This window comes from Sander vitreus, chromosome 12 (genome assembly GCF_031162955.1).
Source record: "Sander vitreus isolate 19-12246 chromosome 12, sanVit1, whole genome shotgun sequence".
Lineage (NCBI taxonomy): Eukaryota > Metazoa > Chordata > Actinopteri > Perciformes > Percidae > Sander > Sander vitreus.
The window spans coordinates 28490991-28556303 of NC_135866.1; the positions used below are offsets into that span (position 1 = coordinate 28490991).

At 40.3% G+C, this 65313-nt stretch overlaps 2 protein-coding genes and 10 non-coding genes across 12 annotated transcripts in view; 8 read left to right on the forward strand and 4 right to left on the reverse strand.

Moving 5' to 3' along the window:
- LOC144527147 (WD repeat-containing protein 37) overlaps positions 1 to 15254 on the forward strand; it is a 22384-nt gene extending 7130 nt beyond the window's left edge. Inside the window, exons 3-14 of the mRNA XM_078265051.1 lie at positions 2466 to 2562; positions 3547 to 3642; positions 3789 to 3853; positions 8941 to 9076; positions 9523 to 9594; positions 9917 to 9961; positions 10807 to 10883; positions 10995 to 11232; positions 11753 to 11894; positions 12983 to 13117; positions 13497 to 13611; positions 13879 to 15254. Of these exons, the coding sequence (XP_078121177.1) occupies positions 2466 to 2562; positions 3547 to 3642; positions 3789 to 3853; positions 8941 to 9076; positions 9523 to 9594; positions 9917 to 9961; positions 10807 to 10883; positions 10995 to 11232; positions 11753 to 11894; positions 12983 to 13117; positions 13497 to 13611; positions 13879 to 14010 (1350 nt within the window). The 3' untranslated portion in view covers positions 14011 to 15254. The remainder of the gene's footprint in view (positions 1 to 2465; positions 2563 to 3546; positions 3643 to 3788; positions 3854 to 8940; positions 9077 to 9522; positions 9595 to 9916; positions 9962 to 10806; positions 10884 to 10994; positions 11233 to 11752; positions 11895 to 12982; positions 13118 to 13496; positions 13612 to 13878) is intronic.
- Positions 15255 to 22189: 6935 nt separating this feature from the next.
- LOC144526126 (double-stranded RNA-specific editase B2-like) lies at positions 22190 to 40891 on the reverse strand. The gene is made up of 10 exons (XM_078263341.1): positions 40741 to 40891; positions 38023 to 38109; positions 35101 to 36047; positions 29903 to 30023; positions 27217 to 27385; positions 26598 to 26745; positions 25105 to 25292; positions 24319 to 24500; positions 23431 to 23612; positions 22190 to 22354 (listed from the first exon to the last, which is right to left on the reverse strand). Exons 1-10 carry the CDS (start codon positions 40889 to 40891, stop codon positions 22190 to 22192), a joined length of 2340 nt encoding a protein of 779 aa, XP_078119467.1.
- Positions 31341 to 31422, reverse strand: trnas-uga (transfer RNA serine (anticodon UGA)). Its single transcript has one exon. It is a non-coding gene; the product is annotated as a tRNA-Ser (tRNA).
- On the reverse strand, positions 32868 to 32949 carry trnas-uga (transfer RNA serine (anticodon UGA)). The gene has a single exon. It is a non-coding gene; the product is annotated as a tRNA-Ser (tRNA).
- trnas-cga (transfer RNA serine (anticodon CGA)) lies at positions 33262 to 33343 on the reverse strand. Its single transcript has one exon. It is a non-coding gene; the product is annotated as a tRNA-Ser (tRNA).
- A 3940-nt stretch (positions 40892 to 44831) lies between the features above and the next one.
- On the forward strand, positions 44832 to 44913 carry trnas-cga (transfer RNA serine (anticodon CGA)). Its single transcript has one exon. It is a non-coding gene; the product is annotated as a tRNA-Ser (tRNA).
- A 642-nt stretch (positions 44914 to 45555) lies between these two features.
- On the forward strand, positions 45556 to 45637 carry trnas-cga (transfer RNA serine (anticodon CGA)). The gene has a single exon. It is a non-coding gene; the product is annotated as a tRNA-Ser (tRNA).
- A 962-nt stretch (positions 45638 to 46599) lies between these two features.
- trnas-cga (transfer RNA serine (anticodon CGA)) lies at positions 46600 to 46681 on the forward strand. Its single transcript has one exon. It is a non-coding gene; the product is annotated as a tRNA-Ser (tRNA).
- Positions 46682 to 47105: 424 nt separating this feature from the next.
- trnas-cga (transfer RNA serine (anticodon CGA)) lies at positions 47106 to 47187 on the forward strand. The gene has a single exon. It is a non-coding gene; the product is annotated as a tRNA-Ser (tRNA).
- Positions 47188 to 47807: 620 nt separating this feature from the next.
- trnas-uga (transfer RNA serine (anticodon UGA)) lies at positions 47808 to 47889 on the forward strand. Its single transcript has one exon. It is a non-coding gene; the product is annotated as a tRNA-Ser (tRNA).
- Positions 47890 to 48217: 328 nt separating this feature from the next.
- On the forward strand, positions 48218 to 48301 carry trnas-cga (transfer RNA serine (anticodon CGA)). Its single transcript has one exon. It is a non-coding gene; the product is annotated as a tRNA-Ser (tRNA).
- Positions 48302 to 52185: 3884 nt separating this feature from the next.
- On the forward strand, positions 52186 to 52267 carry trnas-uga (transfer RNA serine (anticodon UGA)). Its single transcript has one exon. It is a non-coding gene; the product is annotated as a tRNA-Ser (tRNA).
- Positions 52268 to 65313: the final 13046 nt, after the last annotated feature.

Sequence of the window (65313 nt, forward strand, 5' to 3'; positions counted from 1 at the left end):
TTATTTAACACGATTACTCGTTGACTTTTGGAAATATGTTGCCTTTATTGAACAGGGAAACGGTTAAACAAATCAACAGTGAAAACACCTTGAAATGTGAAATTTCCTTTAATACTTTTCCAGTTGAAGTTTTTGAATTGCTCTTAGAATAAAAAATATATATTGTATATGTTGGCTAAGTGAGTTTACCCTTGGGGAGGGGCCAACGTGTGCGTGTCATTCAGATCACAAGACAAAATAAGGTACTTGCAAATCGCAATGTGCAGAATAATTGTTTTTCTCAATAATAGTTTTTGTGATCGTTGGGAGCCAAAATCGCAATAAAAATTTGATTCATTGCATTGGTTTATATTCAGTTTATCAAAAACGCCTCCCAAGAGGGGAGAGTGTAACTTATTGTGTCTTAATCAGACAACCTGTAGCTGCTATATTTGTTTTGATACATTGGATACACAAGCTCCGTCTTTGGCTTTAAGGGTGTCTGCTTGCCGTGTTTTGTTGTTTGCCAACAACTAAACGCGGACAATCGGCTCATAAAAGCATAGTTATGTTTTCTAATAGTGCTTTTCCGTTACATGGCCCACTTCTTGTTTGTGTCTGTGCTGTTGACTCTGACACAATAAATGATTTTATGAACTGCAGATGTGTAAAAACTACTCGCTACTGTAATAGCTTACTACTCCGATTTATTGCATTGTAACTCATAAGTAGGCTTTATAGTTTTTTGTTTTAAAGAATTGGTGTCGATCAGTGTTATTTTTAATGGGTTTAAACTAGGGCTGTCAGCATTAACGCGTTAATCGCGATGTGATTAAGGGCCGAGCATAATGCGCTAATTTTTTTTTTATCGTATTAATCGCATGCCGTGAATTTATTTTCACTTCACTCGGCTTTGCGTCATGCCTAACAGGCTACTATTTTGCCGTACTTCCTCGTAACACATCCTGCTGCTGCAGGAATAGCAACGCAGATTTCGGTGCCTCATTCTGGTGCCACTGATATGCCTGCACTTCTCTCTGATGCTCTGAAACAGACGTTACAGGAAACGGAAACATTGCTGCCAATGACGCTAGTTAACACTATACTCGACAGCAGCTAACGTTAGCCTACCGCTAGCTAGTAGCTGGATTAAACGCGGTTACAATGCTGACAGCTAACGCTAAACGGTGTAAAGGTTGTCTGTATTTCACTGTAGAGGATTCCGACACCGGGATGTAACATGTTTTTAGTTGTTTATTTCATTTAAGTTTTATTTATTTATGTACTTATTTTTCTCTTTATTTGTGTCACTATCAGTTCTATTTAATTCATTTATTTTGTGTTTGTAGCTTCCATTCTCAACCTTTTGGTCAATGTGATTCGTGGGTAAATAAATGTCTGTATGTAGAGTTAAGTTGAATTCCTGAAACTGTTGTTTTTCAGCTTGATGAGGGGGAATGCTGTTCTACTGTATGTTAATACTAATAAATAAACAAGGGAGAAAAAAAGAGAAATTACCATTCATTTAACCATGTATTGAGTATCTCATTTTAATTTGTTTTGAGGCACAAAATCAGCAACTTATTGTCGTTCACTCCTTGTTTATATAAATAAAGTAATGGACTATGGTCATCACAGGAGGACTTACTATACTGTAAACTAGTATTGAGTGCCTTGCTGCATGCACACGGACAAAAAATCAGTTCATACTGAGCGTCTTTTAAAAAGATGGGTATGTCAGCTATTATATGCTTTTAATTTAGAGTATCTGCTTTTCATTGAACATTTCCTGCTCACTGTTGAGTTTACATCTCTGATCCTGAGATAATATATATGATGATGATGATATAATGATATGGTACATATGATACCACAAGCAATAGGTGAGTTTTGAATACTTAAATGTGCCTGGTAACAATAAGTTCAATGGGATCTTGTCCATAATGTGTTTTTTAACTGAAACATTGCACGGTGGTACATTGGAATTAATGTTACGTGTTTGCTTGTTCAAGCCAACAGGCCACAGTTTAAAGCCTGCTTGTAGGCTGTCCAAAAACACATTCTGCTGGTTGTAAGGCTGTGCTTCGTAACCCTTTTTATTGATTATTTCCTGTTGGAGCCTGAAACACAAGTTCACTCTTATTTCCTTCCTCAAGGTTTTTTTTGTGTGATAAGAGTATTTTCGTCTGGGTTTTTGTTGCAGTGGTACGTTTTGTATTGGTGGTGCCAAATAATAAACTTGTTTTGTGTGAAGGCTTACAAATACTTCAGTCTCATCTCTATAATATCTTATCTTACTGCATAGTTTTATTTTGGACATTGAGTTATTTTTTTCTGACCTTTTAGTGATTTGAATTTATCCATATTTAATTTTTTTTTAACACCCAGTATTTGAGCACCAGCCTCACACACACTTCCAGCTTCTCTCCTCAGTGATGAGCCAATGTTTCCAGGTTGTTTCATGTGCTCCCTTTGTCTCCCTGCAGGACTCCAAACTGCCTCTGTCTCTGAGGAGCAATCTGCTGGACCTGTTCAGTCAGATTGAGAGGGAGTTTGAAAACCTCTACATAGAAAACCTGGAATGTAAGTCAATAAGCATTTTTAAATTAAATATGCTAAAGCGGTCTCCTGCATTTATGTGTGCAGCTAGACGGGAACAAACTCCCGCTAAGTGCTTTTGCTGAAGGGCAATTTGACTGTAATTGTTGAAGAGAAGCATTTGTTTTTAACCACATTTCCGCATCTAGTCAAACACGGCTTCTGTTTTTCTAACCTTGGAGCTGCAAAAATCAATTAGGCAAGACAAATTTATTTATAGAACACTTTCTCATACACAGAGGTCATTCAAAGTACTTTATAGGCAGAAACAACAACAAATATACAATTGAGATACATGAGAAGACAAACATATTATAAAGGCGTAACATAGTTTAAAAACAAAGTAATTAAAATACCATCAAGCAAGACTAATCATGCTACCTGTTCTTGTGACAAATAATGTAGCATTTGACTGAGAAATGTTTTACGTCATTAAAGAGCAAGAATACATTCACAAAAGATAATAAAAGTAGACGAGTCTCTTAAATTAAACAATTCTTTGGAAAAAGTCATTCTCACATTGATTCTTTTTGCTATTAAAACAACGGCTAAGAATGGCATTCAGTTTTACATTTGCAGTAATTAGTAAAGTAACAACATTGCTATAAACCAAATGATGAATTCAATTACAAGCACAAGTATTTTTTTGGTGTCACTGCTTATTTTTGGTCTGATCCTTTAGAGATTTTGAGCAGGATAATTTCAGGATCTCCCATGATGTCTGCTCGTGGAACAAGTATCTTATACTAGACTTGTTAGCCAGCTACCTAACACAAACACAGCGTGTTTATTTTCTGACCTGAGCCTCTCTGATAGGCTTTTATAAACACAAAGCTCCTATAATTCCCAAGTAACCTGGTCTGAACATGGCGCCGTCGATGGCAGTGAAACGCGTGCTGTGTTGCGGTTCAGAGTGCAGTTGGTCTTATTGCTGTCAGACTTTTAACATGTGACCTGTTTGACTCTCAGTACGCCGAGAAATCGAAACGCTGAATGACCGTTTGGCTGCCGAAGGGCAGACTTTCGAAGGGGCAGATTTAGCCAAAGGAGCACTGAAAACAAAAGGTGGGACACATTTCACTCTCCTTTCACATCAGGTTTATGTGCATTTCAGATGGCATGTATATAGTGAAATGTCTACATGATTACTTTTTTTTTTTTACTTTTTCATTTTTTTTATTATCAATTATATTATTTCTGACAATCCACAGCGAGCCATAGCACCAGCCAGCTGTCACAAAAACTAAAGACGACCTACAAGGCTTCCACAAGCAAGGTAAACACCGTTTTATTTAAAAAACATTTTGCCATTGTAAAAAAAATGGAATAAGATTTGTTGAGAAAGTATCCAGAAATTGTTTAATCATTGTTGTACATATTATAGATTTAAAGTCTGTTTGCATAGGTGTGTGTTTATATTTATCATATGGTTTCATCACAGGGTACCCACGGGGTCTTAAAAGAAAAACTTTCGAAAAATAAGGCCTTAAGTCTTAAATTTCTTTAGAAAGTCTTAATCATTCACAAAGGTCTTACATTTGTATTGTCTTTTCATAAGATTAACTCCATTGTTTTATCACAAAGCATGTATGTATCGAGTACTAAAATAAAATGTTGTATTAAGTTCAAGTCCTATTTTCATAGCCTAAAACCCTTTCTGATATTCCATAATATCCTACATACTTTTGCCAGTATGTTCATGAAGTTGGTATTAAATTTCATTCTAAATGATATTAAAAAGGTCTTAAATAGTCTTAAATGTAACTTGTGGGAACCCGGGGGTACCTTGTATCAAAGCATTGTTGAAGATGAAATGCTTTGAGAACACTGTCCATTGACTTCTACTAGGTGAATAAATCAGCTTCATTGTTTTCGTCAGTGAACTGCTGTCTTTCTTCACCTTTTTTGCTCGTAGCCGCGTTCAAACTCTTGCCATGCCAGAGTAGGTGGATCCCGCAACTTCAGCGTAACCGGTTGGGAGTTGTGGGGTGGAGACTCATGGGTAAACTTGTTGCTTTCTCCCCCTTGTGTGCCAATATGCATGAACAGCCCAGCCAGGGGGTCGACACTCCCTCCCCAAGAGACTTGGTCATTCAAATGTAGGAGTTTGAGCTTTTCTATCAGTTTCTGGTGTGAGATAAAACACGACTTTATTATCTCACTAACAGGCTTCTTCAGTTTGCACCTCCTTGGTTTTCATTTAGCTTCTTGTTGGCATTCACATAATGGTACACTACGGAGACATCTTTAACATGAAGCAGCGGTTGCCTCAAAATGCCTTTTTGCGCCTTGATTAATAAAATACTCAAGGTGGAGGAGCATTTGTTGGCTGCTTTAGATCGTTGCTCGAGGCAGTGTGTGTGGTCTGCTGAAAAGTGCACAGCCATATCAGATTTTGCTTTTTTTTATTTTTTTGAATCCTTTTAAGAATAACAAACGTTCACTAAGATTTGAGTAGTTGATACCTTTTTTGTGTGTTTATTTTTATTTATTTTTTTCTATAGAAACGTATAACAAACATTTTTGATAAAGATTGGTTGAATTTGGTTTTTAAGAAGTTGTGCCCAAGATACAGAATATACAGAGAGGTACATTTTAGTTCAGTCAGTTAAAACATTCTCTGGTAGAGGCACCTGGGTAGCTCACCATGTACAGAGGCTCAGTCTTGACCGCAGCGGTCGCAGGTTCAAATCTGACCTGCGGCCCTTTGATGCCTGTCATACCCCTCTCTCTCCCCTTCCCTCCCTTAAGGCAGCTACACACCAAGCCAATAATCGGCCGTTGAACAGTCTGGCGAGGTCAGTGACTCGAGTCTGTTCGGTGTGTTCCGTGCCGTCGTCCGTTGGAGGAGCCGTCGGCCTTCATTTTGGCCGACCTGACATGCTCAGTCGGAGACGGGGCAGTCGGGACTCGGAAATGGCAAGCGGGATGAGTGTGACTAAGCCTCTCAAAATCTGACAAATCTTTTAAACTGACCTTTGTTGATCTGAAATGAAGACAGATTCAGCAACTGCACGGCCTATTTCTCGCTTAAAATGTTTTCAGAAACGCGTTTCAGTGAACTATTTTAGTACAGTATGAGCTCGTATTCTGAACGAGCCGCCATGACAGTCTGGCTGTGAATTTCTGGAGAAACCAGACCCACGTGACGCGTTCGTCCAATCAGCTGGCGGTTTTAATTTTTTGGGCGGCAATACAGATTAGCGCCGCCTGCTGTTATGGAGACGTAATACGTCTCTTCGCTTTGGTGTGTTCTGAGACACTTTTTTGACCAACTCGGAGACTGATCAGCCCAACTGCCTTTTCTGCCGAGGGTCGGCCGTCTGGTTGGTGTTTAACTGCCTTTTAAGCTGTCCTGTCAAAATAAAGGCCTAAAAATAAAGAGATTATATTTTTTTTGCGGTTTTTTGGCCTTTATTTTGGACAGGACAGCTTAGACTTGAAAGGGGAGAGAGAGAGAGAGAGAGAGAGAGAGAGAGAGGGGAATGACATGTAGCAAAGGGCCGCAGGTTGGAACCGAACCCGCGGCTGCGCGCTCCAACAGGTGAGATACCCAGGCACCCCCAAAAAATTCTTTAAAAAAAATAAATATTCACTGGCAGACAAACTATGTAATGGATCAATCTAAATGACCTCAGTCTTATATTTGAAATTTCTCTACTGGCAGTTTTTGTATTTATATCTACAAAAAGCTAAAATCAGCCAACATAATGGTTTACTTAAACTTCTATCACGTGCTAACTTTTGCTAGTTGTTTGTGTAACTAAAGTTGTTCTGATTTGAAAAATACATCCCTTTAACTGACTTATTGATTGTAAAACAAGCTGAATCTTGATGTGGCTACGCCAGACTGCACACTGAAGCTACGAACTGTAGAGTGTTAACCTGCTGGATGCGTTTAGATCCGCCACTCAGCCAGTTACTTAAAGCTTATTTTGCTATGCTTCGCGTTTCCTTAAACCTTCCAGTCCCTGTTGCTTCTTCTTTTTAAATGCAGCCAGTTGCTTCAGTGAAAACATTTTGTTCTGGATTCATCCCCATTCTCACAAATTACTGTCCATCCAGAGTCGTCTGTCACTTTTACATTGTCACACTGCGTTATGCATTATCTGACAAACTTAAAGACGCAATTTTACTTTTCTTTTTACGAGACAATCTGCCGTAATGCTTGCAAACAACCACTGGTTCCCACCATGCTTAGCAATGATATTTTTCATCATGTCTGCAGCATCACTTCTATCGGTCTGACTATAATTTGTTGATTTAATACCTAACGATAGAAAAATGAACGGAAATGTTCTGTATGTGTAGCCTGAGATACATTTTTCACATGAATGATGCCGTTCTTTATGCTCTCCTGCTTCCTTTCAGTTGGAACTTATTTAGTGGTCTGTTTCCAAAACGAACCGAGGGTCCAGTTTGTATCATCCCTATCTTTAACGTAAACATCTCGACCAAACCTTGATACAACCGATAATTATTACTGATCAATTTTTTGTCTCACCGTAACACAGTATTTTTTGCCCCCTCTTTTTCCCTCTTCTAGATTTTTGTTTTTGTTTTTTTTCTTCTTTTTTTGCATTTATAGTAATCCTGGTATGAGAAATGCAGTTTACAGTACTGATATTTAATGTTTCTGCATTTGTGTTGATACCAGATCTGGGTTGACTGGTCTTTGATGTTTGTTTAAAAAGCATTTGGAGCATCAGATTGGTGGCGACCCCACCTAGCATGTGATTAAAAACAAGCTTAAAGCTATAGTGCGTAGTTTCTGTCGCCCCCATGAGGAATTCTAAGTAATGACAACACTGTCGGCGCGTCCACATGATGCAAGCCTTCCGTGATCGCGCACACACCCTCACCCCTCCTCCACAGTGGCTAGTAGCCATGGAGGACACGGAGGATTAAAAAAACATGATGGACTCTTCAGAAGAAGTCATTATCTTCTGAACATAGTCATACTGAGAAATACAGAGAGTTGTGTGGAGCTGATAGTCTTAATCAGCTTTGTGGCAATGGCTTGAATGTAACGGACGTTCATTAAAGTGCCCATATTATGAAAAAAATACTTTTTCTGGGATTTGGGGTGTTCTTTTGTGTCTCTGGTGCTTCCACACGCATACAAACTTTGAAAAAACACCATCCATGCTGTTCTGAGTGAGATACGGTTTCTGAATGTGTCCTGCCTTCAGTCTCTGGGTGAGCTGGTCAAAATCGGCACGGCTTGTGACGTCACAAGCCGAAACGAGCTGGCTAACCGCAACCGTTAGCTCGCAGCGTTAGCATGCTAACGCTAGCATGCTAACGCTAGCATGCTAACTCGTTCTCAGTAGCAAAGCACTGCTACAACACACACAAGTTCACCATAATCTACAAAAGAACTACTTCCATGTGTGCCCTCATTTAGAAGTCTCCCAGCTAATCCTGCCTTGTAACTGACCGAAGTTGGAGAAACAGCCTTTCTTTTACTGTCTATGGAGCTAGCTAGCTGACATGATCTACATCTGAGCTACTGCACATGTGCGAGTGCAATCAAAGATAGTACAGAAGAAGAAAAGAGGTCTCACTCTGTAGCTAAAACATAGACCAGGTGAAAAGAGGATCTGCCGCAGTGAGAGAGAGCTGTGCAGTACAACAAAAATATGGTGTTTTTTGAAAATGAAACCATGTAAACCTATTCTGGTACAACCTTAAAATACAATTATGAACCTGAAAATGAGCATAATATGGGCACTTTAAAGTCAAAAAGTTACGCACTAAAGCTTTAAAACAAATGCCAATAAAGATTTTGTTTGGGGAGGTAAAACCTCTTGAACCCAGGACTGATATGAATAACGCTGTTGACAACCAAAGCTTCTTTAGCCCTGGCATACTACACGGACCCTGCTGAGCAGCTCTTCAGTTCGGCTGACCCGCTTCCTCCCTCTGTCTGACCAGGGTTCCTACACAGCTCTGCAAAAGTCTGAAAAATTAGAATTGCATCATTTCCAGGGCTTGAAATGTTTGTAAAAATGAGGAAAGAGTGTGGGGAAAATGTGAAACCTTTAAATTTGATTTTATTATACTTCGGTTTTAAATATTTAAGTCACTAATTTGATAAAGAATGATTTTTAAAATAAGAGGCCTTAATTGTCTCTAAAAATGATCACTGTTGGTTCTTATTAACCCCCCAAAATGCCAATTTCCAAGTGTGACAATACTAAAACACGTCAGTGTTAATACCCACACAACAAACGGATGTAGAAGCATAGATATAAAACGTGTAGAAGATGCCGTTTGTTTTGAGAAGTGTGTAGGAACCCTGTTAGGTTCAGTACTGTGATTTTCCCTTCTGTGTTAACGTGAGTTTGATGTCTGTGTCAGATTGTGTCCAGTTTCAAAGCGACCACATCCAGAGCGGTGTGCCAGCTGGTCAAGGAGTATGTCGGCCACAGAGACGGCATCTGGGACCTGAGCATCACCAGGACACAACCTGTGGTGCTCGGTACTGCATCTGCAGGTAGTTGACTCATTTTTTTTTTCCTCAAATGTTTTTTTTTTTTACTTGTTTGCTTTCTCTTTGGCTTAATCTTTTTTCTGTCTTTAACACATCTTGTTATTCTGCTCTCTGAAACTCCTATGTTGAAGAATATTTTATTTCTAAGTTATTTTTTTTTTTTCCACCCTTAAATCAAATGGCAGTCTTCCTGGTTTTCACACTGTCAATGTTGAAAATGTCAAGGCTTCTTGTCCATTTTTTTTTTAAATTTTTTTTATTTTGTCAAATCTAAATACATATCTTAATTCCACGCTGAGAAAACGGTTAATTTCATGCTAGATTTAACTTCAAACAATCTGTAAAACCCGAACCAAAAAAAACACACTTGAATGTACACAGTAGTAAAATTGCTTTAACTCTAAATCGCATCTTTCTTTCCCTCTTTTGTGTCCATCCATACTCAACAGATCATTCTGCGATGCTGTGGAGCATTGAGACGGGAAAGTGTCTCCTCAAATATATGGGCCATCAAGGATCAGGTAGAGTCAGAAATGTAAAGTACAAGTATAAAAATAGATCTAATTAAATTCACCAGACTGTCCTCACAGACAGAGCCTCGCTTCAGGGAACGTTTTAAAAGGTTTGCCAACATGATGACTTGCTGAAGTGAAAATCTCCAGCCCTTACTGTTACAAAGTTAGATAGATGCTCTCTTCAAAATGTTAATTTATTTTAAACTTATCAAATGAAGGCTAATTGGTAGCGGCCATTAGAAAATTGAAGGTCAGGATTAAGTACTATCACAATAGTGTCTGTTATGGCGTGATGTAATACATCTACTGTATGTCTCTGTCTCCGCAGTCAACTCGATCAAGTTCCACCCCACTGAACAGATGGCTCTAACAGGTAAAGATCCACCGAAACGTCCTTAGCAGCCACATCAGGTGGTTTTCTGTTTATTTCTTTACTGCAGCAGCTGCAGGGCTTCCACAGCGGGAATAATCAACTTACACATATCAAAATAAGAGCTATCCGAGGAAGGTTACAAAACAAGGGCATCTGCACTTGGTTAAAGCTGCTCGAAGACGTTTTGTCTCTTATCCGAGAGACTTCTTCACTTCTGAACTGAAGAACTAAACTGAAGAAGACTTTCGGTCCAGTTGCCCTTGTTCTTCAACCTTCCTTGGATAACTATAACCTGGATGACTGAGAAGCTGTAAAACCTCTTGTAGCCTAACCTGGAATGGGCGTAAGATTGAAATGTGTGTCAAAATGAACCTCAACATCTACAACAACATTTCAAACATGAACATGTTAAAAAATAAATAAATAAATAAGAACATGTACATTTCAGTACAGGCAAGAAAACCAACACAAACAGAACCCTCAGAAAACATACTGTATCTTTCAAAATTAGTCGTATGATTCAAATAAGCATTTCCATGTTCAAAAAGAGTAAGAACAATGTATATATTATAAATACATACATGCCTATATACATACTTACACGCACATATGCACATGCATACACACACACACACACACATACACACGTACATGTTTTTTTCTTTTCCAATTATTTTCATTTATGAAAATATATTTTTAATGTTTTACTACAAGTTTTGACCTCAAAGTAGAACTGTGGACATAAATGGTGGCGTGTCTTTACACACTTCTTTCATACAATGATATTTTTAGGGAGGGTCATCTTGGCTCTGATATTGGTTTTGCCCCATCTCTCTCCTCCTCAGCCTCTGGAGACCAGACGGCTCACATCTGGAGATACATGGTGCAGCTGCCGACTCCACAGCCAGTTGCTGACATCAGTGTAAGCGTCAACAGCACTACAAACGTGATAGTGTGCGTTACTGAGCTACTGATTTGAGTTTCTCTTTTGAAATTTTTATTGTTTCTGAAACTTGATTTCTTTTGTCTGCAGCAAACGCCCTGCGACGACGACGTGGACTTTTCGGATAAAGACGAGGCCGACGTCGAGGTCGAGGGTCCAAACGACTGTCCTTCTGTCCGCGTGGCGACCACGACTCTACGCAGCCATCAGGGTGTGGTGATCGCCGCTGATTGGCTGGTCGGAGGCAAACAGGTTGTGACGGCCTCCTGGGACCGGGCCGCCAACCTGTACGACGTGGAGACCTCAGAGCTGGTCCACTCACTCACTGGTAGGATGAAGCGACTATTGCACTGTTACTGTGCTCAGTGTGTTTATTATAACACTTTTGGACTCCAACATCATGTATGCAGTATTCTAGTGTGTGTGTGTGAACTCTATTTTTCCATCTTTTTAATTCCAGTGGAGACACATTAATCTTGTCATGTTTTACTACTACCTTTTACTACCATGTATTACTTTCACAGGGAACTAGATTAAAGTTGGGAGTGTTTAATACTCGATAATGCTGCAAGGAAATATTTTCAGATGCTGTTTTTATTTCAGTGTATCAGTTTGGTCGGTAATGAGCAACTCTCCTTGACCACCTTGGAGCTGGGAGAAATTCAGGGGTTTGTCTCCCAACAAGTCAGCCTTGAACCGGGGGTATCACTGTGGAATCAACCACCCTGCTGCCGGATACATTAGGTTGTAGAAAAGGAGGTGTAGATATGAGAAAAAGATGAAAATGTTTTTAAGGATGCAACAAAAGGTCATTTTTAAATGGAGAGATTTTCTCGTTGTGTGTTCAGGTCATGACCAGGAGCTGACCCACTGCTGCACACACCCCACCCAGCGTCTGGTGGTCACCTCGTCCAGAGACACCACCTTCAGGCTGTGGGACTTCAGAGACCCGTCCATCCACTCTGTCAACGTCTTCCAGGGACACACTGAGTCAGTCTAGCACGCACGCACGCACGCCATCTTTTCCACTCTCCTGTCATTTCCATGATTCCGTTTTGGATGTTAGATTTTTTTTTAAAATATGTATGTCGGGACAAAAGTGTTTATTGAAAACATTTTTGATTAATTATAATTATTTTGGCGGAGGACAGTGTAGAAATGGTGGACAGAAAAAGGAGTATTACATGCAACTAAGGTACCAAGGCTGAAATTGAACCCGGGATGTGTCCGGGTTGGTTCAGTGGGTAGAGCATGCGCACATATACTGAGAGGTTTATGCCTTGACGCAGAGGTCTAGGGTTCGAATCCGACCTGTGACAATTTCCTGCATGTCCTCCCCCCTTCTCTCTCTCTCTCCTTTCTCACCTAGCTGTCCTGTCAAATCAAAGGCGGAAAAGCCCAAAATAATTCTGACTTTCTTTCTCTCACTTAATCGATTAGTTGTTTGGTGTATAAAATGTCAGAAAATGGTGAAAAATGTGGATCAGTCTTTCCCAAAGCCCAAGATGACGTCCTCAAATGTCTTGAGAATTTTAGCTTTTTTTTCCATGAAAAATGATTCAAACTGATTCATCAAAAGTAATAGTTGACAACTAATGGTTTCATCTTTGTGGCTCTAGTGCAGTGTTGTTCATGAAGTTTGTTAATTTTGTATTGTGGGAAGGGTAATGAGCTTTGGCTTTTAGTTATGGCTATAATCTCTTTTGACATTCAGTCATTATTTTGTGTTCTTTTTGTTTTTCTTTATGTATTTTTGTCATACTTAAGTAAACAAAATTTAAATATACTATAATTAAAATGTACATGTAATTGTAATGTGTGCCACAGGGGGGGTGATACAACATTAGTTGTAACTGCTACACAGGAGAAACTTGAAGTAATCTTCTACTGTATGAAACAATTTACTCAGTATTCAGCTCGATAAATACTGAATGAAAAATATTGCCATTTACAACTGCGTTCTTCAAACAAACACGGCGAGAACAAAACTTCTTAACAGTCAAGTTGTTACAGTCCAGGCTGCTGCTGCCGCTCTTCTTTCACCTTCAGTCTAAACATTGTCTTCTTGTCCTGCGCAGCACGGTGACGTCTGCTGTGTTCACGGTGGGCGACAACGTGGTGTCTGGGAGCGACGATCGGACGGTCAAAGTGTGGGACCTGAAGAACATGAGGTCGCCCATAGCAACCATCCGCACTGACTCCGCTGTCAACAGGTCTGTGAGCTGTAAACAAGCCAACAGATGTGTTATAGTGATGTAGTGATATACAGCTTCTCCAGTGTTTGTATTCATTTAGTGACGGACACGCAGAGGAAGCTAAATGGAATGAACTGTTTATGATTTAATCTTTTACACAACTAATATTCATAATATAGGATCTTTTTTGTTTTGATTTAGATATCTGCTTCAATTGGGTTTAATTTTCCTGATAACAGCACACTGATTTTTTTTTTTTTTTTTTGTAATAGCATTGTAGCTGAAAGCCTTTTCTTTCAAAGCCATTGGAACTTATTATAATCCTAATTCATGCTGTTATGATATAGTACCACGTGTTGCAGTTTGATCCCTTTCATCCTGCTGTTGTCGTGTCCAGGATCAGCGTGTCGGTGAACCAGAAAATCATCGCTCTTCCTCACGACAATCGGCAGGTCCGGCTGTTCGACATGTCCGGGGTGCGACTGGCTCGGCTCCCACGAAGCAACAGACAGGTCAGTCAGTGGAGGAGGAAGGACCTCTGAATACACACACACACACACACACACACACACACACACTCACACACTAAAAATGACCATTTGGAAAAGGTCATCATTCATCTGTACTATACAACAGATTTTATATTTGCAGCAACTTTTGCACCATTTAATAATCGGTAAGAAATTCAGAATATATCGTCGTCAGACTACTTTGTGGTCTTACAACCCCTCACATGTCCTCAGTGTTGAACAGTTTCTGTGTTGTATGTCGTGGTTTAGGGTCACCGTCGGATGGTGTGCTGCTCCGCCTGGTGTGAAGACAACACCTCCTGCAACCTTTTCACTTGCGGCTTCGACCGGCAGGCCATCGGCTGGAACATCAACATCCCCGCCCTGCTGCAGGAGAAATGACCACCTGCTACTGTCACTTTACTGTGAAACTCCACCCAAAGTCTATCTTTGGAGCATCAAACACTCACATCCTGCGGGCCTAAAAGGTGGCTTTAAAAAAAAAAAAGTTAAATTTTATCTTTTTTGTCTGTGAAAACTTGTTGCATGATGTAATCGATGTAACTTCAGCTATCGCTCAATGACAGATAAAATTACAGACTTTTAACAGCTGTCTTTTGAGTTCACAGGAGGTCAGTTTTTGACACTTTAAGCTCCCTGAAGTCTGACCTCCCCCAGACTGAGGAGAGCAGGAAAGAAAAATCTGTCTACTGCATCTGTTACGCTCTCTTAAACTCATCACCACCAATATACACAGATCACATGTGTGTGTGGTTTTTCTGCGTGGAAGCGATTCCTCCCCATCCAAAAGATGAAAAAAAAACAACCTGTGAACCACTGATGATAAAAAGCACAGAGACGTAACATAGGATAGGCTTCGTCGTCTTTGTTAAAAACCCCAAAAAAAAGCAGACGCTGAAGAGTTGGATTAGTGAGATGCTGATTTAAGCAAATCTAATCTGTGCCACTAACAGCAGATTTATGTTTGAACAAGAATCTGATGCTTTAAAGGAAAACCCCACTAGTTTGATATAATCAATTTGGTGTTTGCAGCAGTTAATCTGTGATAACTTGGCCATTTAGCTTCTTAATTGTCCTGATTGTTAAGATTGCTGAACGTTGGTGCAAAGTAATAGCACAAGAAAGAAGCACTCACTCTTGTAATTGACGCTAAAATTCTTAGCTAAACATCTATAATACACTTTTAAACCGGACATCACATATCTGCTCGGTTCTGCTGAGCTCAGATGTTCAGGAGATAAGTAATGCACCTTTTTGAAAATACTTATAGCTTTTCATTTCTGTTTTAGAAGAACCCCCCCCATTTGCAGCTTATGTACATAGTCAACACAGTCAGGCTGGTAGGATTGTTGACACTTTGGCAAATAATGGTCTTATTTTGTAGTAAAAATCTAGATGGCTGATAAAGGAACTGACATTTGCTTGTTTCTTTTCTGTGGCCACCTGAAAAAAATGTGAGTAAAAGCATTTCCTGTGCTGGCAGTGGTGCTGTGTAGAGCCCGACCGATAAAGGATTTTTAAGGCCGATATCGATACAAATATTTGGTGATTTAAAAATGCGATATTCCGAGAGAGAGAGAGAGAGAGAGAGAGAGAGAGAGATAATTTTTTTTTATTTTTTTTTATCCAGAAACGTATCGATCGGGCTCTAGTGCTGTGTTAGAACTAGTACGGTTTTTCTCCAGTGTGGATACGTACGCTTGTATGTTGTTAGCACTGTGTTATACTACAGATCATGGTTCTGGATGGCTTTCAGACTGAACCTGAACAAGCTTGTTAAAAGTAGGAACTCACTTCTTTATGACTTGTAAGAAAGGAAACAATTATGCCGGTATAAAGCTACAAAAAAACACAATTTATTCCAACAGAGAGGCGGTGACTTCCATTAAAGGAAGCTATGTGGTGTTTTTATTAGTTAGTTTAACTATATCCAGCCTGAATGGACTGAGACACAAATATAAATTCATAAATTACTTCTTTAAATCTTGTGTAATTGTAACCTAAAAGAGAAATCAAACACACATGAAATAGTTCATCTTGACTTCTTTTGGATTCTTTTGAGGCAGAAGGAGCAAACTCCAAACTATTATCTGCACACCAATATATAAAAAAGACTCTTGCTTTAATAATTAATGTTTGTAGAGCTTCCAGTCACTAGAGGCAGCACTAAAGTCAGTGAACGAGGAAGAAATCTTAGCCCGTTTTTAATTTGTATGAATTATAATTAAATTTTAATTTGCAGATTGAATTTTCAGCAATTTTCTTTAACAAATTTAGCAAAAACACGAGTTATTGAAAATTGAAATGTTGAGTTCTGTTTGATAGCCATCCAGATTTCCTGGTCGCGGTGTTATTGTTTCTCTCGGTTTCTGTCCACTGTGGAGCCTCACCAGTGTGGATGCTGTTTGTTTGTTTTTTCTCTCCCAGTGCTGCCACTGGTGTGGTCTCTCTCTTTTAGTTTGGATATCTCGTGTTATAAACTGAAACGCTTACATAGGGTCACATATGTCTGCTTCCTGTCCTGTGTGGACCTTTAGTGTGTTCTTCACTGACTGTGTTGGCCCCAGTAGACAGGTTTTTCTGCAGTATGACATCCCACATTGTAGTTGACTGTGCATTGGTCACTCTGCTCACAGTGTTGACGTCTAGATCTGACTACGTTTCTGTTTCTGTAAAGCCATGAACCAGCCACTGTGTGTCTAGTAGACAGAAAAAAGTCAACTCCCTGCCCTGTCGACAGTTTATTGTTAGAGGCAGATAGATGTGTAGACGTACCATCTAAGCCTTGTATGCAAGGAGGAAAGGGGATTTCAGTGTTTCTGTTCGTGTGCAAACAAATCTTTAGTCTCTTAAAGCAGCACCTGTTGAAATGGTTGTTAGGCAGGGCTGGGTACTGAGACACAATATATAGTGTACCCTATGTTATACAAATTTTTTGGTAATTGGTACTAGAGTATGGAGACCTTTTTTCCACCCTAGACACTTTTCCAGGAAATAACTAACCTTTTTAGGAACTAAAGAGCTTCACCCTTGATTTGCAAGGAACCAGCGTCTAAGTGTAGTGTCAGGGTAGAGACTCCAAACTTTATTTTGTAATTAATTCAAGGAGGTTATGCACTAAAATAGAAATAAATAAACCCAAAACACTCAGCTGATTGTTGCTGCTTTGCAGACAGCTCTGGTGTTTTCAGCCTTTTTTCACGTCGTTGTGAGGTCCTTTTTTAAATGTCACAGTTGTGCAACTGTAAACTATAAAGAGCAACACCATGGCTCTCTGTTGTTTGGACGAATTGGCTAAATTTTCACAGATCTTCAAAAGCGGAGACCACACAAGCAGAAATACACAAAACGGGGCATTTTAGTTCCTGAATTTAGTTTCTCTTGCTCTTTAGTTCCTGGGACTATTTGGTCAAAAAGGGGCTTTCAGGAGTTTGGTCAGCTGGTCACTTAATGCAGTATATAATTACAACTGTGTGTTTCAAATATTAAGCCATTAGCTTAATTATAACGTGCAACAAGAAAAACCCTAAAAGGAAGAAAATGAGAATGTGTAGCTGCTACATTTTTATTGACTCGAATTGAAAAATAATCCTTAAATTGTGCACAGGGGAATTCTTCATCCACAATTTTTGTTCACACAGGAAGTGACAATAACTAGTTAGACAACTTAAGAGCTTGAATAAGGATGAAAAGTTTTGTTTTCAGAAGTAAATGCATCTATTGGCTTCCATTTTTAATCATCTTGAGCTCAAACCTATAGCTACTAATTCTAACATTCATCCACAAATCTTCAAACTTATTGAACAATATTAATTTGAATAAAAACATAACATAATGTTACTTAACACATGGACACCGATAAGTCTACACAGAGAGAACTCTTTGTACTAGCATGACCATTGGACTAAACTCCCACAAAGCCTGTCGAATCCTTTTAAAAATTGAGATTTACACACGGAGTTCTCATGTCAGGGCATTTTAAGCAGGGAATAAAAGAAGTGCTGTTTTCAGTAGAGAGAGGCAAATTATTTGTACATTTAACATATTAAGTAACTCACTTTAGCATATAATGAAAGCTAATTTGATTAAAAAACAAAAAGTGATTTCATTTAAAACCAGCGTCAGATTTGAAATATTTAATAACTGATGTTCCTCGGACGCCCAGCCCTGCCGATGTACCAATACTTGACATGATTGTAAAAAAAAAAAACTTAATTTTCTAGTTTCTCGCGGTTCCCTTTAGTCCTTGGTGTTGTAGGGGATTCTGTCAGTGTCATATTTGTTATGGTACTTTAAAACTAGAAACTAGAACTCTTTTGAGGGAGTGTCGTGATGCATTTTGCTGTCACCTGCTTTGCTTTCCCACTGCCACTAAAACAGCCAAAGTGTGTGTGTGTGTGTGTGTGTGTGTGTGTGTGTGTGTGAGAGAGAGAGAGAGAGAGTGAGAACGTGTTTAATGTTGTGATAGCAGGCAGTTCAACTGTTGTACTCGTGAGTTACGGCATTAACACGACGAACAAGCACAGTCCATTTAAACTGATTGTTTTTCTACGTCTAGCTTTAGACTTGTGGAGTGTTTGCTGGTTATTAACAGCAGCCTTCATTCAAACAAGTACATCACGAACGTGTGTGTGTGTATATTTGGTAACACTATACAGCTGCCTTTTTTCTGCGTTTTACCCAGCGAAATGTATTTCTAACAATAGAAAACTCTTAGAAATACCATGTTTGTTGAAGTAAATTTGGATTTTTACAGGTGTATAAACAGCATAGTTACATTTAAGATCAAATAAATGCAGATGATCTGTAACAAACTAAAGTAAATACAGTACTTGTCAAATGTAGTGTTAACCTCCTTTTACGTTAAAACCGTAACATTTGTATCATATAAATTGTAATATATGAAGAAAGTAGCCAGTTTTGGCTGTATGTATTTCAGCTGCAGCAGTTGTATTAGCCTTTATAACTTGATGACATGTTAGTTCGTCTGCCAAAGGCTTTACATTCACATAAAACGGAGTTAATTTTGTCATTTCTACCAGGGATGGCGATTGTAGTTTAACGTTTTCATCTGGATAATTATAAATTAGCCTGATGCTAATCATCAGTTTGCCTGTCACAAATGTCAGCTGCAGACTAAACTTTCCTAAAAGCAATTTTTAAGTTTTGTACATTGTTTAAATACTTGGGTGTGTAGTTGTTTATATTCGTTTCCAGGTATGTATTTTGAAATTCTATTTTTTTTCACTGTAGGAATGCACTTTTGCTCAAAAGTCCTTCCATGATCGGTAGCTTTATTTTTCCCTTTTATTTACTCCAGCTGCAGTGAGCAATTATTTAAAATAATTTTAGCAGAAATATGAGATGAGACCATTGATGTGTTTTCCCTAAATCCATTCTGAAGGAGTCATCCCTGGTTTAACTGACAAAATATTTAGTTTGTGTGAAGGAAATTTACAAGGTGTGTGTGATCTCTACTTCATCCAATACCATTTTCTTCCTTGCGGAGAGTTTAAACAAGTTTCACTGCACTCAACTGCATTTTCTACCAACACTGAGCCACTATGCTGCCACATTCATATTAATGTTAATAATGTTCACACACTCCATCACAATGGAAAACCAGATCACATCATCACTGAGCATCGGCCATCGCCAATCCACCGTCGTGAAGCCTTGTTAAACTGTGGCTCCTTGGTGTTAACAGTGTTTTGTGTGACCAACGTGGTTGATGTAGAACAACAAACACCACAGCTCAGTTCTCGGAAGAAGAAAAAAAACCTGTTGGGTTGACTTGACAGCAGTTTTGTGGGTTATAGCTGTGTAATAAGTAACAAGCATCTGCTTGTTAAAAATAAACCATTTTGTGCTGTTTGAACGTTTTGGTGGTTTGAGTTTTTTTTGGGTTGTTTAATTATTTTCTTTGCAAAGCGTTAAGATATTTTTCTCAGAAGTTGGTAGCCACCAAAAACGGAGCTAAAAGAATATTTGACGTACATTCATTAGGTGGACACAGACTCGTATTGAATCATCATATTGCTGCTGGATGTGTAAATAAGCAACAGTTTGCTAACAAGTTCATCATATCAACTTAAAAGATGTGTAAATGTGTTCGCAGCTTGTTTCTACTGCCCCCAAGTGCCATTATTGTAGGCTTAAGTTCTTTTATTTTTAAAAGATACATTAGAAGAAGTGAAATTTACTATTCCAATCCTAACGTCTTTTTAAAATCAGACATTGAATTTGAATTCTTAAAAGTTGCTTTTAAAAGCGACTATTTTTCTTTCAAATAGAGATTTGTCACAATACTATTACAGGGTTCAGATGTTTTGAAAAAACCTGGAGAAGTTATTGAATTTGAAAAATGAAAATTCCAGACCTTGTCATTCATTTTATTGTTAAACCTCTGAGGGGAAACTTTAACACAGATTTTTATTCTTATTGTGTAATGTCGACTGACATTTTCAGGAATACATAGTCACGGAAATTTGCCAAAAAGTCATGGAAAAGTATTGGTTAAAATGTGTATGAACCCTGCTATTAGGACATTATTTAAAATGATATCTACATTTTGGACATAAGTAAACATCCAGTAACCTCCACTGTCTAAAACTGGGGATGCTATCATGTCTTACGCTTGTGTTTGCACACAAGTCATATCATATAGTCACATTATATGATATAGTCGCAACATAGTAATTAAAGAATGTTTTTGTGCACATCAGGAGCACATGGCCCAAAATGAAGATCCTAAGAGTACTTCAGCTTATATATTGTATAAAGTTTTCTTGGACAGTGTGAAGTGCTCCTGTAAGTGACCATTTTTACATACCTGATCAACAGATTGAGCTTTGACTCTGAAGTGAAACAAATACAAACTAACACAAGTAGGATAATTTATTCCCAGTGATAAAAATAGTCATGACCAATATAGACTACACACATTCTGCATACCTAATAAAAGTTTACATTAGCATTCCACACCATCCGTACCTTTCAGTAGAAGTACTCCTTTACATTCCTTACCTCAGAAAACTAAACACCAAGAGACACTGACTACACAGGAATAACATTTTTCAGAGAAATAAGAGCCTTTGGGGAATTAGTAATTACATTAATCATTTAAAGAGATAATTGGAAGAAATCTAGAGGGCAGGAAATAAAGGGAAACACTAAAAAAGAATTTCATTTCTCTACAGTAAAACCTGGACTCTCCATCTTGTAACGCACACGATATCCCTCTAGGGGGCGGCATGCCGTCACTCCTGAGCCTCATATACACTGGCACGCCCCAACACTGTTTAAAAAAAATGAAGGGTGAAAAACTAACATAATTTAACAGGTGAGACATACAGTTACATCAAAGATACATTACTGAAACAACAGAAAACACATTTTCTAAAAGTAAACAAACACAAACAAGTAAGAACAAAATTCAAATTTGAGTTCAGTATTAAAAGAAACCAGAAGCTGTTGTGAAGGGGAGATAAATCTGCTCACACAGTTACGTTGGGTGTCCATATACACGCTGTTTTCATGGATAGGATCGCCCCCCTTCCCAGCATTGCACGCTAGTGGGCTCGCCACCAGTTTCTCCTCTCTGACCTCCATAGACTAATATTAACAGTCTATGCTGACCGCTGACAAGCAAAGAAAACAGTCGACACCCTCCTACACCTGCGATGGCTGCAGCTGATTGAACGACGCGTCACGTGGGTCTGCTGCTCCAGGATTTCAAAACTGACCATAATAGCGGCTTCCGTCAGCTTTTGAGAGGCGGCCGCTCCTCATTTGCATAAAGTTGGCTGGATTCAACTTTATGCAAATGAGGACTGGGCGACTTGACGCCCCGCTTCTCCAAAGTCCACGCAACGCTACCAGAATGCATTGCACGGCTGCTCCCATAGAGATGAATGGGAAGCGGGGAAATGACACAGACAATGGACACACACCATTACACTGTGGGGACTCGCCATGGTTGACAAAAAGCTGGTCCCCTCAAGGTAAACCATTTAAATGTTAGGTTTTTGGTTAAGTTTAGATTATATGGCGAAGTTAGTCATGTAGTGGTTATGGTTAAGATTAGGGTAAGTCTCCAATATATTCATTGGTCTTTCATTGATATAAGTCAATGCAATGTCCTCCTAAGTAACAAAAACAAGTTTTTTGTGTGTATGCGCTTCTGTATTATAGTGTAGTATATAGTGTTTGTGAGGACCAAAATGGGATTTAGATCTTATAAGTGAGGACACTATTGTGATTTGTTAAATTTTACCCAAACACTGTATATTGCTTAGTTAAACTTACAAAAAATATCTTCAATGTTACTCCAGTGAGCTAGCTAGTAAGCTAAGTGGCTACAGTGACATGGTTAAGGTTTAAGCTTGCAGCTAGCAAGTTAGCTAGTTAGCTAGTTAATCATTGCTCATGTGAGATAAATAGAGATAAAGTTACCAACTTTCTGCTCTATCTAGTGTCACATTCTTGGTACCTCATTCACTCAAAGAAAACCATACATGAACTTCACTCTAACCCTCCATATTCAGCTTTAAACAGTTTTTCACACACTGATGTTGAAGTGACCCAGTTCTGGAGGTTTTCTGAGCCATGACCCCAGCCCCCCACCCTGCAGAGCGCTGGTAAACTGCTGCATCGCCCTTTGGTAGTGTCCGGCAGCCATCTTGGAAGCAGAATATGTCCCTGGAGTGGTGTCTGCAGCATTAAACTGAGAAAGTAGGACAGAAATATGCTTCGCTGTCATAACGTAATAATCTAAATACACTTATTAAAAAGTGAGAGTTGTGGGTGTTTTGCAGTGTTACAATAATATCCACTGTTTCTTTCAATTTGACCATGGCGAAAGAAGTATTTAAATCCCTTACTGAAGTAAAAGTACTAATACCACAATGTGAAAATTATGCACTACAAGTAAAGTCCTGCAAACCTTACTTAAAGGTCCCATGGCATGAAATTTTCACTTCATGATTCACATTAATATGAGTTCCCCCAGCCTGCCTATGGTCCCCCAGTGGCTAGAAATGTTGATAGGTGTAAACCGAGCCCTGGGTATCCTGCTCTGCTCAGCTACAGACACAGAAATGGCACATCCTAAGGAAGGTTCATTGTGGGACTGGCACTAGTGGCTGTAATTCTGCACCAAGGCTGAATTTCGGAAAAGAGACGTCAGATACAGTATTAGGGGACCACTAAGGCCTATATAAAAGAGACTTCAGATACAGTATTAGGGGATCACTAAGGTCTATATAAAAGAGACGTCAGATACAGTATTAGGGGACCACTAAGGCCTATATAAAAGATACTTCAGATACAGTATTAGGGGACCACTAAGGTCTATATAAAAGAGACTTCAGATACAGTATTAGGGGACCACTAAGGCCTATATTTAGAAGAGACTTCAGATACAGTATTAGGGGACCACTAAGGCCTATATAAAAGAGACTTCAGATACAGTATTAGGGGACCACTAAGGCCTATATAAAAGAGACTTCAGATACAGTATTAGGGGACCACTAAGGTCTATATAAAAAGAGACTTCAGATACAGTATTAGGGGACCACTAAGGCCTATATAAAAGAGACTTCAGATACAGTATTAGGGGACCACTAAGGCCTATATAAAAGAGACTTCAGATACAGTATTAGGGGACCACTAAGGCCTATATAAAAGCATCCAAAAAGCACCATGTCATGGGACCTTTAAGTAAACCAACCACTTTTCTGCCAACCTCCCTTCCTCCTGAGGATGTTCAGTGTTTCCAGTCTCTGAGTGTCTCGGACCCACCTGCTGCTGCAGCCTCTGCCAGCGTGCAAACATGGAGCGCTTACAGAGCTGTGACGGTGTCCCTGAGTCCTTCCTCCTTCCCGTGGAGGTGCTGATCTCCTCCAGGCCTCCGTCACCGCAGCTCCAGTTCATGCTGACGTTCGGCGCCTTCCCTGTCGGCCGAACCTCGTTGCTGTTCAGACCTGTGCAGAGAGAAAAAGTAGGGGGTGAGAACAGATAGGTGACAACTATTGGGTGGATTGCCATGGAATTTCACTCATTCATGTTCCCCTCAGGATTAATAAGTTTGGTGATCCTCTGGCTTTTCATCTCGTGTCATCATCAGGTCAAAATGTTTTGGTTTACGACCAAATACCTGCAAAACTAATGACATTACCATCAGCCTCAGCTGTATTAATGTTAGCATGCTAACACACCAAACTAAGATGATAAACATGCTAAACATAATACCAGCTTAACATCAGCATGTTTGCATTAAGCTCAAAGCACCACACTGCCTAAGTAGAGTCTTTCCCAATGTGAAAATACTCCATTACAAGTACATTTTTACTTAAGTTAAAGTACAGGAAAATGTACATAAAGTATTTGAAATATCTCGTGCAATTCTTTCTTTTTTTCATCTCAAATGAAACAAACTTTCTGTGTATCACATCAGACCTACCAAACGATGGTAATTTCATTTGATGGTACCAAATGAAATTGAACTGAGGAGCATTTTATTTTATTTTTTAAAAATTTTTTGAACCTTTATTTATGCAGGTAAGTCGATTGAGAGCAACTTCTCATTTGCAATGACGACCTGTCACATTCATACAGTGTGATCTGCTGGCCACTGAGCAGCTCCACTATACAGCATTAATACTTGGTGTGTAAAACCTTTCGACCTACAGCCGAGCAGCAGTTGCTGTCGTCGGTACGGGAAGAGCAGATTCTTGACGGGTGTGAGGCGCCGTGCCATGGCCCGGCTCAGGTGACCTGTATGGTTGAGCGTCCCCACCGTCAGGCTGTGCAGGTAAACTGGCTCCACCAGGTGAGACAGGAGGGCCCCCTGAAGGCCCACAATGCTCCACCTGTTGAGACAAACACTTTTTTTAAACCGAGCAGAGTTGCAGTATGACGGCGGTTTGACAGCTTTTCAGCTGAGAAGATGTTCACTCAGGTCTCATTAATGTTTGACCGGCGTTTGACAGTCTAGACTGCAGCAAGCTGTTACTCTGCTGTACGAACTGAGTGAATATATCTGGGAACAATCAGATTTGGTCAGAAGAGTCAGGTTGTAAACAAACCAACAGTTTATCCAGATTATCTGTTGGCTTGTAAACCACTTTATTCAGAGGTGAAACTTAAAGTGATCGTAACTAAAATGTTGGTAATAATCCCTCATAGCACAAGGAAACTGTACAGTAAGTATGATAGGTCAAGGTTAAAGTCGTTTATAATCTGTGATGGATGTTTACAACAGTTTATATCAGTCATAATTGGTGTAAATGATAAAACTACAAAACCAAGACACAAGTTGTGACAAACTGAAATGATCCTTTGAAATAAAAAGTATTACAACTTTTTGTTCTCGTAAATAATACATGCATATTTTATTACACTATCAACTGAAATTCCGACGTTGTATTTTATTAAATATTAGAACACACCTTCCAGGCCTGATTATAAACTCACTTTGCCATCTTGTCAGTGCAGGACATGGTGACGGGAGGTTTGCCCTGCGCCACACCGGTCCAGTTCATATTGGCCATTGGCGCTGTGATGGGCAGCGTCCCCTCGCCTCCGTCCACCTTCACCCTGAGGTGACAGTGGAACCTTCTGCTGGGATCTGACATCAGAAGTAATAGAAGATGGAGACTTGACTGCAGGCAAAAGTGGCCCAAATCAGATTTTTTTTGGGGTCAAGTGACCAGGTCAGACTTCTTCAGAAGTAGTGTGAACACTCAAATCTAGCCCAAATCATATTTTTATCAAATCAGGTTTAGACCACTTCCATATGTGGTCCTGAATCAGACTCAGATCTGATTTTTTTCAACGCGGCCGCAGTGTGAACAACCAAGGCGGATTTGATGTGACTTTTACGTCAATCTACATCGACATTTGTCACAATTATGCGCCAGCAGGAGTTAGCTTAATGATGCTCATTAATGTTACGGCTGCCATTACACAAACATTTTGAAATAAAAGCGAAAAATGCTTCCTCCATAACCTCCCTAACTTTAGTGCAACAGCGTGCTGCATCTGATGTCATTGTTATTGTTCTTTTGCGCATGCGGGTCAGTTCGAAACCGCAAACAGCTCACACTGGAATCTGATACAGGCCACATTTTAAAAGGTCATGTGAACAGCCAAAAAAATCGGATCTGAGCAAAACATCTGAATTAAGCATTAAGACTTGCGGTGTGAACGTAGCCTTAGGGGCTGACACACAAAGCAGACGGCAGAGAACTAGATGTGAGGCGTCACCAGAGTTGGGTTTCGTTGGCTCACGTCTTCTGGTGTCGCTTGTGTCTTCGCCATAAAGTTGTACTTGAACACACCGCAAAATACCTTTTCAAATATCTTTGGCGGGAATATTAGCACCTACTTTTGTTCCTATTCCCCAAAATGCTCAGGATTTTCACAGACTGGTTGTGAATGTTATTTTTATAAAGCTCTTCTTCATTCACACCCAAAACTGTCCTGTAGCTGTATTATTTCCTATGACTCTTCTTCTGCTGAGAAGATGGATTCTATGTTTTTTTTAACTCTTTTGATGCATAAAGGAGCTGCTGAAAATATGTTGACGTGGATGGCATCTACAAGAAGAGGAAATGAAGCTAGAAGTTCTGCTTTTTTTTAATTAATTAATGATTTCACAGGGCTAAAGTGTTTTATGATGGATTTGTCCTTTGAAAAAATAATGAAACTGTCTGAGGTTAGTGGTTTGTGCAGCAGCTGAGAACAGAATCTAAATAGCTGCAGAACAAATAGATTATTAAAGGTAAATGTGTCCACAACAAAGAACAAATTGATAATAATACAAAAAACTGAAGGTGCAAATGTGCATCTAGATCAGGTACAGAAGCAGAAATGTTAGATTTCTTGACATATTTGACAGACAAAACAACATGAGTCAGTATCATTTATCATCACCATCGTCTAAATGTGTTGGTCTCACATGCAGCTGTGGTCTCATAGGGACAGTTGAGTCGAGCGTCTCCACACGGCGATGAGCTGACGTACATGTGGAAGAGGACGCCGTCCTGCAATCGGAAGCCACCGCCGCCTTTATTTGGTACGAAGATCGATTGTTCCTCACTGTCAGCTGGCTTACTTCAAAGAGGAAAGACACCGAGAAGTTCAACATAAGATGGAGACAGGGTGAAAGAAACAAGACCAACAACAGACAAGGTATGAAACAGTATGAAACTGTGCCTTTTTAAGTCACTTTGTACTTATTAATCAACTTGCAGATAGAGTTCACTGTGGGTATTGGGACCCTAAAATATTTAAGAAAACCCCATTTCGTTCTCTGTGACATTAAGTTGTTGTGACTTAAATGAAAGTTAGAGAAAGAACCTTAGTTAGAAATTAATCTAACTCAGCTAATCTGCTCCCAATGTGGAGCTGAGATTCACAGACTGCGTAGGGAAGTTAGAGATTTGGGAAGTGTGGACAATAAGAGAAAATACAGAATTATGCAAGCCTTGTACTCTAAATTAAAGCTGTTTAATTACCCTGAAGGCAAATTCTCCACAAAGAATAACAAAATACTTATTTCAAGTTCTGGGCTGAGGATCTTACTGGAACAGCAGCTCCAGCTGAGCATAAAGGAATCGAACCAGCGCCCTCCGGCTTACGACTTCAGCGTGGCAGTCGCTGAGCGTACCGCCATGGTCACTCATGTTGTCTGAGTCCAGACACTTAGTCCCCGTAGCCAGAGACACAACCTGCGCTGATCTGAGGTCAAATCCTGGAAAAGAAACGGAGGATGTGGGAAAAGTCAGGCAGGAAAATGAAGACGGCCCTCCCCTTCGAAAAAATGTCCACATAAGTCGTTTGTTCAAGCAGCAATAACGACTTATATTTATGTTTATAGGGGCGTCGCCATTGCCAGACCTTCCTCCACAGCGCTGCGGAGGAGGGTCTGGCGAGTCCACACAGCATTCTGTTTTATTGGCATCTCACTCACAATCGTCTTGGGCGGTGCTAAGCGCCGGATGGAGCCACGGTGCCTCTGCAAAATAGTCTCGGGAAAGAACTTGTTTTGGTGGAACGTGTACGTTCAAAAGTAGTTTTAGTCGTGCAACAGAAAACTCAGATTGTACAGATAGTCTAGCTAGCTGTCTGGATTTACCCTGCAGAGATCTGAGGAGCAGTTAACAATAGTCCTCACAAATCCACCGGAGTTTAGAACGTCAACACAAAGAAAGCGGAAGGTGACGGACATCCGGCGGAATTTCCGGCGGCAACGGAACGATCCTGGAAGTGGAAGGTGGTGGATATAGACTAGAAGTAAAGTGACGTAGAGAGAGAAGTAACATCTGATTTGAACCCAAACCACGATCTTTCTCTAAACTTCACTTAGTATTTTTTTTGCCTAAACTGGGACCGTTTCACAACGTTAATGCCGTGTCTAAAACCGCGACCGTTACGTTCTCTGGTTTAGATATGATGACGGAAAATGCTCCTGTAGGTCTTATTAGATGGTAGGAAAAAAACGACCTATATCCTTATGGTTTGACTTGAAGAGTCACAGAAAAAGAAGAAAGAGATTACAGACAGCAGCGTTGCAACAAAAGGCTCCTTCTTGCTTCTTGTTTACGATATGATGATGATAGTAGGTCAGATTTTTTTAACAAATGCCAGATCATGCCAAAGAGGACAGAGGAACGTACGTTCTGCTTATGGCGGCACAAAGCAGTTTAAGTTTGTCACAAAAACCCGCTGTGAGGAGCAGGAGTAAGAGAATTTATATTGAACATTCAGGCAAGTATAGTTGTAATTACCTATTTACGTTAACATATATATATCACAAACTATCATTGGTCTTGGACAGGCTAGGCCCACCCACACTGTGATTTCTGCTTATGCTTCTGATTACAGATATCTGTAACTGCTCAGATTTCTGGTGACTTGTTGAGCAAATAATTGCCTCTCTGATGAAAAATGGAACAAGACGTTCAACATGATGCAGTTAAAAAAAAACGCCTCATTTGACTCTCAGAACAAGACATTTCCTCTTTGCTCTCCTCCGCCTCGCCGTCCCGGCATATGCAGAACGCTAACCTGCTGAGACAGGCTGATGAAAAGTGTATGACTAAACTCCAACGCCTCAAAAACATGCTGTTGTGCTGCAATCTGGCCTCATCAGAGACTCACAGGACGGTAAAGACGACTGTCTGATCCGCGGGGTAATTTGAGGTATCTCATTTGTTCGATTTGCACATCTTCATGTAAGAGAGACTCGGATGCTCCTGAACTGTCCTGACTGCTTAAAATGACGAATTTCATTTTTCATCCCCGTTTTTAAAGCGAAGCGAAGATCTGTTGCTTTTCATATGACAAAAAAACTCATCGTGGGCAGTATATTGTAACATCTTAGTCTTTGAATTTCAGCTGATAGAGTCAGAAGACTGGATATTGTTTGAAATATTTTGGTATTTTTTTCAATATAATACCTGAACTTTGTTAAACTTGGATCAGACTACATGGTATTTTACTCTTTTAAGGGCAACTTTGGTATTTTTCAACCTGGACCCTATTCTTTCCCATGTTTTTGTACCTAAATAACTGATGGGAACAACAATCTTTTAAAGTTGGTCCAGTATTGACCAAAACTGCTTCAGTCGGGACTCGACAGCGGCAAAACAAGCTACAATGTAAGTTATTGGTAAGTAATTGCGCACCTTCAATTTACGTCCACTAAAAGTGCTGTTTTTGCCATTAGAAATGCTCAAATTAGTATGTGTCTGACAGCATTATGGAAAGGATCCCTACAGATAAAAAAAATTGGGTTGTATTAATTGTTTTACATAAAAACATCCCCGGAATATCTATCGCAAAACCCACCAGACTCCATTAAAATAAACAATACTTTTAGCGTGTAGAGAGCCAGCATATTTTCACATGTAAATGGGTGAATTAAGGGTTTATTTCAACCAAACCAGAGTGGTGATTGTTGTTGGAACAGTGGGAAAACGAACCAAGACGGCTTTTTGATTGATTTTGAGATTGATTTAGTTTCTGTCGACTTTGAATGAAGTGTGTTTTACAATGATAAAAAAATACTGTTAATTTAAATGGAGTCTGGTTGGGTTTGGCGATAGCAATTGCCCAATTACTAACATTATTTATTAACACATCCCAGAAGTTACCAAGTAACATTATCATTAATTTATCAGGGTGATGTAGTATGATCCCGACAAAATTCCCCCTCACCCTCATCCTGTCACATCCGAGTTTTGACCGTTGTGTCTCCACCACTCACCTCTGGTCATTACAATCCCTGCCAGGACCTTGTGGCGGGCTTGTGAGGAGGTAGAGAAACAGCAATCTGTCAGCTCTGAGTATTTCTCTCTCACCAGGTGGAAAATCGACTCTGCGAAGAACTGCAGAAAAAGAAATGGAGGAGACAGTGTTTAAAGAGTGGAAGATGCATATTGAACGTCTCATTCTCATCCCTTATCTGAATTTTACATAAGCTTATTCAGGATTATTCATTAATATTCTGACTATGGTTGGTTAGCGATTTTGCCTCACCGTTTATTATTGTCTGTCTTACTTCTTTTATTCTTTCTTTATTTTGCCATGTTAGTTAGCTCTATCTACTAAAAACTAATTATTGCTATACCGGAGTACGTCGAGTTTCAAATACCATTTGAGCATTAAAAACTTACAAAACATCCCTTTTAAAGTTAATTTAGAGCAGATAACAAATGTGCAATTTATTTGAAATTAATCGCGAATAAATGTTTCAACTGATTGACAGCCCTTGTTTCTACATTTTACGTAAAAAGTTGGTTAATCTGCGCGCTATAGTCTGTTAAACCTATATTTAAACCTGAGGACATTGTGACTTCTGTGTCGACGCACCGAATTCTTTGTCTGCAGGTATGCACCAACAGCTGTGACATTCGCCTGGACCACAGTAGAAAATCTCTGACAGTCTGTCAGTGATGGCCGAGAGTTTTCTCACTCTAAACTCCCCCAGTCTGCAGAGGAAGAGCTGTAATATTCCTACTTGTCAAAATATGTCTAATTATATTTTTTGGCTGTCATTCTTTTTGGGGGAAGTTACAGTAAGTTGCTACGAAGTGCCAAGAGGAGCATCACAAATAAGTGTGGAGAATTAATAAGAGAGCCTTTGACAAGATCATATCTAAATATCATATGGACGGCATTTATACACCGCTTTAAAATAGTCTTAGCAACCACAGAGAGCCCTTCACACACTGTAGGATGCTCTACAGACTGAATGTTGTTTTGGGCTGAATTTGCTGAGAGTAGGGTTTGAACCTGTGTGAGAAAACCCCGTTGGACTTCAAGTCTAATGCCGTAACCACTTAACCACAATGGATGAGAAATAAAACTATTGCCATTCCAACCACAATTAGATCTTCTCATCTCAGGCATCGACTCTGAAACAACCCTGCTGTGACCTGATTTCTCAGGTCCTCATTCATCCTCACTTAAGTATCACCGCTTCTCTCACAACTGAATCAACATATAGATTATGTCATATGCGATGCAGGCATGTTTAAGCATAAACTATAATCGCACTGTCCAGGGATGTGTGATAACGTACTGCAAGGAAGTCTAGCAGAAAGGTTATTTCTCAACATGTAGGCCTACAATATTTATATAAATCTGTTTTATTTTATAAATCCAAGAATCTTGGCAGACTAAATCTGTACAGAAATATCTTTCGCTGTGAGCAGGGTTTGAACCTGCGTGGGGAAACCCCATTGGATTTCAAGTCCAACGCCTTAACCACTCGGCCATCACAGCTGGAAAAGGAGTTCTTGGTTTACACTCCTGAAGCCCCGAGCCCTGACTGACTTGACAGAAGGATCCATGTGTACCTGTAACAACTGCTGAGGGCAAGAACTGGCACACACACATATTATTTCTGTTTTTGGTCGTTGTTGCACTATTATGGTAGTTTGGAAGAATCTCTTTGCACGACAACCAACTCTAAAATCGAGGCCTACTCTGTAAGCCCGTACTGCATTGTCAGAAACCTTTAACTTTAACAGACGACTTACACTATAAGCACACACTTTATTGCCTTTACTGTGAAGAAGCTATTCTTGAAGATGTTCTCAACTCTCATTTGAAAAGCTTCTTCAGTTCTGACCATAGACTGTATAATATTAATGGACAAAACATCCGGTTCGGCGAAGTACTGCAAAGTGCCTTAAACCTGCATTCTATCTGAATTCCAGCAGGGGGCGACAGGTGTGGTTGCAAAAGGAGTTTGGGTTCTGTAGAAATCTATGAGAAAGGGACCCACTTCTCACTTGATTTATTACCTCAGTAAACATTTTCATAATGAGTTTATGGTCTCAATCGCTAGTTTGAAGTCTTCTGCAACACAGAAGGATGTTCATTTTTTGAATAATGGTCATGTTGATTTTAAAATCGATGATAAAGCAGGGGGTGTTTTAGGGCGTGGCTATGATGTGATTGACAGTCTTATATGTAATATATCTATGGGACAAAGATATATTTAAAACCTAGCGAAGCTAAATCTTAACTTGAATTATGTAGGCTAGTTTTCAGCAGCAGTTGCATCCAGATTGCCAGTGAAAGTGTGTAACGTAGAGTGTAAGCAGCGTTGCCAACTCTCAGCTAACGTAACAGTCTACGGCTCCTCCCCTCACTCCTCCCTCTCGCCTAAAATCGTCACATCCGCAACCAGGATGGCTACGCCCATAACGGCAAACTCGACGACTCATAGCAGATCTCCACAAACCAACGGGTGATGTCACACATGCTCTGTCCATTAATATTTACAGTCAATGGTTCTGACTAACTGATGGGGAGTCCCAGGCATTTAACCTCTGAAGGATGGTTAGCACCTTGAGGGTCCTTGAGGTTTAATGTAAGTCGTTAGTCCACCTGACTCTCAAGTGATAAAGTGTGAATGTCTTGCCTGGGAAGGGATGTCATCATAAGTGACTGCTCTGGCCATAGTGTCAAACTTATTTACAAAGCATGCAAAGATTTACCAGTGCTGCAATGCTGATGTCCTTGATCTAGAAGGACCCACCTGGCTGTCATGTGACAAGGTGTGAATGGATGTGGAATCAACAGCACCTTTAGATGATTTGACAAGAACTTTGTTCATAGCATACTGATGCCCTTGATTTGGAAGGACCCACCTGGCTGTTATGTGACCAGGTGTGAATGGGTGTGGAATCAACAGCAATAACATAGTCACAGATAGAGTTCGCTGTGAGCAGGGTTTGAACCTGCGCGGGGAAACCCCATTGGATTTCAAGTCCAACGCCTTAACCACTCGGCCATCACAGCTGTAAAACAAGCTCTTGGTTTACACTCCTGAAGCCCGAAGCCATCACATGACTTGACGGAATTGATCTGAAAAGAACTTTGTTAATAGCATACTGATGCCGTTGGTGTGGAAGGATCCATGTGTACCTGTAACAACTGCTGAAGGCAAGAACTGGCACACATATTATTTCTGTTTTTGGTCATTGGTGCACTATTACAGAAGTTTGGAAGAATCTCCGTGCACAACAACCAATTCTAAAACCAAGGCCTACTAAGCTACTGGAACCATGTTATCCAAACACAAGCATCTAGAGTATTATTAATGATAGAAACCGCTGTGAGCAGGGTTTGAACCTGCGCGGGGAAACCCCATTGGATTTCGAGTCCAACGCCTTAACCACTCGGCCATCACAGCTGGAAAATGAAAAAAAAGGCTGCTCAGGTCATCAGTCCTTAGGTTGGGAGATGGCAGATGAAATATTTGACAGTCTGAATTGAGTTCAGTCGTAGCCATTTTGTAAAAGCAGGTGTTTTATTTTTTCGGGAAGCGAAATTCTCTGGCTCAACATTTTCTGGATGACAGTGGCACAAGGTCGTGTGTAATGAGTGTGTTAAACAATTATCTGTCAGATTATTATGCTCTTCACACCGCCTTCCCGCTCCACCTCCGTCTCCTCTGTCTGCTGCTGCTCCTCCTTCATCCCTAATGTGCTGTAATAATGTTCATTAATGCGTCACGCCGTCTGACAGACAGTTCATATTGAAGGGGAGATGATGCTAAATGATCAGTCGGAGAAGCTGCAAAAATAAATCATCTGCTACACAAAGAGGAGGAAGGGAAGCTTTTTGCAAATTGTTATGTTTGTGGTGTGCCAGCCTAAAGCTTTTGTTCAAATTTAGAGCATATAAATGCTTTTTTTCCTCCAAAATGTACCATTGCATCCTCCTGTCTCGCTTTAAATCTCCCCAGGGTTTAATAAAATATCTACATTCCTTTGCATATTTGGACGGTGCTCTTCAGCTGAGCTGAGCTGATCTCAGACAAATCTTCTTGTATTCATTAAGCACGACAGCAAAAAGACGTCAAGGACAATTCTCTGATGCTCAGAGACATAATGAAGTTGTTTAGATGCTGCAGACGATGCATACAGGACACCATCCAGCTCTTAGGCCTCAGGACATGATGGCCATGCTGATGTAAGGCACACTCCATTTGATAGCATACGGCACCTCAGACCCATTTATCCAGACCATTTAGAAGACTGGCGAATGCTAAAGAGATGAAGGGCCAATTCAGTGTCACAACTGATGTTTCCAAGTAAGATAAATCTGTCTTTAACAATATGAAGGGCATATACGGATACACTAAGTCTGTCTCCTCTCTCTATACTCTGTGTAAAATGCTGACCAGACATTTCTCTACAAATTATACAATACAATACTTCTGAAAAACTGATTTATTATGATGTCTATTTTCCAGGTTTTTCTCTATGCATTTTGTTTTGTTTGACAGTTTGATTTTCTCAGAGTGTACGATGTATGCATGAATGCACCATGAGTTTAAGAGGTGTACCTGAATGCACCATAAAGTCCCATTGAAGCTGCTCGTTTTATCGTTTGTTGATTGTTTACATAAGTAAGGTTACACTGTGTGGCTAGCTGCATGTTATTGGCCAGTGAGCTACACTGTCGTGTGTTGTTGTTGTTGTTTGTTTTTCGGACATGCGAGTAGGTGGGGGTGGAGAGAGAAGAAAATACTGGGAGAAGCGCATCTGCTTTTGATCTTGATGATCGAAATTGAAAGCTCATTTCGATTTTCGATTTTGAATGAAAATTGTGACACCCTTAAATATTATGTCTGCGCAGTGATTTGGGGGGTGGAGTCACGGTCCACACAGGGCCAACCAATCCCAGCTGTCAATTATAATGTTTCTCCCCGTTTTTGTAGCCTCAAAAAACAAATAAAAAACAAACTGATCAGAAAAATAAACACTTGAACAAACATCAACGTGATCAGAACTACATAAAATGACAGAAAACCATCTTTGAGGAAAATGTATTGAAGTGATTTTCAAGTTTGGCAAATATCCTATCCACTTGTTTTTGTTAATCAAAAAGACATCTTTAAATCTAAATACTGTGGTGTAGTAAAGGGAATTCTGACCTACTCACCTGAGGTAGCTGATGTTTGGCTCTGCTGCTGTGGAGGCCCATCACCTTCCTCTCCGGTCCCAGAGTTACGTTATAAATGGACTGCAGGGCGGCTGCTGCCGCCTGAGCCTTGGCCAGTCTTTTACTGTAGCCACACCCTTCAAAAACCCTCCCCTCCACCCTTACCACCATAACAAATCTCCTCATTGGCCTGCCATGAATCCTCTCTGTCAGGCACATGTACCTGAGTCCTGGTCGCAGCTCGTTGAGCAGCGCCACTGGGCTGAGGTGCCCTAGAAGTGAGCTGCTAAGGGCTCGTCTTTTTGGATTAGTTGAGAAGAAGTCCAGTGTGAGTCGGACAAGTCGTCTGTGGTTGTAAATGCTGTAGAAAACCTCATTTTTTGCTGTGTTGCAGTGCAGGAGATCACAGTTTTCAAACAGCGATGGCTCAAACTCTTTAAGGAATGCGTCAGGGATGTCCAGTTTATCCGCTGTAAAATCTGCAGGAGTGCTGGTGAAGTTCCCCATGGAGGCGTGAGCCTGGGAGGCGTTTGGGAACTGGATGAACGAGCGGAGAGCCAGTTCCGCAGCCCTCATCTTGGCCTGCTTTTTTGTTGGTCCTCTGCCCTCGAAGTGGAAACCATTTACCTCCACGCCCACAGAAAACACTGGAGCATGCAGTGGACCAGTCTTTGACATGATCTCATACCGCAGACCGGGTCGTAGCTCGTTCAGCTGCACCAGCGCGTTCTTCTGAGCGACAGCCCAGGCTGCTCTCTTACAAGTCAAGTGGTTTTGGTAGAGCAGCCGGTCTTTCCCATCCGCCAGTGGCTGTTTCCTCTTCAGAGCTCTTGGTCCACGTTTGGGGAAGTTTGTGCAAAAGGTTGACGGATGATACTTCCGTAGTAGGTCACAGTCCACCTGGCTTTTATCATCTTCGTTCTCTTTCACCTCCAAACTGCTTGTACCTGTTGGCAGATCAAAATCATGACGGTGAACAAAACATGAAGGAAAAATGTGGTTCTTTTGTTAGAATCCCAGTGCATTTTGTCAGTAGGACTACATGTAAGTAACAAGAGTCTACAGCCATGTCAGCGGCTCTGTGAGACTGTCCTGTGAGCTAAATGCTAACATCAGCATGTTTATCATCTTAGTTTAGCATGTAGCATGCTAACATTTCAGCAAAACACAAAGCACAGGATGGGAATGTCATTAGCTTTGCAGAAATTTGGTCATAAACCAAAGTATTGGACACATTAAGTGTGTTTACATGCACTTACTGTAAGTAACCAGGTTACAGTGAATCTGCGTATACACACACTCGGTCAGTAATTAAATTTCTCGCCTACGACCTTTTGTTTGGAAACATGGATTTCTTATTTAAACGATCATTCCCCAACAGCGCAAATTGGTCTAAATTTAACAATTAGTCAAATGTTCACTGGTGGAAACTAACTTTAGACTTTGTGTTAGTTTCACTTCATGGTGGCACTAGAGCAGTGGTTCTCAAACTTTTTCGGTAATTCCCCACTTTGGACAAGGGGGAATTTTCAAGCCCCACCTGCCCCCATCGTCCCAACACAATGTTAATGAAATATGCAACAAGCTTAAAATGTTCCAATTTATTGAAGTAACAAGTTGTATCTAAATACAAACTATCTACATCAAATAACAGCAAGTTCAAAAATAAAGAAAATAAAAGAGTGCAGCTGTGTCATAACTTGTATCAAGTTCAAAAATAGAAAAGAAATAAAAGTGCCACTTTGCAATCTGTTAAAAAAAGAAAAGAAGAGAAATCCATTTGGCAAGACAGGTCTATTTATCCCTGCATTAGTGGCTGCAATGAGCCTATTTTGCATTGCACAATTTCTCAAAGCGGGGTTGCAGGCTTGATACTGCCACTCTCAAGTCATGCTCAATGTTCAGCTGAGATCTGTACTTTGTTTTCAGTGAAGCAACAGCTGAAAAGCCCATCTCACAGAGATATGATGTGGCAAAGGGAAGAAGAATGCACACAGGTCTCTGCCCGATGAGTGGATACTCCCTCTCCACTCCAAACCAGAATTCACTAAGAGTATGCCCAGGCATACTGAGCACTGTTGTTCAGGAAATATTTTTGAAACAATCCTCTCAGGGAAGAGAGGTGCTGCTTAATACATGGGATCACTGTGGTGGCTCCAGAATCAGTGGTTTCAACAACTTCACTCAGGTTCTCAAAGACATCTATGTTTTGCTGATCAAGGCACCTGCCCCATACCTCAAGCTTTCGAGTGAATGCAGTGATCTTGTCTGCCAGGTGAGGTAGGTGCTTGTCTTTGCCTTGAAGCTGAAGATTTAATTCATTCAGCTTGCCAAACACATCGCTGAGGTAGGCCAGTTTAAAAGAGGGGAATTCCTGTTACACTTGGTGTCGCCCCCGGGGGTGATCGGTCTAATAAGCGGCAACACACAGCTATAAGGACGGTTTGCTCTCACACGCGCTGAATTTATAGTCACACAAACACGCGCAGTCACTCTCTAGTCTAGTGCGCGGTCTTGCTCCAGATTCTGGGAGATTGGATCTCATTTGCGGGCATTTGAGAACCGCTGCACTAGAGGAACATTCAAGTCATCAACAAAGTCAGTAGGATTCATCCTCTGGGGGTCATGAACTTTTGTACAAAATTTCATGGCAATCCATCTAACAGTTGCTGAGATATTTCGGTCTGTACCAAAGTGGTGGACCAACCGACAGACACTGCTATATGGGTGTTTTGTAAAGTAAAAAAAAGATGAAATGAGGTAAATGTTATGCACCAAAATCAACATAATACACATTGATTGTTTGTTACTTGGCTGCTGAGGTATCTTACTAATCCATCTGTGGTAGCAGAACATGGAAAACATCAGTTTTATTGGCAGAAACCAAAACATTTTTAAAGTGCAAAGAGGAAAAATATGTACTTAAACTGTCGGCATCCTCAGCTGATGATGCTCCAGTATCCCAGTGTCTTATGGGCCCGATGAGGGTTGATAGCATGTTGACCCGTTCTGAAAAACAGGATCATATTGTTGGTTTTCTCCACAGCATGACCCCGAATCATATATATCACACACAGAAAGATGCATTATTTCACTATATGTCTTTTTTATATAAAATAATACAACTCATCTCGGACATTTTTTGGTTTGTGAAATGAGCCCAATTACATTCACCATTCTGAACGCTTATACTGCATGGTTTTATATTCACTCCCAACCATAAAAAAAGTAATGAAATGGACTGAGGTAAACACGTTCATGGCGATAGTGCAAACGTAATGTGTGAGGCCGGGAGGGCCATTAGAGTTCCCACTTAAATGGATGGAAGTGAAAACAAATAGAAAAGGCGGCTCAGAGCCAACCGGGGTAATTGAAAGGTGTCTGTGATAAGGACGGAGGGTTTCAGACAGGAAGCGTCCAGGGGCTTAAAGCTTTGTCTTATTAACCCAGGCACACAGTTTTTGAATCAAACACAATCGTTTTTCATTAGATTTCAACGGATTTGGTGAATGCTTTGAGGGTTTCACAAAAAATGCCGTCTTTGGTGTGATTGATGTTTTTCTGTTAAGTGTATAAGAAATAACCTTTTGGTTCTTTGTTCCATAATGACATTTTGTCACACATAACAATGCCTCTCCAGATGTGTTGGTTTTCATCTTGACCCACGTCTTTTTTTCACTTCCCTCCAGTTTTTCTTTAGATAGATGTTATCTAAAAAAAAAAGCGGCTGTTGTTCATAGGTTTCGGTTGGATGTTGAAGGGTATTGGAATCGTATGTGCACTATCTAGCTTTAGGCTTCTCAGAATAAAGAGAGCTTATATTAAAGGAAGAGGTGAGAAGTCTGAGAGACATCCATCCCTAATTAATGATTGACGAAAACCGGTGGAAGATATTCCATAACAAAATAATTTAGGAGATTTTCACAAACAATTACTAGGAAACACACGTCATTTATTTGATTTAACAGAAGGATTTGAAAAACATTGGGGTTAAACTTTATAATAACATCATGGATAAATGGATTGATCAATTAAACTTAAGTTTATATTTATTTTACCCGTAACAACCAATGCTATGAATATTAATGTTTAGTTGTTAGTAATGCTATAATTGTGTGTATTTATATATTATATGAAGTATTAGTTGATGATTATTACCTCATCATTTGTAAACCTTTACGAAATTGTTATTATTTGGATGGCTTTGGTTAATAAATAATGTAAAGCATCTATATACATCATTTAGATAGATATTATCAGTGCACAAATAATAAGAGGCATAAAAACATAAATTATAGTAATAGTTATTATTATTAAACACTATGGAATGAGGAATTCTAAGTAATGACGACAACAACACTGTGACACATTGATACAAGCCTTCGGTGATCGCGCTTCACCCCCACCCCTCCTCACCGCAGTTACTTGTAACCAAGGAGACACGGAGGATTTAAAAAAAAGGGTACAGGTAATTATCTTCACTCGATTTTCTGCACGCAAATGACACCATTTTCTAAACATAGCCATGCTGAGAAATACAGAGTGTTTTGCAATTGCAATTTCTTGGCCACAGTAAATGCTCTTGACATGAAACTTGAGACGCTTGTTTGGCATGCGGCTCTGAGGCTCTGTGCCAAATTTGGTGAAGATCTTCCATTAGGGGGCGCTATAATCAAAGTAGATGTGTTTTGCAATTTACTACAGTCCTTGCAGTTTACGTTTGCCTCGCCATCGGAGAATTGCGCCAGGGAGGCTTGGACCCCGTCATAACTGCTTGCAGTTCTAGTTAACGTTGTATCAACTCATTTAGCAATGGCTTGAATGTAATGGACGTTCAATAATATAAAATAGTTGGTTACTAAAGCTTTAATTAACTATTTACCATTTATTATAGATTATAAAGTGTTACAAACATTGGTCTCCGTTCTTTTTATGCGCAGGCCGTACCTTCCTCCTCCACACTCAAACCCCATCTTTTAATTTTGGGATTTGGCTTCAGGAAACTCCCGCAGCTCCAACACAATAATAGATCAGCTGCTGATCCGTGTTGGCCCATGAACCACTGGCCCCATTTATCCCCAGTTAGATTTACCTGGTGCCCTGCCACCATTCAACATGCAGCTTTGGTTTAGCAGTGCACGGTGGGGCAGAATATACCCCACATGCAGACATAAAGACAGAGAAATATGGGCTGCAGTGGGCAATTATATTGTTGGTTGTGAAATATTCATACCCGCCTGCTGCAAGTAAAACATACAGTATAATGGATCAACATTAAAATAATGAGCCATTTGAAGACACTTTGAAAAAGTTTCCAGACACATTCTGTAGCGTTTTGGGATAAATAATTCATTGTTTTTAAGCTTAAAATTATTCTAATATTACAAAAGAGTGTTTTGAGCTGATATTGCACTACTCGTCACATTGAAATGAATCTCACAGAAACTTTATAACAGTGATATTGTTTGTTTTTTTAAATGTTATTACTTGCTTTACTGTTTTTTTTTCTGGTGGGTAATTTCCTGCCATTTTTTTTTTCATCCCCGGTGACCAGCGATTCTGGAGGGCACTGCAATGCAAACTAAAAGTAATTAGAATAATGAAGAATGCACACAAAGCCATTGTGCATTAACCTTGCACCTTGCAGTTCTATTAGGCGTGTGATGCCATTAAGCTGTGGGTTGATACGAGCGAGAGCTGCTAGATGGGATGCGACTGTAATGATGTGAATCTGGAGCTTCTGACGGCTGTGGCAGGTGGAGGTTGGAGGTGTTTTAATGACCTGCACCATCACTGCTAACGGGGCCATTTATTTTGGGAGAAAAAAAAGACAATGACTGTGTTTGTCTTTGCGTTACATCGGCTGAGCCCCTCGCACCTTCACACACTTTCTGTCATTTTCACTTAATCATTCGCCTCTCACTCTATCTCCCCCTCGCTCGTAAACACAATCTCTCTCTCTCTCTCTCTCTCGTTCAAGTAGCACTTCATTAACTCACACCCATTTGTGAATTGCAGTATTAGACTTTACACTTGATTTAAGTAGAGGTTAACCAGGTTGCAAGATGACAAATTATTTGCTTAATCTACCAGAAAGCTTCTTCCCACGCGAATCTTCAAAAAAAAATGGGTTTGTGCAGCAATTTAGAGATGAAATCGCAGCGGCTGTTGCGTAACACGGCAGGTGAAATGAAGGGCTCCGGTTAATTTAAATAAAAAATAAATAAAAATAAAAAAGGGATGATACTTGAGCACTGTGCAGCAAACGTTGCACTTACATCTATCATGTTCTCGGCAGTTCTCGACTCGTTTCAGGTGAGGGTTGGCCTCCGCCATGGCTGTGCTTTGTCACCAATCCTGTTTGTAGTATTTATGGACAGGATATCGAGGCGCAGTTTGGTGGGCTGGGGATCTCATCGCTGCTTTTTGCAGATGATGTGGTCCTGATGGCATCATCGGCCTGTGACCTTCAGCACTCACTGGATCGGTTTGCAGCCGAGTGTGAAGCGGCTGGGATGAGGATCAGCACCTCTAAATCGGAGGCCATGGTTCTCAGCAGGAAACCGATGGGGTGCCTTCTCCAGGTAGGGAATGAGTCCTTACCCCAAGTGAAGGAGTTCAAGTACCTTGGGGTCTTGTTCGCGAGTGAGGGGACAATGGAGAGGGAGATTGGTCGGAGAATCGGCGCAGCGGGTGCGGTATTACATTCAATTTATCGCACCGTTGTGACGAAAAGAGAGCTGAACCAGAAGACAAAGCTCTCAATCTACCGGTCAGTTTTCGTTCCTACCCTCACCTATGGTCATGAAGACCTATGGACCCAGGACTAGGTGGAGGGATTATATCTCCAACCTGGCCTGGGAAGGCCTCGGGATCCCCCAGTCGGAGCTGGTTAATGTGGCTCGGGAAAGGGAAGTTTGGGGTCCCCTGCTGGAGCTGCTACCCCCGCGACCCGATACCGGATAAATGGACAAAGATGGATGGATGGATGGATGTAACACCCAGTGTTGTAGTACTCATATTGGTCTTGTCTTCAAGACCACTTTTTGAAGGTCTCGGTCTCGTCTCAGAATCAACCTCATTTTTACGCGGCCTTGTCTTTGTCTTTGATTAAGAGGACTCAGGATTTTATTTCAAGACCGATCCATTATAGGTACAGAAAACAGCATTGAATTCAACTGTACTTTTCCATTTTTATCTGTTCTTTATGCAACAATAATGGACAAGTAAGTGTGTACACATACAAGTAATTTGACTCCACGTCATTGAAACAACAAGAAAACAGAGTACAATTCCTTGTACGTGCACACACTTACTTGCCCTTTAAAGTTGATTCTGATTCTGATTATTGAGGCCAGATAAGAAGGGATAAGTACAGTTAAATGCAATGAGTTTGAAAGGGTCTGCATAGATATGACAACTGTTAAAGTCAAACATCGCTGTGAACCTGTGCAGGGAGATCCTTTCTGATGTGAAGTCCAGACTGTATAGCGGGGACAGCAGATAATTAATTTGCTAAGGAAGCTAAACTCTGTTATCAAACTTTGAGTCTTTTAACTTTTTCATTTGTGTGCTGATTTAATGGGTTGTCTGTGAAGGACAAAAACTGTCTGAAAAACATTATTAAGGTCTGCTCCAAGCTCACTGAGTCTAGCAGAAAGACCTCAGCTCTCTGTGGAAGAAATGAGTGATTAGAAAAGCTGAAAAAAAATAATAACTTAACCTGACCATGCACTTTCTAGTGAATTTTTAGTTATGCCGTTAAGACGGTGCTATTATGTGCCTGCACAGAAAACAAGTCATTATGCAAATTCTTTTATTCCTTTAGCTATCAGGCTATTACAGTAAACACAACCCGTTGATCTGTGCACTTTGTCATTGGCATGTTGATGTTTTGATTGTTGTCGTTATGTATTCATTTATTTAGTTTACATGGATGGAATTGACTGTAAAAATTATTATTTTTAATAGTTATAATAAGCATCAGTTGCAACTCAAGTGTTAAATAAGTGATACTAATAGTATCGTGAATCTGAATAACTTAACCACTCAGCCATTACAGTTTTCTTCTTGAAGCACACAATGAAGAAGCTCACATTTTTTCAGCTTAAACCTACATTTTTTTTACTTTACTTCCCCTCATGTTATAAATCTGGTAAGGCATTACTGATAGCAAAAATGCTGATTAATACTTGACAGAAAAATCACTTGGAACCAAAAGACTATGATGTACTGGATAAGAGAGACTAGAGACAAAAGATCAGAGAAAAAATTAGAACAGGAAGATTACTTCATATTCCAAGGTGCTTGTGTTTATCAAACCTTAGAATTAAAGTTTCTCCATCCAGCCGCTGTTAATGAACCTTATTTAATAGAATAATGAAATTAGGCATGGCAGGGGGGAAGCGAGAAGCACCCACTCACTGTCCGGTGTGTGTGTGTGTATGTGTGTGTGTGTGTGTGTGTGTGTGTGTGTGTGTGTGTGTGTGTGTGTGTGGTTTGACAGCTGTGGATAAGCTAATTTGCTAAGCGTAATTAATCTTCTATCCTCAAGGGCAAAGAAATATGGAAACTTTTTAGAATCATTTCTCTATCAACAGCCTTGGTATCAGGATTGATACGTGTAATATAGTACTAGATGTTTGGTTTATTATTTTCTCATTTAATTAGATTTAATTAAGTTTCCTTTACTACTTGTTGCTTTGAAAGCTGTTAAAGTGTTTTACCTTACAGATATGGCCTTAGAAAACAGGAATTTCCAATAATAAGACTTCAATGGACAGTATGCACTATAGTTGAGTCTGTCACTATAGTTGAGTCTGTCAGGGCTAAGGGCCTGTAAACGCGTCACGTGGTTCTTTTTTCTCCGGAAATTCACAGCCAGACTGTCATGGCGGCTTGTTCAGAATACGAGCTCATATTGTACTGAAATAGTTCACCGAAACGTGTTTCGTGTTGATTTTAAGCGAGAAAAAGGCAGTGCAGTTTCTGAATCTGTCTTCATCCGCTCCCCATTTCAGGGCGAGTCCCGACTGCCCTGTCTCCAGACTGAACCTGTCGGGTCGGCCCAAATGAAGACCGACGGCTCCTCGGACGGCCGACGGCACGGGACACACCGAACAGACTCAAGTCACCGACCTCGCCAGATGGTCCGACGACTGATTATCGGGCTGATGTGTCTCCTCTATAAAGCGTAAAACAAGAACTTGCTTAGCAGCTGTGATGGCCGAGAGTTTAAGGCGTTGGACTTGCAATTCACTGCGGTTTCTCCGTGCAAGTTCAAACTCTAATCACAATGTTTTATGAATATAACATTATTTCTGTAGACATCGAATCCTCACAGGATCATTTTATGACTGGTCAATCTTTGCTCCTTTGTTTCATTGAAAATAAATTGACACAAACAGGCAATTTAAGAGCCATCACACCTTATGACTTGACAGCCAGTTGGACTAACCACCCAAATTAAACCTTAAAGCCGCTCAAGGTGTGAACAATCCTTCAGAGGTTAAATGCCTGGGACTCCCCATCAGTCAGCAATTGATACACTTAAACATGGTTCCTTCCAGATCAAGGGCATCAGTATGCTATGAACAAAGTTCTTGTCAAATCATCTAAAGGTGTCAACTGTACTTGTGAGATGGCCTCCTTCTTGTCTGTTGTTGGTATGCACTATAGTTAAATCTATCATACCTCGGCGGTTCTGAACTGTGAAAAAAGCTAGTTTAGCAGCTGTGATGGCCGAGAGGTTAAGGCGTTGGATTCGAAATCCAATGGGGTATCCCCGCGCAGGTTCAAACCCTGCTCACAGCGAACTCTATCTGTGGCTATGTTATTGCTGTTAATTCCACACCCATTCACACCTGGTCAGATGACAGCCAAGTGAGCCCTTCCAGATCAAGGGCATCAGTGTGCTATGAACGAAGTTCATGTCAAATCATCTAAAGGTGTCAACTGTACTTGTGAGATGGCCTCCTTCTTGTCTGTTGTTGGTATGCACTATAGATAAGTCTGTCGTGCCTCGGCGGTTCTGAACTATAAAAAAAACTCGTTTTGCAGCTGTGATGGCCGAGAGGTTAAGGCGTTGGACTCGAAACAATGCTATTTATGTTGATGCCACACCCATTCACACCTTGTCACATGACACATGACTTGTCACATGACAGCTAGGTGAACTAACGAGCCCAATTTAACTTTAAAGACCCTCAAGGTGCAAACGATCCTTCAGAGGTTAAATATCTGGGACTCCCCATCAGTCAGCAGTTGATACACTTAAACATGGAGCGTTCTAGATCAAGGGCATCAGTACGCTATGAACAAAATTCTTGTCAAATGATCTAAAGATGTCAATTGTACTTGTGAGATGGGCTCCTTCTTGTCTGTTGTTGGTATGCACTATAGTTAAGTCTGTCGTGCCTCGGCGGTTCTGAACTGTAAAAAAAACCTAGTTTAGCAGCTGTGATGGCCGAGAGGTTAAGGCGTTGGACTCGAAATCCAATGGGGTATCCCCGCGCAGGTTCAAACCCTGCTCACAGCGAACTCTATCTGTGACTATGTTATTGCTGTTAATTCCACACCTATTCACACCTGGTCAGATGACAGCCAAGTGAGCCCTTCCAGATCTAGGGCATCAGTGTGCTATGAACAAAGTTCATGTCAAATCATCTAAAGGTGTCAACTGTACTTGTGAGATGGCCTCCTTCTTGTCTGTTGTTGGTATGCACTATAGATAAGTCTGTCGTGCCTCGGCGGTTCTGAACTATAAAAAAAACTCGTTTTGCAGCTGTGATGGCCGAGAGGTTAAGGCGTTGGACTCGAAACAATGCTATTTATGTTGATGCCACACCCATTCACACCTTGTCACATGACACATGACTTGTCACATGACAGCTAGGTGAACTAACGAGCCCCATTTAACTTTAAAGACCCTCAAGGTGCGAACGATCCTTCAGAGGTTAAATACCTGGGACTCCCCGTCAGTCAGCAGTTGATACACTTAAACATGGAGCGTTCTAGATCAAGGGAATCAGTACGCACACACGCAGGCAATTTAAGAGCCATTCACACCTTATCACTTGACAGCCAGTTGGAATAACGACCCAAATTATACCTCAAAGCCCCTCAAGGTGTGAACAATCCTTCAGAGGTTAAATGCCTAGGACTCCCAATCAGTCAGTCAGAACTGACCATTCGCACCTTGTCACATGACAGCCAGGTCAACTAACAAGCCACATTTAAGCTCAAAGACCCTCAAGGTGCAAACGATCCTTTAGAGGTTAAATACCTAGACTCCCCATCAGTCAGCAGTTGATACACTTAAACATGGGTCCTTCCAGATCAAGGGCATCAGTATGCTATGAACAAAGTTCTTGTCAAATCATCTAAAGGTGTCAATTGTACTTGTGAGATGGGCTCCTTCTTGTCTGTTGTTGGTATGCACTATAGTTAAGTCTGTCGTGCCTCGGCGGTTCTGAACTGTAAAAAAAACCTAGTTTAGCAGCTGTGATGGCCGAGTGGTTAAGGCGTTGGACTCGAAATCCAATGGGGTATCCCCGCGCAGGTTCAAACCCTGCTCACAGCGAACTCTATCTGTGACTATGTTATTGCTGTTAATTCCACACCCATTCACACCTGGTCACATAACAGCCAGGTGGGTCCTTCTAGATCAAGGGCATCAGTATGCTATGAACAAAGTTCTTGTCAAATCATCTAAAGGTGCTGTTGATTCCACACCCATTCACACATTGTCACATGACAGCCAGGTGGGTCCTTCTAGAACAAGGTGCTGTTGATTCCACACCCATTCACACCTTGTCACATGACAGCCAGGTGGGTCCTTCTAGATCAAGGGCATCAGTATGCTATGAACAAAGTTCTTGTCAAATCATCTAAAGGTGTCAACTGTACTTGTGAGATGTCCTCCATCTTGTCTGTTGTTGGTGTGCACTATAGTTTAGTCTGTCGTGCCTTGGCGGTTCTGAACTATAAAAAAACCTTGTTTTGCAGCTGCGATGGCCGAGAGGTTAAGGCGTTGGACTCGAAATCCAATGGGGTATCCCCGCGCAGGTTCAAACCCTGCTCACAGCGAGTTCTTACTGTAACAACTGTGGTTCTGTAGACATTGAATCTACCAAAATGCATGGTTCCAGTATCTTTACACCAAAGATCCAATCAAACCCAGCTGAATCCTCAGAGGGTAATTTTATGACTGGTCAATCTTTGTTTCTTTGAAAATAAGTTGGACACACCCAGGCAATTTAAGAGCCATTCACACCTTATCACTTGACAGCCAGTTGGAATAACGACCCAAATTAAACCTCAAAGCCACTCAAGGTGTGAACAATCCTTCAGAGGTTAAATGCCTAGGACTCCCAATCAGGCAGTCAGAACTGACCATTCGCACCTTGTCACATGACAGCCAGGTCAACTAACAAGCCACATTTAAGCTCAAAGACCCTCAAGGTGCAAACGATCCTTTAGAGGTTAAATACCTAGACTCCCCATCAGTCAGCAGTTGATACACTTAAACATGGGTCCTTCCAGATCAAGGGCATCAGTATGCTATGAACAAAATTCTTGTCAAATGATCTAAAGGTGTCAACTGTACTTGTGAGATGGGCTCCTTGTCGTCCTTTGTTGGAATGCATTGAAATAAAGTATGTCAGGGCTCGGCGGTTCTGGAGTGTAAAACAAGACCTTGGTTTCAAGCTGTGATGGCCGAGTGGTTAAGGCGTTGGACTTGAAATCCAATGGGGTCTCCCCACGCAGGTTCAAACCCTGCTCACAGCGAACTCTATCTGTGACTATGTTATTGCTGTTAATTCCACACCCATTCACACCTGGTCACATAACAGCCAGGTGGGTCTTTGCCAAATCAAGGGCATCAGTATGCTATGAACAAAGTTCTTGTCAAATCATCTAAAGGTGCTGTTGATTCCACACCCATTCACACCTTGTCACATGACAGCCAGGTGGGTCCTTCTAGATCAAGGGCATCAGTATGCTATGAACAAAGTTCTTGTCAAATCAGAGATGTCCTCCGTCTTGTCTGTTGTTGATGTGCACTATAGTGAAGTCTATCGTGCCTCGGCGGTTCTGAACTATAAAAAAAAACCTCTCTGCGATGGCCGAGAGGTTAAGGCGTTGGACTCGAAATCCAATGGGGTTTCCCTGCGCAGGTTTGAACCCTGCTCACATAGAGTTCTTGTTATGACTGTAACACCATTGGTTCTGTAGACATTGAATCTACCAAAATGCATGGTTCCAGTATCTTTACACCAAAGATCCAATCAAACTAAGCAGAACCCTCACAGGAGCATTTTCTGACTGGTCAATCTTTGTTTCTTTGAAAATAAGTTGGACACACCCAGGCAATTTAAGAGCCATTCACACCTTAACACTTGACAGCCAGTTGAATACGACCCAAATTAAACCTCAAAGCCACTCAAGGTGTGAACAATCCTTCAGAGGTTAAATGCCTAGGACTCCCCAATCAGGCAGTCAGAACTGACCATTCGCACCTTAACACTTGACAGCCAGGTGAACTAAGAAGCCCCATTCAAGTTAAAAGACCCTCAAGGTGCGAATTATCCTTTAGAGGTTAAATACCTGGGACTCCCCACACAGTTGATACACTTAAACATGGTTCCTTCTAGATCTAATCAGTATGCTATGAACAAAGTTCTTGTCAAATCATCTAAAGGTGTCAACTGTACTTGTGAGATGGGCTCCTTGTTGTCCTTTGTTGGAATTCACTGAAATAAAGTCTGTCAGGGCCCGGCGGTTCTGGAGTGTAAAACAAGAACTTGCTTTCAAGCTGTGATGGCCAAGCGGTTAAGGCGTTGAACTTGAAATCTAATGGGTTCATGGTTCATACCCTGCTCACAGCGATGTACTTCTGTAATTGAAGATCATTGCAAACTAATACTACTGAAAAATAGCTTACTAACAGCTGCTCATGCATGATGAAACAAAAAATACCCTCATTTGAACATAGACAGAAAAAGAATGGACACAGCGGCACCACATACTTCGACGGAGACTAGTGAAGTCCCTTTTCCAGTGATGGCTCAGTGTACTGCGCAGCCTCAAACTGAGCTTGATGACGTAGATGTGACATGAGCAACCTGTAAGTCTCCTGGTAGCTGTGCCAAGAGAAATCTCAATCATTCCGAATCTTGCATTGACAAAGAGCGTAGGTATATGTAAGGAGATAACATAGGCACAGGCTAATTATTGCTAACTAAAATGCTAGTTAACATTAGTAATTCAACTTAAACAGCTAATCTAAGTCGAAACTGCCTGCAAGCTTCTCCTGACGGTAATTCATCTACTAAGCGACAGAAAGTCGTGTGGTTATGACACAATCGTTAACCTATTTTTACAAAAATGCCTGCTACGGAGCCATAACGTGAGATACAAGGTAATGGAGCCTTTTATACATTGTCGTGTTTCTTTAGAAATAAACAATGGACAAATAGTCTTTAAACGCTTCAGATGTAAAGTTATTCGCTGTCAAAGTGACGCCAAAATGAATGGCAGTCAATGGAATGCTAACGAAAGGTGATGGCTTGTTAGCCTACAATCTCCCCATAGGAGGTACACTTTCTGGATGCTCGCTTACCCCCTTGCATTTGAAGGGCACCTTTGGTCACATCAAAATACACAGGATATGAGCAAAAAGTGTTTGTACAATGCATTCCATTACAACAGCATCTCTAGCAAGGCTTCACAGTCCTCTAGTTTTGGTACTTTAATAATAATATCAAATGTTTCAAAATTAATCTTCATAAAAAAATATTTTTTTTATTATTATTAAAGAAAAAACACACAAAATGATCCTGGGGTTCATGGGTCAAAGCGGAAACGTTGACATTGGCTTTTTGAAAGTCTTCACATTTCTTTTGAAAACAAACCTTAACTTATGATTTGTTGTACGAATTGCTTCGGTGCTTGAAATGTGTAACATGGACATGTAGAAATGTCTGAAATGAAATATTGTTAAAATTGCTTTGAATTTGAATTGAATTGACTTGAATATCCTATTGTAAACAAAATTATACAGCAGCCCTTCTCACTGTTTATGTTAATATTTTGATCTTCCTTTCTTTCCCCTGCATTTATCAGTCAGGTTATAGCTGCTGATGGGGCATCTCAGGCTGGTTGGTTAATTTGTTTATCCGAGGCAACAAGGAAACTGCAGCTGCAGGGAATCAAAGGTTCATGTAAACAACTTAACGTAGACATAAACCAGAGTCTAGACAACAATTGATTCAGTAAAGTCAGGATTTTTTTCACTCGCTTCGGGCATAACAGGTTTGTCTTGGAAAGCTGGAGAAGCATAATGGAAATGTACATTGACACGAAGGAAAATAGTAACTAGTAAACTTTAAAATGTTTCCAAATGCAGGGTATCTGCTTATGAAAACATTGCATGCAACCACATGAGAAGATGCGATTGTGGTGGAATGGCAACATTTTGTGGTTCTTGTCATCCAGCAGCGCTCTGAAAAGCTGTGATGGCCTTTGCCCATACTTGCCGGCTGTAGGACTGCCAAACACATCCTAACAATCTCCTAACGCTCTCCTAACGATTCCTAACCCTCTGTTAACAATTCCTAACAATTCGTGGTTAAAGCGTTGGACTAGAAATATAATGGGGTCTGCCCCCGCAGGTTCAAACCCTGTTCACAACGTTGTACATATTTAAAACTACTACTACTAAAAATACCATAACAATGTGTACTTGTTACAGGATCTTTGGTCAAGCCCTTTGTTTCCTGATCAAGACAGAACATACACAAGATAAGAGCAAAAAGCAAGGCTTCCCAGTCCTCCAGATTTGGGACTTTAATAATCTTAAATGTTTAGAAATGAATCTGCCTAAAAAAAGAAGACATGCTCCTGGGGTTCATGGGCCAGAGACGATTAAAAAAATGCCCTTGTTGGAAATGCTTAAAATTCCTTCATTTAACAACATTTGCATGCTGCTTTTATTTATTTATGGTCTAATTTAATTGTTGCTGTTGAGTGTTTTTGATTTAACTGCAGATCTATATCAAGTATAATTTTATTTCCTGCGCAGTGAGAACGAAGCTTTTTTTTAAGTTTACATCTAAATCTAGTTTAGTGCAGAAACTATCAAATCCCTCTCGAGCAACAAATGTACTAATGATTGCTTTCAAATCAACAGACTGATTGTCATTATTTGGAAATGAGTGGTGAAAATATTGCCTGAAACATATGGCAATGTGCAATGAAATTGCAGTGAGAGATAATAACAGTGACAGCAGTAATCTATGGCAGGCTGTCGACTGCTGACGATGGCCTCGTTTCAACTTGTAATGCCCTCGCCTGCTGCTTTACTGTCACTTTATCAGTTTGAAAGATTGGGTTTCATTTTGTCACTAATTGTGGATTGTATGTGTCCTTGTTGTTTTTCCTTTTTCTTTTAGATTTTGTTTAGGAAATCAAGTTCTGGGTAAAGCTACAAAGTTTGCAATCTGCTGCCACAAAAGCCTGATTGGGGACTGTTGAATAAGAAAAGAAACAATCAGCAGTCATTGGTGAAAGAAACTGGAAGCTTAGCATCAAAATGTGTGCAGATTTAAATAGGAAGAGGTTTCAGTTTCAGTTTCAGTGTCAAGTGCACAATAATCAAGACCTTCTCATGAACGGGTTCGGGTTCAGACTCAACCCGTTCTCACTCCGAACTTGTAAAATACGGACGTTTGGGCAGTGGCTGTAAACGACGAAAAAAGCTTCCTTCAGCGTGTGTGTGTGTATAACGCACCATGGAGCAACTACGGTAGCGAGTAGTATGAAAGCCTGAAAATCTGCATAGAGAGGAGGTTGGGCTAAACAACACAGGACTTTGACCGGGGATCGTGTCCCGCGTGTCATGTTTTTTAAACCCAACCGTCCCATTCTTCTTTTCCTAAACCAAATTGTTCTGTTCTTCTTTTCCATGTTCATGGGCCAGAGACGATTGAAAAATGCCCTAGTTGGCAGCACTTAAAATTCATTAAAAGCCACACTTATCAATATATTTCTACATTTTTTTGACTTGCGGGAGGGATTCTAGCAGCTGTGATGGCCGAGTGGTTAAGGCGTTGGACTTGAAATCCAATGGGGTTTCCCCACGCAGGTTCAAACCCTGCTCACAGCGTTATACATCTTTAATCAAAGATCATTTCAAAATAATACTTATGACAATTAGCCTACTCTAAGCTACTCATGATGCAAGAAAAAATACCAAAGTCATATCCTTATATACTGTAATAGTCATCTTTGGTCACACCTTTTGTGTCCTTTTCGGGAAACAAAACACAAGATAAGAGGACAAATTGATTGTGAAATGCAATCCACTACAACAGCACTTCTGTCAGGGCTTCACAGTTCTCCAGGATCAGCTGGCTATGTCTCATGTAAACTCATTTATTTGTGACTGAATCATACAGTTTTTTTTTATCTCTGTGCAAATAGTTTTTATTGAAGGAAAGAAGAAGAACATCAATATAACAGCTGATTCATAACGTTTGAACACATTACACCGGTTAAATTAATTTTCTTTCTCTCTCCATTTCAGCCAAGCATTGTTTTCCCTCTCAAAATCATTATTTACCCTGTGAGCTGAGAAGGACAACTTAAGTAAATGCATTCCTATTTTATTAAAGCTTGTTTGAGAATGCACCCACTGACTTTCACAGCATAACGCATCAGAGTGTGTGCGTGTGTGTGTGTGTGTGTGTGTGTGTAATATTCGTATCGCTCACTGTGATAGGACAATCAAATGTAATGAGAGGACCATTAAATAGAATTTACTGCAATTTCCCTAATACATCTCAGACTGACTGGGTGGAAATACATTTACAAAATAGAGATAATCATGTTTTCAGATTTTTTGTTTTGTTTAAGCAGGTTGTGGAAAGTCACTGCTCAAAATATAAAAAATGAAGAATGAAAGAGTAGCACTTACTAGAGCCCGACTGATATATCGGCGGGATGATATTATCGGCCGATATTAGGCATTTTCCAAACTATCGGCATTTATAATGGCCTATAAATGAATATTTAAAAAATAAAATAAAGACAGATGAAACCCCCTTCAACCATTGTTCTGAGTGTTGGCGTTGTATAGTCTGTCCTCCAGAGGGCGCTCTACAACGTCCCTGTTGGCAACACTCGTGTTTAACCCTTTAAGTTTCAGATCTTAAGTTTGTATTTTTATACATTTTATTTTATCAGAACTTTAATATATTTTGATGTTCCTCTGTTTTGGTGTGACAATGAAACAAACAAGTTTCTTTTTAAACTGCATCATCATATTATTTTAGTGAGGACTCATAAATAACTACAGATAACTAATGTTAGGGAAATCTGTTTATGTTTTGTTACGCGTTTCAGGATTTTTAAAAAAATATATTGACCGATATATCTGAATATCGGATTTTTAAATCACCAAATATTTGTATCAATATCGGCCTTAAAAAATCCTTTACCGGTCGGACTCTAGCACTTACCCCTCCCTCCCTTATTACTAACACTAAAGTGCCCTTGAGCAAGGCCCTATATCCCTTACTGCTCCAGTTAAGCCAGTGGTGTCTTGGTAGGTGGGTAGACTGTGGCTTTCAACAATCATTTAAAAGTTTTCACTCACAAAAAAACACAGTCCCGTTACTCAAATACTGGACTTGAGTACAAAGTTGACATACTTGTACTTCAATCGTGTATTTCCGTTTCATGCCACTTTTTTTTCACTTCTCAATAGTAGGGACTTATTTTATTTTTTTACCACCATGACATTTTTACTTTTCAAGTCACTTTACAGATTAAGATTTTACCTGTGGATTCTCAGTCACTTCTGTTTGGACTTGCTTCCCATGGAGTGAGATCTCCACTTTGTCAATAACTCTTTGAACTGTACCTGTCTGCCTTGATTGCCTGCGTTTGAGCCCAAATTCACCCGTGTCACTAGTCATGTTTCCATCAATGTATTTTTATGCGCGTTTTGAAGTATCACATTAGAAAATGTTGGTGGAAACGGCAAAATTCGAAAAAACGTCCTCAAATTCACAAAAAAGTTTTTACGCTCGCTTGAGGCGTTTTTTGCCTTTTCCAAAAATAGAGTTAATGCGCAAAATGGGAGATGGAAACAGCTTTGCCGAATAAGTGGTGATGTAGCGAACATGACTCACTCACATGACTATAGTCCCGATATCCATCGGATGGGGGAAGGATCGGGATACGGGTCCCATCCAGTGCGGCGTACACTTGTGGCACAAGCTGCGTAGTGGAGTTGCGGGGCTCTATAGCCTGTGCCTCAGCCACGTCGGGTAAATTGACGAACTGGTTCAACAGCTTGAATCATATCATATGGCCCTGCACACCGCGGTGTACATTGTCTCGCTGACACCAAATGTCTCTGCCACAAGCCTGTATTCTGCACAGGTGGTCAACTTCTACAATGCTACCTCTCTCCATTTAGCCAAAGAACTTCTCTTCTAAACTTTGATTTAGCAAGCCGGTTTGCAATCTACAACCATGCATAACGTCAACTTGTGACGAAACTACGCTTTGCGTAGTCTAGTTTATTCGCTCTAAACCAGTTGATGGAAATGCTTCTAATTGCGTTTTCTCATTTGTTTTCTTTTTTGCGACATTTTAAAAGTTTGCTTAAAATCCGCTTGACAATTAGATGGAAACATGACTACTGTCCTTCAAATAGCTCTTCCCTCCAAACATGGTGCTGTTTTACGACGGTCCATATTTTGCCTTTGAAGTCCTGTTTTAGAGGCTACAGTCAGGGAACAAAAGTCTGTGGTGTGTACATCACAGATTGCCTAAAAGGCCGTAACATGGTTGCCTGTAGCCTCACGTTGCAAGATGACCACTGATACATATCATACATACAGTACATCTCCCTGCCCATAGGAGGGTATACACGCCTTGTACCGGCATACAAACACTACTACACCTCTGAGTAAAGCTGCTTATTTGCCAATGGCTCAGAGTGTGGTTTCGCTTCAAAATGTGAAAGATCCTTTGACTTGGGCACTTACGTTTCCTGGAAAAAGACTTCTTCCTGAAAAACAGTGTGTCCTTAGTCGTGATAACTCATACTACACTCTAAAACTAATTAGTTGTTTTCAGAGTGGATACAACTGAAAACAACTAATTAAAGCTGTGGATTTGATAAACGCTTGAACACACAGATGGGAAGTCAGAAAGTCAGCAAATGCGGTAGAGGATTTAGTGTCTCATTCAGTTTTCATATTTTGAGGTATTTCTGTTTCCAGTAAAGTTCATAACAGAGATGGACAGGAGAAACAAAAAAAAGGAAGAAAAATTATTCAAATACGATGTAGAAAGTTCACAGATTTTCCCGTTTTAATGTAACGTTATGTAGCATATTCAGCCCGAGTGGGGATCAAAACACAAACCCTGGCAGCAAGAGTTCCCCTCACACTGAGCTGCAGAAGAAATGGGACCTCTAACCCTTGCAGAGTTAGTGTTGCACTTTACCCGCTCAGCATCCCTGCAATTAAGTTAAATGGGCATACAAACCATATTGCTAATGTTTCCATGAAGCCAGAGCCCCAGAGAAGTGTGGAGATTGCAGAATCCATCAGTGAAATTGCACACTGACATGCCCCACTGAGTTTGACTGCACGATGAAGCTCACTTGCATCCAATATACAGATATGTCCAAACGCGTGACGTGTCATCAGAAAAAAACACTGACAGGCCTGTCACAGAGAGCAGATGTTTGTTCCATGTTGGAGAATCGTAAGCCGCACTGAAAGCGGGACAATCAAATGTTTTCTCCGACTGGATTTTACAGCCAACAAATACCAGTTAATGACTGTTAAATTTAGACTGAAAAGCCACGCAGAAGGGGATTTTACGCCCAAATGGCAACAACTTCATCCTGTCAGCTGACAACAACTTCATATTGTCATCTGTACAAAGAGATTAATCCTTATTAACAAAATCATTTCATTATGTACTCAATGGACTTTGTCCATTAATTCCTAACAGAGAGAGAGAGTTTAGTTGGTCAAATAATATTGCTCACTCTTTTTATCTATACAATTTTAGTTTTGTTTTCCATTTCCTAAGCAGCAGACACACTTCTATGACTTTATTTCAAGCAACGGTTATATTTAACGTAGACAACTAGAAAACTTTACATACTTTACATGTTTAGTTTAGTGTCTTGCTACTTAAAATATAGTTTATTAAGAATGTTATGGAGTCAGGACATGGTAGCTTAGCTGAGCATAAAGACGGGAAGCAGGGGGAAACGGATAGCCCTGGATTTGTACAAAGATACAAAAGGACTTCTACTTGGATCGGTACTTAGTTTTAATAATGTTCACGGTGGAGAAAGCTGACTCTGACAGCTGTACGTTGATCCAATCATTGTCAAGGTGTGTAGTTTTTGGTTAGACCAAGCAGAGAAAAACAGTCTCCGACACAGTCTGTAGCCAGAAAGTAGCGGGTCAGTCTCTCTCCATGCTGTCATCTCTCTTACTCTGTTCTCTCTAGCTGTCTACGCACGGTAAACAATCGATTTGATTGGCTCAATTGAGTGGAGCTATTACTGTGCTAACTGGATTAACTGTGACCGTCAGATAAAAAACAATGCTCTGTGTGTGAAGATTATTCATTGTTATTCATTTATCAGAAGTTAGTCACAGGTTCAGATAGAACCGTCACTTAGCATGGGCCCGGACTGCGGTCCGCCTTTCATTTAGTGATGCTCGATCTTGGCTATAATATGTACAAATCTTAAGACGCCAGCTTGGTGTTTCAGAGCTTTTCCAAAACAATGAAGTAAGCCAACCCAGTGATGGACATGGGGTGTGTGCTACTTAAGTTCAAATGACCTGTATCTTTCTCTGTGAATCGCTCAATTTAAATGTCAACATAGCCGAAGACATAGCACTCAGAAGTCAGGGAAAACTGAAAACACATTTCCGTGTTTCCTTTCTCCTCACATGATTTCCTTGCGTCTCTCCCGTGATTCATCGGTGGGACAGAGTAAGACGTGAGGAAGGGAAGCAAGTGAAGGAAACGTGGATGCAATTTAACGGAAGTGAGATGCATCTCTTGCTTCACGGAGATCCCATCTCAATCCTCGCTCCTCGGGGGCAGAATAAGAGCTTTGCGACAGCCTTCAAGAAGGAGGGCCAGAATGACTTCCGGTTCAAGCGAGGAGCCAGGGGATGTCAAATCAGAGAGTTGGGATTCACGTAGAGAAACTTCAAACATTGTTGAATAACTGTTGGACGAAGAGGGAGTGTAACAATCACACAACATGAGTTTCCCGCTGCTGTGTATTCTCTTTTGTAAACAGAGACCTCTGCCATTTGAGTTAAAAGATGCCACCTTCTGTTGAGGCAGCTGGCATTAAAGTACTGCTGATTGTTGGACGCTTTAGCTGAGTGCATTCTGGCCCTAAAATAGTCACTCCAGCGCTGATGTACAAAAAAGGCCAATGGGTCATCAATGTAAGTGGAATAGGCTTAGCGCACTTTGACTAACCATTGGACGTAATACAAAAGCCATCACGGAGTAATCTGCAGCGTTTACTGCGGATTAGCATGTGGAGAACAATGCCAGTTTAATCCTAAAAGGATGACCTGTTGCCCAGACGACTGTAATTATGATTACCAGGGCTCATGCTGAGACATTGCATTCACACACATACATGATACAGAGTAAACAGAGGGGGAAATGTACAGCGGTTTCAGCTTCATAAGACACTGACATTCTGTTTCATGGAACGCACAAGAAGTCACGCAGGAGACCAAATACACGCACACAATATTCACACTTTCACACAGCTAACGACTACTTTCATCGTCGATTAATCTGTTGGTCATTTTCAGGATGAATAGATCAGGTGCTTCAAGGGCGTAGGTTTTGTTTTAATGTTGGGGGGGGGGCACATTATAACCGGGGGCTCTGGGGGGTCGTCCCTTTACATTTACATTTTGAGCGTCAGAGATATTTTCATTTTTATGCAACAATTTGTGCCTTTTCTTCATCACTTTATGGTGCAAATGTCAGTATTGATGTATTCTATATCCACAAAGTTCAACTACCGGGATTGCTTCGTTGCCGACGGAAATTCCACCGGATTTTACTAATTTCAGCCGGATGTCCGTTACCTTCCTCTTTCTTAGCGTTGGCGTTCTAAACTCTGGTGGATTTGTGAGGACTATGGTTAACTGCTCCTCAGATCTCTGCAGGGTAAATCCAGACAGCTAGCTAGACAATCTGTCCAATCTGAGTTTTCTGTTGCACGACTAAAACAACCTTTGAACGTAAATGTTCCACCAAAACAAGTTCCTTCCCGAGGCTATTTTGCAGCGGCACCGTGGCTCCGTCTGGCGCTTAGCACCACCCATGACGATTGTGATTGGTTTAAAGAAATGCCAATAAACCAGAGGACGTTTTTCTCCCATCCAGGAATGCTGTGTGGAAGGTCTGGCACCTAGTATTTATGTAGAAGGAAATTATTATTTTCCTGTATTGTTCAAAAATGTCTGCATATTTAAAACATCACACATTTCCCCTGCCCCCCCCCCCCCCCTAAAATAAATAAATAAATGTACGTCTGTGATTGTTTGGGCTCAGAAAATGGTGAAAAATGTGGATCAGTGTTTCCCAAAAGCCCAAGACGACGTCCTCAAATGTCTTGTTTTGTCCACAACTCAAAGATATTCAGTTTACTGTCACAGAGGAGAGAAGAAACTAGAACAATATTCACATTCAGGAAGCTGGAATCAGAGAACTTTTAACTTTATTTATCATGGCATGGATCAATCGCCATGACATTTTGTACATTCATGTTCCCCTCAGGATGAATCCTAATGACGTTGGCAATCCTCTAACTTCTTTTTAGCGCCACCAGGGCGTCGGTATCTTTACTAGGTCCTGAGGTGGAAAAATTTGGTGGGACAGATTTCCAGCAAATTGATCCCTGCTCCCATTCACACATAAGCTCATGCAGGAAATGTCCCTGCACATTTTACGAAAAGAGTTTCTTTTTCTAAATGTTTTGAGGATTAAAGGGTTATATAGCAGCTACCTGATCCACCTTCGACACCATGCATCTCTAAGTTGGGGCTATGTAAATAGACTTGATTTAACCTGCTGGGTTTGATTGCAATGAATATGATTAGGATCTATGACTTGCAGTTTTGATTCAGAGTTCAGCCTCGGTGGCCGCAGCAAAAGTTATATCTGGTGTTCCCCCACAACTAAAAGAGCAAACCCAAATGCCAAAGATTTAATGATTAAATAGAACATTTTTAACTCTTTCCCTCTGGGATTCAGTCTAACCTCACAACTGATTATTTAGCTCTGAAAACTTAGGTTAAACGCAAACAACAAGGTCATTTTCTGCCTCCAAAAAAACCCCACAAAAGTATAATTGTGTCACTTTAAACACACTTGAGAAACTATAAAAAAAAAGGACCGCAGTGATCTTTAACTCGCACGCCAGATAAGAACTGTAGTTAGATGACATTCAGTTCTTCCTGAATGCTTTCATTGTATGTTTCTTTGAACAAGCATCAGCTAAATGAATGTAACGTAATTAGAATTATATAAAAATCAAAGCAAATATCACAACAAAACTGTAAGCCAACATAAGAATAATATACTAGAATGTAATAAAAAAACATGCCGTGAACTGCAAAAATAAAGTCTCTAAAGACACAAAAGAGACCTTTGTAAAAAGGAAGTTTTTCCTCACCACTGTTGCACATGCACATGTTTGCTCTTGGGGGGGGGGAATTGTTGGGTCTTTGTAAATTATAGAGTGTGGTCTAGACCTACGCTATCTCTAAAGTGTCTTGAAATAACTCCTGCTATGATTTGACAATATCATAGCAGGAGGATAAATCGTTTCTGCCTCCAAAACACAAAGTATAATTGTGTCACTTTAAACAAACTATATATACTATAAAAATAAATTGCAAGAGGATGTAGTGATCTTTGACTCGCACACCAGATAAGAACTGTAGCTTGATGACCCTCAGGTCTTCTTGAATGCTCTTATTGTTAAGTTAATGTAATGCAATTATATGTATATCAAGGAAAATACAGCTCAACTATAAGCCTACATAATATTAATATACTAGAATGAAAAAAACAAGCCATAAAGTACTAAAATGAAGTCTCTTAAGACACAATTGAGACATGAAACCTGTAGACACAGGCGTAATTCAAAACTGCCCCCCGCCCCAATTACCTATTACAATTTCCTTTACATAAATAAAGACGTTTGAACCATAAATGGATGCAAATTGTTGCAGAAAAATTCACCAGAATGCAGAAAATGAAGGGTTTGACGTTCAAAATTTCAATTTTGCTCAAAAGTGGAGATCTCACCCCCCCCACCTTGCCTGTAGAAGATCGTTTTAAAGATTAAAATAAATCAGACATAATAAAGTCACTGTAAACCACCCACATTAATATGGTTTTGGTATTATGTCAGTGTCACAATCACGTACACTTTGCCTGCTGCACTAACCTTTGCCTTTACACCTCCTCCTCCTCTTCCTCTTAGACTTTCCCTTCAGATCGCGCTCGGACCGCTCCATGTTTCTGCTGCAGGTCCCATGCACCGGTGCCATTCCATAGATTCCCCCTTCTTCTTTTGAATTGAATTTCCCTCTCCTCCTCTGCTGCTTCTTCCTATCTTCTCACTGTCTGAAGCACAAAGGGAGGATTGAGAGTGCAGCTCTGCTGTCGGCTACAGTGACTGACTTCTCCCCGCCTGCTGCCGGCTTTAGGAGGCGAGCTGTTCAGACTGTGACATCATGAGGAGAGGAAGAGCTTTTGGTTGGGGCTGAGATTCAGCATCACTGATACAAAGTCACTCTGTTTTTAGCCATGGCTCTGTGGATTAGATTTTTTTATATGGATTTCTTTAGCAGAAAAAAACAATGACACATTTAAGAGACATTCAATTAAAAAAAGGACTGGGAAAAACCCAGAAAACCCTCAGGGGGCTTGGCATGTTGGGTTCCTTACGACTAGTCAAGAAGAACTTTAAGTTTATTTCATTTATATAGCACTTTGGTGCAAACAAGTTTGACGAAAACATAAGTAAACAAGCATAAAACACACATACAGTGGGACTGCAACATGATTCAATTAGAAACAAGTCAAACAAACAGGAAAATATAGACTGTATATACATACATACATACACACATAAACATACACATACATACATGTATACATGTGTATCAATACATAACATGAAGAGAAATAAAAAACATATAGTCTATGAAAAAGAGGAAAGGAACAATCCAATGAAGAAAGAAAATGAAGTGTGAAGAAAGAGAGAAAAGGAAACCTAATCATGAAAAAACAAACAAAATCAGGTCAGGCTATTGATACAGAAAAATATTTTTCACAGATGTTTTTATTGGATAGAAATGTCGGTCAGTTGGTGGGTCGACCATTTTGGTCCAGACTGAAATATTTCAACCACTATGTGATGGATTGTCTTAAGATTTGTTACACTTATTCGTGGTCCTCAGAGGAGGAAGTTTTCAAATGTATTCCCCCTCTTGTTGTTTGCAAAATATTTGTTTCATATGATGAGTGTGTTAAGGGCAAATTAGCAACGCAGTTATCTAAATAACATGTCTGAATCTTACAACAATCATAACCTCATCAATTCTGCACTAGCCACACAGAAACATATGTACCGCATGTCTGTGTTGTGCATGTCGCAGTTATGAATACTGCTTCATATGCTTCGTTCACACACTTATACACATGTATTAAACGTTAAAGCACAGACAAAATGTAGGATAGAAAGGACTCCAGCTGTGTTGTTCCTGCTGCAGCAGGAGACAAGCTGAGCTTCTGTTGTAATGCTTTTATCTCCTTTGTCTCTCCTGCTTGTTTCTGCAGGCTGCAAAATGAACTTAACATGCCTAAATTATAATGAATAATACTAAGAAATAGAGTAATATACAATATAACTGATATATATATATATATATATATATATATATATATATATATATATATATGTAGTTGAATAAAAAAACATGCTGTGCAGCCAAACCCACAGAAGTTGATTTTAATTTCCATTCGAGAACCCAACGTTTTTTCAAAGACACCAAATATGTCAGGTTAAATTTTGAGAAAATGTGTATGAAATCATAGACAACACAGAGTAGAATATGTGAAAGAATAATAATGCAGTCTTGGGTTTTAACACTTTGTTCAATGTACCTTCACAGCATCAATGAAGATCTGATACAGATTATACATGATGCTGTCAGCAGTGTGAATTGTCAAAATGACTAAAGCTTTCAAATGAATGCAGTGGAGTAAAAAAAGGACAATATTTGCCTCCAAAATGTTGTTTTCAAAACGTTTCTATATCAGAAATTGTGGGTTTCTTTCAACCAAATTGTCAAAATAAATAAGGTGGATGGGTCCACACAACGCTCTTCACAAGTAAAATAAATGATCAGTTCACTACTTTCATTGAATGTGGGTGTTTTATTCAATTTTATAGCATTTGAAAATAAATTCATAAAAGAATGTTGAAAAAGGTGACAAAAATTTCGCAAAAAGCTTCAAAAACGTGGGGGGAAAAAAACAACAAAAACATTTTAAAAAACGCAGAAAAAATCATCAAAAACATCGGAAAAATTGACAAAAACATCAGGAAAAGTGACCAAAACTTTAAAAATAAGTTTTAATTTAAAATTTTGACCCAGAAAAACAAAACGTTGCGTGGTCGACGGGAAGACAACACAAGGGTTAACAGGCAAAAGAGAACAAAAAAGGATTTTAATTGGCGGGAACATCAGTAACAACACAACAATGGGTATTACAATACAAACAAAGAAACACGTTTTAATTGACATCCCGATACCAGACCTGCTGCTCCGATTTTAAACTCTCCACTTCACTATTTTGCATCATAATGCCAACTTTGCATAATCTTCCCCACTTTTCTTTTACTCCCAATTAACAGCAGCTGTTTAATCCCTGCCAGTCACCTTCCTCAAATTGATAATCTGACTGCGTTACCTCCAAGCTAAGATCCAAATCGCCCCCTCTGTTTTGCTCCCAAACATCGTTTTATTGTTGCTATCATCACATTTTAATCCCCCACCCCCCCTCCTCCGTGGCCTTTGCCGTGTTTTGATCCTCTTGGTTTGCAGGTTTCCAGTCACTGACTCCCTCTTCAGAGGATTAGCGAGACGCTGTACCTCTTTGTTTATCTCCAGCTGAAGGTGGCGTGCTGCTGTGCCTCTGGGATTCACATTTCTTGTGGCATTTCATTGACTCAGGGGCGATCCTAGGATCAGACCTTTAGGGGGGGCTCAGCCCCTAATGAGAATGTCACACGGATACAGTGCCTTGCAAAAGTGTTAACCACCTCCCCATTCATTAGCTGATAATCTCTGAGCTAGCTAATGAACAACAACGTCAGCTAACGCTTTTTTTACACTATAAACACTATGATGGAACTAAACCTGAAACTTTATAAGTCACGGTTAATGACCAATTTGACACAATGTTCTAACATTCAGCAATTGTAGTTGCTTACATTTCAATTTTGTTTTCTAATCTGCGCCATGAAATCACCAACTTCTTCTCTGTGGACTACCAACGTTAAACTTCAAACCACACTGCTGCTCTCCCTCTGACAGATTAGACATAGATTCAGAGAAGGCGGGAGTCTGGCACAACCACCTCCTATTGGCCAACGCTACGTTTCTGTTAACCCTTTCCTTGACGGGGTTACAGGTGCATATTGGCGACAGACAGGATATTAAACCTGTTCCAAGCCCTTTGAACCTGTAATTGTTTGTTCCCAGTCACTAACAGGCAAGTTCGCAAACTCTCACTTGAAGCACCAACATTGATTAAAAAAATAAACTAAAAGACTAAAAAGGGTCTAAAATCGCCAGTGCACTGACTCCTAAAGCTCCAAGTGTTCTTTGACGATCGCCCACTGTCTCTTATCACGTACCTTTCACTCATCGCGTGTTCGAACGTTGAAGTAAATCTGAGCACTGCGGAGTGAAAGGAGGAATAAACTGAACTCTCCCTCGTTGATTTGACTCTCCTTGTGGAGGATTATTCTAATTTGTTGCTGGAGAAGTGTTAGGGATTTGGCTGTATTTTGTAATGTGAATAATATGAAAATAAATGATTCAGCCCACAGTTAGGCTCCCCAACTGTGGGTCGTATTAGAGAGTAGGAACAAACAACCTATATCTTCATATGGAGGACTTTTGTGTTTGTTTGACCCATGAAGAGGGAATTATGTCTAAAATAAGACCCTAAGGCCTGTCAAATCTGACTCCAATTTATTAATTCCTGCACCTTCTTACATCAGACTTAACTTACCAGAACACAAGGATCAATCTGAGATGAAGAGTTCAGTTAAGCAAAGTTTACTGAGTCCAGCATAAGAGTTACAACACAGCTGTGGATTCACAAACAGCATCTAAGTTTCCCTGGCAACAGACACTTTAAGTCAGAGCTGGTCCACTAAGATCTCATCTGAAAATGAACTCTGATCTGTTCTCTCCCTCAAGCTTTTATCCATTCCTCATAGGGGGGGGTGTCTTCTTGTTTGTAGACAGAAACTGGTATCTTTACAGACACACATGCCAAGGTCGTGGCCTCGTGTGGTGCAACGTCCTCTTCCGTTCTCACATCAGAGGTCACCCTGAGTACTTATAACCACTTCTTTAATGACTAACACAGCTCTTTTGCAACAAGCACATACACACATTTTGTTAATAAAATATTTCTACACCCATCCACTAGTCCCAACCTACCAATTATGAGGAACTTGACGCTCTTATACTTTGCTCCCGCCATAATTACTACACCCATTAATGACTTATGACTTGACTTATGTCTCGTACAAACACATGATATGCAACCCACACAGAAATGTGCAGCAGATGTGAATAATAACATGTCCGTCATCTCCTCCTGTTGTTTCCAGACAAACAAACTGTTAAAGGTGAGATAAAGTGTGCGTGAGACACAACAGAGAGGCTATTACTGCGTCTGATGAAAAACAGAGAGATTGTACTGTATTTCAGCCTATGGCTAAGATCCCACTGGGCAGACAGAATGAACTGCTGTGTAAAATGAGCTCAACATCGCAGCAAATAGGACACAGCAGCTTCCTTG

Excerpts from the sequence above, each read along its gene's own strand:
- LOC144526126 (XM_078263341.1), bottom strand. The coding sequence starts at position 40,891 with ATGGTGCAGGTCATTAAAACACCTCCAACCTCCACCTGCCACAGCCGT. Across the intron at positions 36,048-38,022 it reads TGAGGATGCCGACAGTTTAA|GTACAAGCAGTTTGGAGGTG; the intron begins GTACATATTTTT and ends ATCTGCCAACAG. Across the intron at positions 25,293-26,597 it reads ACTGTCCCTATGAGACCACA|TCAAGTCTCCATCTTCTATT; the intron begins GCTGCATGTGAG and ends TTTTGCCTGCAG.